The sequence below is a fragment of the Sinohyriopsis cumingii genome, chromosome 6, assembly GCF_028554795.1.
Source record: "Sinohyriopsis cumingii isolate HCF-2022 chromosome 6, ASM2855479v2, whole genome shotgun sequence".
Lineage (NCBI taxonomy): Eukaryota > Metazoa > Mollusca > Bivalvia > Unionida > Unionidae > Sinohyriopsis > Sinohyriopsis cumingii.
This window is the reverse complement of record NC_142966.1, coordinates 66623061-66695149: the sequence shown is the minus strand read 5'-3', so window position 1 is coordinate 66695149 and position 72089 is coordinate 66623061. Positions and strand designations below refer to the sequence as shown.

The 72089-nt window shown below is 34.5% G+C and overlaps 1 long non-coding RNA gene across 1 annotated transcript; it reads right to left on the bottom strand.

Moving 5' to 3' along the window:
• Window positions 1-27112: 27112 nt before the first annotated feature.
• Window positions 27113-64795, bottom strand: LOC149797118 (uncharacterized). The gene is made up of 6 exons (XR_016421774.1): window positions 64677-64795; window positions 51686-51720; window positions 43590-43720; window positions 42995-43106; window positions 30420-30595; window positions 27113-29069 (listed from the first exon to the last, which is right to left on the bottom strand). It is a non-coding gene; the product is annotated as an uncharacterized LOC149797118 (long non-coding RNA).
• Between the last annotated feature and the right edge of the window lie 7294 nt (window positions 64796-72089).

Sequence of the window (72089 nt, the reverse complement as noted above, 5' to 3'; positions counted from 1 at the left end):
GTGAAAAAGAAAAACATGGTGGAAGACTAAAGAGCCAATTATATTCTTATATTATTAAATGTAAGCAAATGTAAAGGAATATAAAGTTTATCAACTGTATTATGTATATTAGTATGTAAGGTCTTGAAGGCACATAAAGACTTTGTCTTTAATCTTGTGGTTGACCATAAGTGATCTCCATTTTTCTCCGGTTGATTTACCTCTCCGTTATTTAACTGAACACTACACAATCACAAAAACATCAATGACTTAAAATACACATTGAGGAAAGACATTCAGTTGATTCGGAATTAAAGGCATCATACTTTAGACAGATATATGCTAACTGGTAATCTTGTTTGCCATCTTCAATGGCTTCCGATGATCTGGCAACGTTCTATGTTAATTCTAAAATCCTGATGAATAAGGAAGGGCGCAAAAAACCGAGGCTCTTTTAGTATCTGAAGTGCAGTGGTATTCTAAAATGCTTCACAAAAATAACAAACAACTTTATTTACCTCATTTCCTGCACTCGATGATTGCCTGCGTGTTCCATTCACAACACCTTGTGCAATAATTAGTGTTGGGCGTAAATTGCTGTCTATAAAGATGATCCGACCTTAATGATGTGTGTACTCCATGCTGTGTTGGATTAAGCTATTTAACTGCTTCTCGGATATTTTCCTGTTTGTTTATATATGGACCTTTCCGTGACATCTTTATTATTTTTTATCAAGCAAAGAAACACATTTATTTGCACACGCCAGTTATTGTTCTAAAATGCTATGATAACGCATGACATATTCTGCAGAGCACGATGACAGAAACATCCCTGCAAGAAGCGGTCTAACAGTAATAACTTTTCAATCAATATGAACTAGTATTTTACCTGAGAATTAGAAAGTTGGTTTATATTGTTACCTTTTTTACTGTCGAAACAATGCAATGTTTAGATTACTTTTGGGACGAGTAGATGCAACAAGAAGAAAAGCATGGACTGTTTCAGTTTCGTCAGCCTTACCATATAACTTGTTATTGATTTCGGTCATCATCTTGATCTTATCTTTCAAGCTTGAGAACGATAAATCGTAATATTTCTTCCAATATTGTATAATGCTATTATACACAGTGATTTTAATGTTCATGTTTTCAATATGTTTAAGTATCCCCGTTATATCAATTTCTTTCGGCTATATTGACAAATTATTATTGTCGGCATTTATCTTCTTGTTTATATCAATAACATTTGTTTTAAACTCACAAATTACAATTATGCTTTCTAGACAAATTTGTTCCGGTATTAATTTGTCTTTGTAATTATTATAGCGGTGATATAAAGTGTGATAATCTAAAAGAGATTTCCTTACCATGTCTTTACTGCATTACAAATTATCTCCTCTACTCGAATGTTGTAATTATTGTCAAATATTAGGCACGGATGTTTACAGCTACTCTTTCGAAGTCTGTTTGCAATGTTTTGAATCTGTGTGACGATTACCATTGTTTATCTAGCATCGTTTTTTTCTCGGATTAATGAATATAGTCAATTATTTGTTGTTGATATCTAAAATGTCAACAGCAGCGTTACCCCGAGTTTTTTGGCAGAGTTTAAAGTTGCTTGCTTCCGACTGATGTTCAAATGTATTCTTATCTTCAAAACATGTTATTGTGTTTACTCTTGCATAATTGTGTTTGATATTTCATTTAGTGGCATTCTATACAAAACATCTTACACAATTTGCGAAGCATGTATGCGTAATGACATCTTTCTATTATTACGAATCTATGGTACTTAACGAAGTAACAGAAAAGAACGATAACCAACAAGTTTTGCAAAATTTAATAAATAATTTATTTCCCGAAAATCAAAGCAAAACTTTAAAAAGACCTTACAGTAGTATTAAATAAATCCCAAATAGTCTATAAGCTCTAACACAAGTCCATATGTATAGAGTTCCTATTGAATTCTAGTGTTGTTCCAAATAAATTCCAATACTGAATGTGCCGATGTGCCAGTAGTCGCGAATATGATAATGTGCCAATGGCACGTATAGTGGCGATGTGCTAACAGTCTTTTGATGTATCGCAATAACATAATCCAAAAGATCATTGACTGAATCCACTATAATACCAAATTAATGATTCAGTCCAAGAAGTATTAATAAGCACTTGGTAATTCCAGAGAATAACTTAAATAAATAAATCCACCCAAATTAAAGACTGAACGCAATAGTACGACTGATTCTACTTCGAATGTTAAGGCAATTTAGGGGTGGTTGGGTGTTTCTAATGGAGATGTGTACTTTAGTTACATCATTTAAAACGTTATAAAGCAGGCATATAATTTATATCAAATAATTTGTCACTTTATGTTATCAACAAGTAACAAAACACCCATCAGTCTACAATAGTTTGTTATTTTAAACAATTTCCAACTTTTCTTTCATCCTTGTAAACATGTCAAAGCTGTCGGATTCATATCTAATTTTGGCATTCCCATAGATTATTCATAAACCTCTTATCACAAACTGAATGACAATGTTGCATTAAATTAAAAAAAATTCTTTATAAATTATATATCATTTTGAATCTTTTAAGATTCAAGTTGTAAAATTTCGAGATTTCAATCAGTTCTGTAATTGAATACAGATATATTCGATAAGAGATATATATGTTTTTCATGAAATGCGTAATTTATTCACCAATGTTATGTTTAAATGTAACATATAAATTAGCGTATTTATTAACGTAGTAGAGTATATGTTTTTTAAGCTTGAACCTTTTCCAAAAAATCTAAATTTTAATTCTTTAATATGTTATGTTGTAAAACAACCAGACTTTAACAAACTTGTATGCCATCCAAATATTACTCGTATACACAACATCTCTTGAAAACAACTGTGATGCTAACAAGATAACGCATCACATATACGTATCATGTCTCGGACATACGTTGAATTGTATATAATATAGTTTTGTGTCATTGCTTATGATGTTATAACAATCTAATTAGTGATATACACTTTATAGCTCGTGTTCATCAATGTGCAAAAAAGGAACAATTTATATTACTGTCAAGTTAACTGGGTAAAGTCTTAAAAGAAAACGTCATGGATATCAATGTATGAAACAACTGGAATGTACACTACGGCTCAGGGACTTGGGTACGAATTTGCTTCAGAATGTGTATGGTCCAGAAGGGTTCCAACACACAGTTATGGAAGATCTTCGTTGTATAAAAACTCCCTTATGCACACCAGTTATATAAGATTTTAGTCGCCATTTACCATTATTGTTCATAATATCATCTGAAAATTCACCCACTGTGTTTTAAGAAGAAGGAGTCAATTTCGTAAGATAAGATATATGTGTTCATTCTAACAATGGGGCATTAATAATTAAATTTCAGTGTGTAGTAGATCCATTTTGTGTACATCAAATGTTATACTGTAGAATGTATGCATTATATCTTCGAGTGTTGAGGGTTAGAGTTGCGGGGTTTTGATACTACGTTGCTCTACCCAACAATGTGGGTTGTGAACTTGTATATTATCTACAGTGCTAAACAGTAACAATTCGTGGAAGTGCGTCAGGACGCATGGGGATATAATTCGAAAAGAAAGGAACCTGCAATAGGAAGTTTTCTATCACTACGTTCTGGTAGAAAACCATCTGACAGTCAAAATTATTATTTATAAACAATGCAAAATGCGGGTTTTTAGCGTTGGTTTGAAGTGAAAGGAACTTGTAAAGAAATGTCCTTTAAAGGAACTTTTGTCGCATACAGTAGCATATACTGTGGTTAATTCACGTAATAATAAATCAGGTCTTTGCATAGTAGTGTAAGGGAGGTAACTCCTACAAAAATATTTAAGTAGTTTCATCTTTGCTGTTCTTGTCTCTCTTATTCCATATTTTTTTCTATTATATCGCCAAATAAGCGCCTATTGCTATTGCTGATGTGCCATCTTGTTATTTTAACGAATACAGGTAAGAAAACCTTGGTACAAAGTGAGTAAATTTTCTTCTAATTTTGTCTTCTTTGAATTATGCTCACCTGATTAGTATAGAGGTGTAACACTTAATAAAACACATAGTTAGATAGAGGCATATCGTATGTCGTTTGTTTATAGGATTATGCTAGATGAAGACAGATTGTCTTCATGTACCCTTGAAACTGATGAAACTGATGATTCTATTTCAAGGTGCACGTGGTTTTAGTACTGAGGTCATTATCGGTAGCATTATAGCCATAACAGTATTAATTTAGTTGAGTTAGTTACACTGTTTACATATTATAGTTGATAGTGCAAACTCAATATTTGCAAACGTGTGTCAACTCAAACTTTACCGATGTTAACTCAGTATTTGGTAAAGTTTACTCAGTATTTAAAAATGTTAGCTCATTTTTTGACAACATTAGCTCAGTATCTGACAATGTTAGCCTAGTATTTGGTAGTGTTTATTCAATGTTGAGAATTTTACTTTAACACTTTCATAATGATGACCACTAATACTGCTTTTATATATTGATACTGCCTAAACGGACATGACCAGTATCTTCGATGTAGCTTTGCTTCCGCAGACAATGACCAGCCTCGTTATTTCCTATAATAAAAAGATGCATTCTTTGCATGTATCCAAAAAGCAGGGTACTAGTGAAACTTTGCACCCACAAGCAAAATAATAGCAATATTAACAACAGCAGTGCATCGTCATGACTGTCTCTTAGAAAAAGGGATTGTGACTCAGTGGCATGGTTTAAAAATAAATTTTTATTCATATCAGTATCAGATCGTAGGCGCCATTAATGGCTCGATGCCACAGGAAATGCAATAGATTTGGGAATAGAGGTCACACACCACACAACTGAGTAATATACATTTTTAAGGGTTCCGCGATCACCCAGATTGTAGAGCTTCGGACTCGTCATTTTGTTTGGAGGGTCCCTCCTTTGCTTGATCTTTCCAGACTAGTACGGGAGTCCCCCATGCCCTGTTTTGTATTGTTGCCTAAGCTTAGTTTTATATTTTGACGTTGCTATATGTGTTGCTGTATTTTGAAGTTATTTTTTGAGAGAATTTTTGCTTTAGCGGATCTTTGTTTTTTAATATTCATTATTCTAAGTATTCGTTGTTGTCTAGTATATATTCTTGGATCATCTTTTCATCACCTTGTCTTCTTCGTCTTTTTCTTTCTTTATTTCTGATTCTTCCTCTTTTCATTGCTTCTTCCCTGTCATGGAGTAGTATGATCTCTGTTGTTTTACTTTCTCTCAGTTTTGGTGGTTGTCCTTATTGTTGTTCTTTATGGTGTTCAAGTTAAATCCATTTGCGGAGCTGTCCATGTTGTTTGAGTATGTTCTTCTATCGTTTGCGATACAGTCTTTGTTGAAATTGTTCATAACGTTGTATTTATATCCTCTCTCGTTTGTGGTGTTGTTCTTGTTATTGTTCTTCTTGTTCAAGGTGACTGAGTTAGTTCTTCTCCGGGTTTATGTACTGTCCTTTATGTTGTTGTTGCTGTTGTTGCTAATGATTCTGGAGTTGATTCTTTTACCTTTTGCGGTCCTGTATTTTCTGTTATTGTTGTTTGTCTTAGTGTTAAACTTGGTGTTTCATTTAAGTCAGGCTTGCTGTTAGATTCTGTCACACTTGTTTTCTTTTGTCTTTTTATGTTATTGTTTCTGCTGATCTTTGTTCGTTACTCATTTGTGTGGTGTGTGACCTCGATTCCCAAATCTGTTGCATTTCCTGTGGCATATGCAGCCTTTATACCATGACCTGGTTAGGAATCCGTGTAAGAATAATGCTGGTTTTAATTGACTTTTACTACCTCATTCGTTTCTATTTCGAGAGTTCTTATCTCATTTTTTATGGGAGTAAGAGGGATTGTCTCCATTTTTGCATTCATCACCTTTATTTTGAGCTTTTCTTTAAATATTTCAATCGTTGCCTCTATGGGGGATCTCGGTGGGTGTGTCAGATAGGTGTAGTTCTGTTCTCTTCTTTTTAATTTTGCTTAGTATTGGTTCGAGTTCTTTTTCCAAAACTTTCTCCCTTCCTATTTCCATTTTTCCAAGTGGTAGTATGGGCATGTTTTTCTTTAGGCCGTAGGATATATCCTTTGAATCCCTTTCTATTCAGCGAATCTGCCTGATTCATAAACGTATTCTTCAAAAATTGTAGTCCTACCATGATAAATGTCATGCTTGGTCTTTTTTCTAAAGGTATCTCTGATAAATCGATCTCCTGTGTACCTTCTTTGTAAGCGTACTCCAGGAAGTTACCATTATTTGTTTTTAATCCGATTTGTGATGAAAAATTTGTCAAGTTCAGTAAGTTCCTTGTTGGAAGCCATTTTACCTGTGGTAATCGTGCTTCTGTCTGAGGTTATTACATTCAATTCAAAAGTTGTGTTTGTCGTTCGTAGATTTGTATGTATTTGTAGATTTGTATATTCATCTGTCCATACTCATCTATTCATCCAGGTTGATTTGTCTTTATGTTAGTTCCATTCGGTGGACTTTCGGGTTGTTTGCTTTGTGCGTGCTATTGCAGATGATGACTGGAAGACTTTACTTCTCAAGAGGTCAAGCAGAGAACTATATTATCTTATGCCTGTGAGGGTTTTAACAGTTGTACTTTGATATCTAGCACTGTAAATTGTATTATGTTGTGATCAGTTTGGGCTGAATTTTATTTTCTTTAAATAGCTGAATTCAAGTGTTTATTTTCTTTGTGTGTGTGGGTGTGTGTATGTGTGAGATTTGGATTTTTAACGTAGCTTTAACAAGTTTTTAGTCATATCGCTACGATGTCTGCAGTATAGCAGTTTATAGTAATGTCTAGCCCATGGGGATCATGCCGCAGACATGTAGCATAATGCCCCACCCAATCACATTATCCTGACACCAGGCCGACCAGTCCTAACACTATCTTCTTAATGCTGAGCACCATGCGAGGCAGATGTAAATACCATTTGTATAAGTCTTTGGTATGACTCAGCCGGGATGGAACCCACGATCTTCCGCAACCGAGGCTGACGCTTGCACCACTAGGCGATATGAGCGATTATTTTCTCTTGAACTATAAAAGACATTCATTGGAATTTAATCTAAATTCTAAGCTGGAATAATAGTTATGTGATTCAACAAGAGACTGTTGACACATAGTACTTCTTCGGTTATAACAGACACGTCATCGTCTTCGATTTGGGATTTTTTTCAGTTTAATTCTGGACCTTCTACTGTGTCTTTAACTCTTGGATTATTTTTGGATTTGTTTGGCAATACTGTAAGTTAATGTCTCATTTTTTCACTTTGTTTTCTAAGGAACTAAATTATTTTAAATTTTACGAAGCTTGTTGCCTTCACATTTTTCTATTACTTGTATTAAGAGCATAGACTAGCAACAATGTATTGTGTCAGAATATATATATATATATATATATATATATATATATATATATATATATATATATATATATATATATATATATATATATATAACGTATTTGAAAACGTTCAAATGACAATTAACATGTATATTGTTTAGATTTAACAATATATAATATTTAATATATTGAACGTTCAAATATTGACATTTATAAATTTTTTTACAAACTTGACACTTTGTAATGACATATTGATGACGTCGTATGCTAAACGTAACATCTATTCAGTAAAAGGTAATACACATTTATTATGCTTTTGTTTTCGTTTATATCCTTGACTATTTCTGCTAAACCGTTCCTTGTGTTGCAGCTGTGAAAACTATTAGCATTCATTTTATCATAAAAATACTTTTCATAGCTAAGTGAAGTTAGCAAGTAAACTTTTAATCCCTTCATTGTTTTATTTCTTCCAGTTGTTAAATTTTCTGTCAGTCTTGACATTATATAATATTTAATAAATTAAACGTTCAAATATTGACATTTAGAACATTTATACACACTTGACACTTTTTAATAACATATTGATGAAGTCGTATGCTAAATGTAACATCTATTCAGTAAAAATGTATACACATTATGCTTTTGTTTTCGTTTATATCCTTGAGCTATTTCTGCTAAACCGTTCCTTGTGTTGCAGCTGTGAAAAATATTAGCATTCATTTTATCATAAAAATACTTATCATAGCTAAGTGAAATTAGCAAGCAAAATTTTAATCCCTTCATTATTTTATTTCTTTTCAGTTTTTCATTTTTCTGTCATTTCTGATTTTCAGATTGTAAAACATTTAAATTGCCTAGAATTTCTCATTTTTAGCAAGAAACAGATCTAGCAAATATTAATGATTTCCATTAAAACACGTATTAAATTGTCTTTGTTTGATAAAATAATTTTTTTGTTATATACACCAATATACAGTATGTGATTGAATAAATGTCTGTATAGATATCTTTACAATGATTCCTTGTAAATAATTCTTGTAGCTAGATATGTGCTCTGTCTAATTATGACATGGAGCTAAACATTTTGATTGTGTTATAAACTCTCAGTATCAATCCCGTCTTCATTGTCGTTAGTAGCACTTATGCCCTTTTCGAATTTATTCAAGTCATATAATTTATCTGGAAGTTAAATAGTTGCTTTTTCATTCTTATCTTTGATGCAATTGAATATACCATTCATACGATAATTTGAACCACCTACACAATATGCTCTTTGTAATGTAATGGAACTTGGTCGTGATGCTTACTGATTTTAGGTGTCCTTCAATCGCAATAACTTCCAATTTAAATAGCGGATGTTAAAATAATTAAAATTCAAATAGCGAATAGATAGACGTGGTATAACTGGTTTTCTATGTTTATAGCCTTTTCCCAAGTGTATATTCGTTAATTTCTTTCCGTCACCTAAAATAATTAGGTTAGCTCTTCAATATCGTAGCTATTAATTTTTCATACTGTAGTCCCGATTGTATATTTATCCAAGTCTATTTGTTACATTTGTTACATTTGGTAATTATCTAATTACATTGATCTTGATTGATTTTGCTGTAGATTATTACTTTGTTCACCGTGTGAACTATATTGTTCAACTTACCTACGGTATATGCTATTTTGAAAGCGTTAGCAACAAACCACGCGAACTTTACGCGATAATCCCTGAATGCCAGGAGAACAACAGCTCCTACTGATATCTCAGCGATATTTATTTTAAAGCATTTAAAACATATTTGAAACATCGTTTCGTTTGTGATGTGACAAATAAAATCCTATAGAGGCATTCATATAGAACGCACGTGTCACTTGAAACATTTACAAATTAGCTAAGCGTGTTTCAGAAATTAGAATGAACTAAATTCATGTATACTACATTCATTACCCCACCTGGGTAGTTGATAATTCGATATGGAGCCGGTATCCATCATCAAGTTTGTTCTATTGTTCTATCAATCAATAATCAATTTTACACGTTTAATAGCAAAGTCAGATAGAAAGGCAATGACCACGTACAACTAATCACAGGTGATATTATCGGAAGACACGTGTACTATATAACCCAATTTTTTTCGTAGAGAGAAAAACGGGATGTTCATTATATGCGCCATATTTAAATTTACAGAACCAAACATGTAATATTGTAATGGTAATAGCATGTTGGATATCTGAGTATTTTATTTTCTGATAGTATGATATTTTCTTTACATATGTGTCGTTAAGACTTCACGCACAATACAACTGAAGAAGAAAAGTCGAAGAAATGTTTATCAGTGCTCTCTGTTGGGCTTGATTAATCTGAACCATTTTATGAAGACAAGATCCATTTCCATACGAAATCCTTGGAAATAGCACCACCTTATAAAACAACCGTAAAATACTATTTTAATGATATGTTAAAATTCACCAAAGTTTCTTTTCTTGTTAATATCCATACATTAATCAGATTAGAAAATACATTCTCCCTATCTGTAAATATCGTACGTAGTTGAGGTTGCTTTCATTTATTACATAGTTATTAAAATCACACTGAATTTCTTAAGACAAATATGGCAAATACTACCCTTCCAAAATGTTAAGCTCTGAAGTCCAATGTCCCGCAGGTCACAGACCGGAAAATGATTTCCAATGTCGTCCTAATTGATTAAGATTTTTTTCTGTGGTCTTGGATATTTAAATGCGTACGACAGTAATATGAAATAGACGTAAACTTCTCTTGGGAACTCAGATTATTATATGCTCATTTTTTTCCCCGTTAACTTTACATTGACAGAATCGTTCAATATTCCCCGATACTGAACGCGCGCGACAATACACATATAGCATTCACGTGAATAAAGGAACTACTTTCTTTTGTAAATAAACAATGGACTCAGACGCCAACACTTTTGATTTGTAAATAAATCATGTACGCTCGCTTAAGAGGCTCATTACGTTGTGGTTGTTTAAATTTGTTTCTGAATGAACTAAAACATGCTTCGTGGACTGTAAAAAACCCAGCATTCTTGACATTTTGCGTTGATACAATGTTACGGATTTAGGCTAGCTACCTTATATAAATGACGGATTAGGTCCTTAAAAATAACAAGGCATATACTGTTTTCTTTAGCTGGTGATAAGAATGGCAAAATAAAATATACTTACAGTTTTACATCCTGAATTTCCTCAAAATGTTTTTTCTTAATTCTGCAAATCCGAATTACATGAGCCATGTCATAGGTTTTCGATCTGGATTACAAATTTCGAAAGTGTGCTGTAATTTCGATGATAACTGCAATTACATCCTCCTTACTGCACTCAAAATGAAATACACATTAAATTCCATAGCGTCTTTTTGAAAATTGCAATTGAAAGACTTCATATTTTTCCCACGTTATGATTTCAAATATTCAATGACAGAAACAGAAACACATTTGCAGACGTAAACATGCTTCTCCCGCGCCACTTCAATCTGATGTATTTCATGCATAATTTGCACAGATGAATCCAGTCCAAAATCACAAACTTTCGTAGAATCGAAACAAAATACCAAATTATATTCACTCCAGATCAAATGGAAAAGTCGTTGCAATGCCCATTCATTCATAATATGACTGCAAATTTCAATTTTAACTAGACACGCCATTTTCTTTCGAAAGTTATGTTTACCGCGCTACTAAATTCAAATTTATCTGGGCGGAGCTATGTGCACATTAATAATGATGTCATTTTGTAATGTCAAATCTGCGCTTGTGTATTTAGTTTGGAATACGGCATTAATTCATTTACGTTGTTTCTTGTAGTGTATTTTGTTTATATAATTAAACCTTAGGTAGAATAATAAAATGAGCATATAATAAAAAGGTTACTGCATTTGTATGGGAAAATATGAACTCGTTTTGTCGGAAGGATATACTGCACTCACAAGTTCGTGCAGCATTCATTCCGAAAACTCGTTCCTATTTTCCCATATAAATGCAGTAACCTATAATTACTGACATCTTCTGACGTCATAATGACTCACACTGCATGGCAACGTCGCGGTTTCTCCCATTCCTTTACTAGCACGTTCTTGGCGTGTACAAAATAACTAACACCAGGCTGAAGGTATTCAATCAATGTTTGTTTTTAACATGAAAGATAACTTTTGTTCAATTCAAAACCGTTTAAATTGTTTTGAAAATAGATATACAGTATTGCTCTATTTGATAAATAAAAAGATGATAAGTATATTGTTTTTAAACATGTAGCTTTCCTACAACTCTTAACTTTAAATATACATATTGAAAATCTGGATATTGATATACATGTTGTCATATCAGCTCGATAAGGTCACATTACCATTTACCTCCAGTTTCTCACAGTGTTCAAATGGGGTAAAAAGAAGCAACATTCTTCCTTTGTAACTCACATTTTATCCAGCTCTTAGTATCCAATCCCGTTAATATTAAGGATGATTGTGCGTGAAATGTTATCATATTTAATTTATGCGAAAAATGCATATTTTATAAATTTTCATTTACCCTTCTCTAAGCGGAATATCAATCCCCATTAAAAATATGGGATTAATTTATCATGTAGCTAATTCTATATAGCATAATACCTAAATGAGAATTGAAAAATTCATTACACTGACAAATACTGAAGAACATAAGCACTTTAACAAAATTCAAAATCAGAAGGAGAATGTTGATTAGTATCTATTTGGATCACATTGATTCGCAGCCACAAGAGAAACAAAACTGATTTCGCATGGCTTTGTATGGTTTCATTGATTTTATTTTATTGCTACTTTGTATCTTTGTTTCTTCCACGGTACTGTCATTGCGACAATTAACATTAACAATAGCAATACCATCATTGTTCTTCCTAGTTGTACATTATATTTTTCTCCATCAACAATCAACTTTAAATAAAAAGCCTAACCGGAACACTTTAAACCTTAAACCATCGATCGGCCTGAAAACTACGCCTCACTCAAAACTGATCCAACGAATGCCTGAAGTGTAAACTTTAATTCGAGACATGTTGTTGTAATTTGTGGCCATGTCACGATGCAGTGAGGAGTGATAGACATACGGTGGATAGATTGATGAATGGGTGGATTGATAGATGGATGGATTGGAATATGAGACTGTTCATCAGAAATTTCCCTTTGTGATTTCCGGAAAATGGACACCAGCAAATATTTAAGTGACATAAATCAAAGGAATATAATGTTGTCTACATTTATCAATTATGTATCCAACTAAAATGTTCAAAGCAGTTCACTTGAATATGTTCTTAGTATAAAATATTCGGAAAAATTCACACAATATAATTTTGTTTTAAATTTTGGCCCTAGAACGTAAAAATAAAATCGTCGAGCGTCATCAATACACACAATGTCTGCCACATTAAAACATAACATATGAGTCAAAATTTAAATGGTTTAATTTTGAAAATATTATTTCTAGAAACCAATAGTTAGACTAAGACGGAACTTGAGAAAGTCTAAACTAGTTTTATAATCACGAATCAGATATACGTGTTCTGCCAAACAAAAACCAATGTCACCCAATTTTGAAGACCATATTCTTGTTTGTATACATTCACGGAGTGTTATCTTTAAGGTGATTTGCTTATATAAGCCATAAGACCAGTCAGTCGTCTATACTGTTCATCACATTCGCTGTAACTGTAATCACTGTTTAAATATCTCGCTGAAGCTCATCGGAGTTGAATCACTTTCCTACAAGGGTCCCCGACTGACCGAGTGGTCTTAAGCTCTCTCTGTTACGGATCACTGCCATGTCACCTCTGTGTTTGTTCGAGTCTTGGATTCGGTTAATGTGGGTATGTGAGAAAGTTTGCCAGTAGCTTCTTGTGGGTCGGTTGTTCTTTCTTGGCTTTTCACAGGTTGTTCCTCAACCATCAATACTTGCCGCCATGTATAGCCTATCGTGTGTTGAAAAATGGCGTTAAACCCTTAACCACCATCAATAACAACAAATTCACCTACCATTATTGAAATATAAGTTAGAATCCTCGAGTGAAATCGTGATACCACTGTTTGAATATAACAAAAATCAATGCACATTACCTACTCCAGAATTTGCATTCTGGATAAATAATCATACACAGAGAATATCAAAACAATTACTTGATAGAAATATAAACATAAATTTAAATGAAGAAATATTGTAAGGGAACTGATTGCTTACAGGACTGAAATACACGTTTTAATATTTGAAGCTTATATTAACTATGATACGGTGATTAACAAATCTGCAACAGACATTCCAAAATCGTGTATGGTAACAAAGGCTGTGTGATCTTTTCATTTAAGCTCACTTGCTACAATAAACAATTGGTCAGATGAAAAATCTTTTAAAGTGGCCTCAAAGTTTATTAGAGTATCTCGATCTCTGTTCTTTAATATTAAAAGTACAAGGAAACATGATAAATATCATACATTTGTCATGGATATGTGTTTTTTTTTAATTACAATTTTTAAAATTTTTACTTAGCATCCAAATCCAGTTTCATATATAGTCTCTGATCTGCTAAATACGAATATATGATCTGTTTAAACAAATATATCTTTCTTCACCAATTATAAGTGGGATATAATGATTTAGTGAATCATCATTTTGAATGGTGTTATGAATTTTGCAGTCTTTTGTTTTGCTCTTTTTCTTTAGTTGGTTGCTGCAAATTCTCAAGCAGATAATCCAGTCTCACACGTTCAATGACATATGATATGTGTGTGTGTGTCTGTGTGTGTGTGTGTGCCTGTAAGTGCATGACAATGTGCGTCATTTTTTTTTTAAAGTAGCGTCTATTTAAAAAAATAATTTTAATGTTAGAATGGAAAATACAGGCGACAAAATTACCTATTTTAAATGAAATAATTACTCTAAATCGTAGTTCTAGTGGAAGAATAATTGCACGTGAAAGCCATCACACAAGAAATAGAAACACAGACCGAATTTCATTAGTTACGACCAGTTTCTTCTTTTAATTCAGTTGAAGAAACATATAACTAATTTACCGTTTGCCAAAGGTATTTAAAACTCCTTACTGCAGTTCTTGTGCTAGGCCGAATTCATCACCCTTGTTTTGGGAGCTCATCAGATATCATTCGGGTGCTGACGGATGAAATCATTCTCTCGCTTCAGCTGACACATCACGCATGCAGGACAGCAACAAATAGCCATGTAGTCGCCCATGATACTACCCTATGTCTAATACTAATGTTGTTTCCAGCATGTGCGTTACTACCCATTTAAGGTTAACAGTGATAATCGTTTACAAATTTGAATGAAATTGTATTTTTATATTCCATTGTTGTAGAAGATATTGAACTCCACATTGAAACAGTTCCAGTTCTATTCTCCTAAAAAAGACTTTTATAAGATGTGAAAAGAAACTTTAAAACGAATTATGGCCTGACCCTATATTAAATCATTGACCCATAGTGTTCGTTTTCAGTGTTCACTATATATGCATTTAGAATTGTAAGGTCATTTATAAATGTGTGTCATTTTCCTACTTTAATCACTTTTACTTTACATTTTATTTTACTAATTACATGCATGTCTTACTATGCAGGTAATGTATGTATGTATGTATGCACGTACGTAAGTACGTATGTATGTACGTACGTATGTATGTATGTATGTATGTATGTATGTATGTATGTATGTATGTATGTATGTATACAGGCAGGCAGGCAGGCAGGTATGTATGTATGTATGTATGTATGTATGTATGCGCGCATGCATGCATGCAGGCAGGTAGGTAGGTAGGTAGGTAGGTAGGTATGCATGAATGTATGTATGTATGTATGTATGTATGTATGTATGTATGTATGCATGTATGTATGTATGTATGTATGTATGTATGTATGTACATACGTACGTATGTATGTATGTATGTATGTATGTATGTATGTATGTATGTATGTATGTATGCATGCATGCATGCATGCATGCATGCATGCATGTATGTATGTATGTATGTATGTATGTATGTATGTATGTATGTATGTATGTACTTGCGTACGTGTGTGTGTGTATGTATGCATGTATGCAGGCAGGCAGGCAGGCAAGCAGGCAGGTAGGTAGGTAGGTATATATGTATTTATGTATGTATGCATGTATGTATGTATGTGCATGTATGTATGTATGCATGCATGCAGGCATGTAGGTAGGTAGGTATGCATAAATGCATGAATGTATGCATGAATGCATGCATGTATGTATGTATGTATGTATGTATGTATGTATGTATGTATGTATGTATGTACGTACGTACATACGTACGTGTGTGTGTATGCATGCATGCATGTATGTCTGTATGTATGTATGCAGGCAGACAGGCAGGTAGGTAGGTAGGTAGGTAGGTATATATGCATGTATGTATGTATGTGTATGTATGTATGTATTCATGCATGCAGGCAGGCAGGCAGGTAGGTAGGTAGGTAGGTATGCATGAATGCATGTATGTATGTATGTATGTATGCATGTATGTATGTATGTATGTATGTATGTATGCATGTATGTATGTATGTATGCATGTATGTATGTATGTACGTACATACGTACGTATGTATATATATATATGTGTTTATGTACGTACGTATGTATGTATGTATGTATGCAGGCAGGCAGGCAGGTATGTATGTATGTATGTATGTATGCATGCATGTGTGTATGTGTATGTATGTATGTATGTATGTATGCATGTATGTATGCATGCATGCAGGCAGGCAGGTAGGTAGGTAGGTAGTTAGGTATGCATGAATGCATGTATGGATGTATGTATGTATGCATTGGTTTTCAGATTTATCGAGTAAGTGTGTGTGTGTGTGTTTTGGATTTGTAAGGTAGCTTAAAAAACAATTCAGCCATGTCGCTACGGTGTCTGCATTATGGCAGTTTATAGTAATGTCTAGCATTGGGGCATCATGCCACAGACATGTGGCATCATGTTTCACCCAGTCAAAGTTTTCTTACACCTGGCCGACCAGTCGTAATATTAACCTTTTTATAAGTCTTTGATATGACTCGGCTGGGGTTCGAACCCGCAACTTTCAGCATCCGCGGCGGACGCTCTAACTACTATGCCACAAGAGCGGTTTATAGAGATATGGATATTTGTCTATATGTAACAGACGATGGGTAGATATGATAGCTATATTGACGCATATAGGTAACTAAGCAGTAAACATATACGAATTAGGTAGATAGTAGGCAGACACCAAGTGCTATACGCCAGGATTAGATGTCCGTTAATCTTAGCATCTGGAAATTATTGTGTACAGACTTGTCTCCATCACATATCGACTGTTTTAAGGATATTGGTGGTGTTTGTTCTGTGTAGCCCAATATCATGCTGAAATCGAGATGTTATTCCACTCAAAATCCACTAGAAACTGTATTTACTTCAATTTTGTCGCAATGTCATTTTGCCAATCTTCTATCTTACGTGGGACCAAGTGGTTTCGTTCACTCTGTAAATTTTGGTTTGTCTCGCTATGTGACCCTTAGTAATATTTGTTTTCAAGAGATGGTACACAGAGAAAGTGAAAAATCTTTGGTGACTAGTCTTAGCTAAGTAACATTATAAATCAACATACATACATTCACTATACATTAAGGGAGTGAGGGAGGCAAACAAGGCTGTGACCACACACCAACTAACAATGCCATGCCAGATAAACTTCAAAAAGCATTCAAATACAATTATTGGTGTGAGCATAATAATCAATTCTTAAAAGGTATAATGCATGAGAATCAGGTCCCTATGCTCTGGTTTGGCCTACGGTGGTTCCAAGCGAAACAAAGTAACACCTAATTACAATTCAGGACAAGATTGTGCCTCCAGCTCACTATATAACACCATAATAAACCCTTTGTGATGGAGCTGAATTATAAAAAGGCCATTATAATTAATTAAAATAGGTCGCACTGAATGTATATTCCCCTTGATGGCCTCGAGGGAAAAAAGCTGGTTATGTTCTTTGAAGATATACCTCAGGTTATGACAATCCATGAAAAACAAACTTTTGGGATACATAAATAGCAAAGTCATCAGTGAAATAAATACATGTGACTGTGATCCATTTTCCAATTAGGTAATTGCACATTATTTGAGGAAGCTTATGACAAAGTGACTTTTCTTGAGATAGTTCAGGACGTCACATGGAACTATCTGAGCAGTATACATACAACCAATCTCATGCCTGGCCACTAAATTTATAATACTGGGGCTAAACTGGAAATATAATAAAGCTTAAAAATGAGATTTTATGACCTACTTACGTATTAGATGGTTCATGATTATTTTAAAAAATATCTTGATTAAGTTTAATAAAGACACCATGCCTAATATTCGGAACGACGATAGTAAATACATGTATTTTTTACACTGGAATTAACCTAACTAAATATAATTCTGATCTCATGGGTGATTGTCACGATAATATGCTTGAAATCATGTACAGTATTGGAAATAGAATTTAATACTACTGCTTATTTCTTAATCACTGATCAAATGAAGGAAATTAAACAAAGTTGAAATGTAGTACATGCCAGTATAAAAAAAAAACCATATCGAGAGAGGTGGGCGGAAAGATTGAGATGGGGGATGTATTTCTAACCCAAAGTAAGCTTAACAAAGAGAAAATGCGTACAAAAGGTATTAAAGAAATGTGTACAATTCATCCAGTTAGGCATATTTATTCATCACAAACAAAATCCATAGAAACTCAAACAGACCCAGATACACTGTCGACTATTGTTCACCTTTATGTGTCAGTTCCAGCTGAGATGAAATCCTTGGGTGTCTTCCAGGTGAAAAGTCCATGAAGAATCAGGTCAGCAGCTGAGTTCATGGTCCCAAAAACAGGTCTTGACCCGAAGAGTTTGCAAACGATCAGGGAATTTGTCGATCGTGTCACTGGATACACGAACTAGCCTTAGGTAGGTAAGGAAGTTCAATCATTTCAAGCCAGCTCTTGAGACGAAACAAAGTCCTCTTTCTCTAGGCATAGAATAATTCATAGGTGTGTCGTAGTTGAACAACCGACAGGTAAATGTTACCTGGGAACTCTTTACTCTTGTTGTATAGCAATCAGTCGTCGAAATACTGTCGCTTCCTAAATTAGGCAGCTCCCCAAAGGATTAAATAATTAATTAAAGGTTTCTGCATTTATGGGTGCCAGAACAATCTGGAAGTAGAAAGCTGGAGAAAACATCTTTTAGGCTCTCTACTAATCCCATCACGCACTTCTTCGACAGCTTTTGATACGTGTGATTGATGAAAAAGCATGAGTCCTTGACAGAATAGCCAACCCTTTTTCATTAATACAAAATCCAACAAATATTCAGTGATGCTTCATAAAACCTCCCAATACAATGCTCACTTCGGCATTTAGTTTGGCAAAACCGACCAGATCAGGTTGATCATTGAAATACTTGAAAGCAACACAACAGATTTCACTGCCGAATAGGGTATTTGTACTCCAAAGCAGTAACCCTAAGTCGTTTTAGCTAGAATCTAGCAAGACTCTTGAAGCGTTCTGCGCAAAAGCATCTGCAGAGGTAAAGTTAATCTGCCGAAAGTGATATGTCCATCTACATGTTGGCAACTGCCACTACTAGGCGTTAAATACCGACAGGACATAGAGATTCCTCCTTCACAAAACAGCCGACAATCGGGCAGCATACCTTGCTATGGTAACAATGGACCGCATCGACTGACTCTAAAGTATTCTCAGGAAGCCAGAACTATGACCATGTTGAAATACACAATAGCGACGTTCTGTCGTCCACGAGGGTTAGGTGAGGGAGGTGTCGGTGCGATGGGTCTGACGCTGTCACTAGACATCTGTATACGTTTTATGTTGCCTGCCAATCTCCTGATCCTTTGCCAAAACTTTATGAGAGTTCCTGATCATGATACAATAAACTAGCATTAGGAAACACGGCCTTTAAGAAGCCTCCGAGAGGATTTCGAAACTAGAGAGAATCTTAGTATACACTGAACTTAAGGGGTTAGATCGTAAATCGGGGATATAAGACGTTAGAGTATGTATATTCCTCTTCGACCACTTGGGAATGTAAGTGAGACTAGGCAGATTACTTTAAATGGAACGGGGTTCTCTCCTCATGTTCTCCGCCGAATTCATTAGACGTACGCAAAACTAAGAAGACGTTATTATCCTATTTTCGAAATCGAGCGGAATCAGTTCTAGCTGTATTTGAATCTTCCCATCAAGAAAACCCATTAATGGGAGTTGTAAGTTGCCGAGATCCTTAAGCTGGCAGATATATCTGTGTATTGTAGTCACTTTGATTGAACGGCGATAATGCATCCTTTAACTTCTTGGTCGTTTGGGAGAAGAGATCTGACCCTCTTCACCCATGTGAATACCGCTTTAGACTGAGGTTGAAGTGTACGCACATCAAACTGTGTCGACGCGGTTCCCAAGTAAACACTGTCAATCTGCCTGTATTGACCGGTGGACAGTGCCCTTTATGTTGTCTTGTGGTCCGTGGAAATAGAGAAAACTATGGATTTCAAGTCAAGCTCACGTACGTGTTTGACTCGCTAGGTTGTTGTTGTTGTTATAGGGTTTAACGCCATTTTTCAGCACAAAAGAGGCTATACATGGCGGCCAGTATTAATGGTGGAGGAAGAACCCGGGAAAACCCCGGAAAGAACCACCGAGACTCGAACCCACGCAGACAGAGGTGAGATGGCAGTGATCCGTGACGGAGAACGCTTTAGACCACTCGGCCACTCGGGGCCCCCGACTCGCTAGGTATGTGACCCCTTAAGTGTAATATTTTTATTTTTGTCCCCAAAAATAATGTTCTAAAACAGATTATATTCAAATATTAAAATGCCTGAAAGTTTCTCACCTTACCTTTTTCTCTCTTAGCTTGTATTTTCGAATGTATTTTATCTGATTTTGCACTAAACAGTTTTAAGTCCTGGGTCTAAGTTCTGTACTCAACTCCTCCAGTACAGGTCTGGAGGCTGGGTTTGCAAACCCTTTCTCCGCAAGACAGTTTGTGAGTGACACCTGTAGGATCTTTTTCAAAGTTATTGCTTTTCTATCATTATACGCTTTTTTGTTCTTTTTATTTCAGTCACATTTGTTAGTTGTCTAAAAATTTATGATGTTTTGTGAGTGTATCAAGTAGTTTCTCTTTTACGGACATTTGTTTATAAGATTCTTTTTCATAAAGATGAAACGTTGCTGCATGCGACTTATGTCTCTAATTCTTTGCCGAAGTCGAGTTTGTAGGATTTTTTCCTCTTCCTCTTTAAACAACTTGTGGTATATCAAAGATACAGCACACACACACACACACACACACACACACACACACACACACACACACATATATATATATATATATATATATATATATATATATATATATATATATATATATATATATATATATATATATATATATATATATATATATATATATGTATATCGTGCGGTACCACACAAAAACATGATATTTTAACGAGTGGCTAAGCCACGAGTTAAAATTAATCGTTTTTTAATACCACACGATGGAATTTACCATTTATTAGCATAGGAAATTTATATACCAAACTTGCTCCGCAATCGAAGTTTAGAAGATCATTTTAAAAACTCATTTTTGGCACAACACGTTAACACCCACCCCCTTTTCGTAAATTTGCCTTACTTTCATAGTCTGATATTGTACAAGTAAGTAAACCAAGAAAATGACATGATTGAGTTGACCTACTGTCACAGTAATTTACGTTTTTGAGATTTTGTAAACTATTTGACCCCATCTTTAAGCATCGCTTGACCGTCCGATCCATCATTGAGTCGTAATGGGTTTCTCGTCGATGTTAAGGGATTAAGGGGAAAACTAACTTTAGGGAGATGCAAACGGTGTCAGGTCAAATTTATTTATCAAAGATTAATTTCAATGTCTATAATGTGAGACAATTTATATTTCTTTGTTTTAGCTCAGAAAGTGCTCCTTTTTCATTTTTGGGGAGCATACACAATCAAGTGTAGCATGGTATGATGGGAAAGACATATTTTCATATGCGGAAATATAAGGATATATTTTTCTTATGTCAAAATATAAAAATATATTTTTCACATGTTAAAAGATAGGAATGAAAGAAAAATATGACAATTATGTATCCGTTTATATATTGTACCTAGCTACCTACCTGCATACATGCATGCATGCATACATACATACATACACATACATACATACATACATACATACATACATACATACATACATACATACATACATACATACATGTAATTTATTATGGAATCGGTAAAGTACCAAATGTTATCATAAAACACCTTACAAAAATAAACCAATTTTCGCTTGTAGAAGACCCAAGAATTTGCAACATTTTCTAATTGGAACTAAACAGAATGAGAATCAAAATAGATATTTTTCGTCATCTAAATGTAACAGATATCGGCGCTCTCAATGTACAAATATAAGAGAAAATATTTATTTTAGTAGCGCCAATACATAAGAAGTATTTTTGCTAACTGCAGAGGGAGAGAGAGGGAGAAAGATAAAGGAATGAGGGAGGGAGGGAGATAGAGAGAGAGAGATTAAGAACGGAATATAGTTACCTAAACTGATTTTCCTATTTAAACATGCAGCCTAATTTGAAAACTTTAGTTATTTTGATATACAGATTCACTATTAAAAATGATATACGTCAAAGAAAGAAGATACTCAAAGTATTACCTGATTTTGATACTGACAATAATTGGGTTTGTATGTGTGAGCTGCTAAACAAAACATGAGACATGCATCTTTGATTAGGTGTGACGTCTTGGTCACCATAAACAGCACAATAAAGCAAAGGAACACAACTGGATGGCATGACAAAGAGCAGTGTTTTTTTAATAGTACAACATTATTTTAAAGGGTGATTTTTATTATTGAACTTAGGGAGATGTAGAAATGCTTCATCTAAACTGTTAGATAATTTAAAAGTATTTCGTTGGACCTGTTCGCATAAGTTTTGTTTTATTAGCGAATCAGAAGTCTTTCATATTAACTCTTTTCAAACTGGAATAAATATTTGGGGATCAGGAATATTTTCATAATAATGGCATAACGTTGTAACGTTCGACCCACCCACCATCCAACTATGAATATCACAGAGTGGAGAACAAAACATAAGGGCATACAGGACCAATGTTAACACTTGATAACTGTATCAAATCTGATAACTGAATTATATTAGTTGCCTCCCTTTAGCCACGAATAGGTTTGTGCCACTCTTAGCCCATCATCGCAACATATCAGCCGTAACATCAAAACCTGTGATACCCATTTTTCAAATAGTGCAACAACATATGGGAAAGCCTACAAAAGGAAGAAAATCCAAACAGTAAATATGAATATTGTTGATTTACATTATCTGCCGTAAAAATTGAGCGAGATATTTGCAGTCAAGATTATACAATTTAACAGAGATCGTACAATGACATCTTTGTACAATGCTCATTTATTGAATGGTACATTTTCTGGAGGGTTCAAAATGACCAAAACAGTCGCACGCTCAGTCACTAAGAATAACATGTAATCAATCTTGAACAAATTTTCCCAACCTTGTTATAATGTAAGCGCAAGACATTTATCATGATGTGGGGAAATGATGCCAATCTAACCAAATGTTGACTGAAAGTATTACTCTAACATCAAGTAAACATACATGTGTACAAGAAAAATAAATAAGTGTTAAATGTTATTATATATAAAAATGGAAAAAGTTGAATAGATGATAACATAACAATCCCGCGGTTATTACTCTCAGAATAAAATGGATCAAACAATAATATTCAAAAAACATAAATAAATTAGCACGGGATGTTTATATAAATTAAATCACGTGATCAAATGCACGAGGAGACTACAACATCAAGCACGTCAAAATCCAAACACTACAGATCCCGGATTAAAGTAATCCCATTAAAAATTAATGATACAGAGGAACAACAAATGATCAAAGTGCTTCATAGTCTGAAAGACTTGCAAATTATATATATATATATATATATATATATATATATATATATATATATATATATATATATATATATTCCATTTAAAAACCATTACAGCTAGAACTATGTGCACATTGAAATTAAACTTCCGATGTCTTTCATGAAACATGTTAATCTATATTATTATCATTACAATTTCAAGACCTAATAATATGACAAAAAGGATTTTTATTAACAACGTACAGAAGTACATGGCACTAGAATAAAGAAATGTACACATACACACCAAACAGGTAAACATAATCCCCACCACAAACACATTGTTAGGTCACTTTAACTTTGCTGATTATTGTTACCCTGACAGTCTGAGCTTTCTCAAGATTTTCACAGGTTCATTTGCTAGTTAGCGAAAGTTTTATGAGATTGATCTCCGGAACAAAACACCCGAAACCATTAGATATCTTTTGATAGGGATGACAACGCATCTTCCTGATTATCAAAAGTAAAGTTTGAGATTTGCGCCAACCCAACTTTAACTGAAGAATAATACATACGTTGAACATTCAGAATTGTTTGAAGAAAATATTGCCGCAAACAAATAAAACACCCTGTTATTGCAGTGTTTATTCGAACAAGTCATTAATTTTGTGTGGGTCTGCTTACATGCACGAAAGCAGTGATCACTAACACTGGAAATACTCTCCTGATAAATATATGTAACATGTTATACAACTCCAATGGCACTATGTATCTGATAGAATTGTCAAATGCCCCATATATGGTACATAGTTCACAAATCGGCTTTAGATACAGTGAATACAAATGTATAGAGGAGAACTAGTCAATTATAAGGTGCATACTCTTATCAACTTATTGACAATGGGATATATGCTGAGGCCTTTAATGGAAATGCCATTAGAATTGTCAATTTCGTCTCTCGTCTCATCAGCTATACCCGAACGAAATGTGGTGCTAAAATAATGTTATGTAAGTCGAGCTAGGTCTGCCTCATTGATTCACCTGAGCTAGGACAAAGTCTGAGTGATTTGACATATCCGTCGGATGGTCCCTTTAACTAAGCGTTAATATGGTTGCATGAAGGAATCATCAAACCTTTGACTTTGAACTTGGTTGATGTACTTATCAGGTCAGTCATTGCCAGATAAATTATTTTCTGCTGCAAATGATATGATCTCTTTGTCTTTGTCGAAACTTGGGGAAGTACAGGATTATCAAGTTGTACATTGGCCAGTATTAAGAGACGCTTTCTTTACACCGGCACTTAGTACTATCAGGTTCAAAAATAAAGTAAACCTTTGTATGATGGCGAGGCTTAAATGTGCTAGTCCTCTTTGATCTTGTCCTAAATGTTGAATCAGTATCATCTTCTGTTCCTGAATGAGACAAAATTGGCTGTGATCGTAGAGTATGCCTACAAACTGGCATATTCACATGTATCAAAAGTAGTTTCATTTGTAGAAACAAACGGGATATGGATATATTTAAATGGAACATGTTTAGAAAAATAGCCATCGTATTCTGAACAAAGGGTAAACAAGTCTGTAATTCGTCGTTTCGAGAAAGTTCTTGCCTCTTTTATAAGCGCATCTTAATATTTCAGGATCTCACCAGCTTGTTTGCGGGGGAGGGAGGAGTGGCGTTTTTATATGGTAACTATTGGTCTTGAGATCTGTCGCTTTTACCAGGGCAAATACGGTAGGGACGCTGGTTCTATGATCTGGCTTCTAGCTTTGCAGGAATCTGATGCGGAACGATGTTAGTCATACCAAATCAAGGAGTTTCATCCGCAGCAAACACGGCTTTACATTGGTAAAGACTTCGACATTAACTGGTCTTTCGATCACTTGCCAGGTTAGAATTAAAGTTAACATAAGACGGAATGTTGGAAAACGCAGAACCAGAATGGGTAAAAAGACGTAGATCAGGGCTAATATAACTAAAATATGATCAATGTAGACATTTGCACGTGCGTCTACCTATTGAATGACATGTATTATGGTCACTAAGCTTTTGCATAATGTGAAAACTTGGACACTTCAGCCCTTATTTGCATCACTCATGTCCTGTATTAAGAATCTTGACAGATAATGCCTAGTCAAGAACGCAAGTCAAAATAGATTTCGCAACAAATGTATATGATCTACACAACCAACCTGCTTGCCAATGTATGTATGTATGTATGTATGGACGTATGTGTATGTGTGTGTGTGTGCGTGCGTGCGTGCGTGTGTGTGTGCGTGCGTGCATATATGTATGTATGTATGTATGTATTTATGTATGTATGTATGTATGTATGTATGTATGTATGTATGTATGTATGTATGTATGTGTGTGTGCGTGCGTGCGTGTGTACGTGCATATATGTATGTATGTATGTATGTATGTATGCATATATGTATGTATGTATGTGCGTATGTGTGATTTGGTTTCTGTATGTGTAATGCCACTCTAGAGATAGTGGTTATAATGTCCTCAGGTTTCCTTATGGTGTTTTCTTTCCACATATCGTGCCACGTCTGTCGAACATGATGCTTAATATAGTATTTAAAGTAACTATATGGAACTTTCCACTCTAACAAAGGAGACTGCATGATAGATCTGACTGTTTTATCTGCCATTTCATTATTTCACTTGATACCAATGTAACTAGGTGACCAATATTATATGACACCTTTCTCAGATTGTATGAAAACAAGTTACTTGAATCTGTGATAGGCTATTGACGGGTTGACATATTTACGATTATGTAAGGCATTCCGAAGGAAAAGGGAATCCGAAAAGATAACACCTCTTTTGAGAGGATATTCAAACGTAATTAAAAGTTTTGTGTATGGCTGTAATTTTTGCTGTGAAGGTGTAGACTTTATATGGTAACCGACTCGATATGGTGCCATGAGGGTCGCAATGATAGACTTTATATGGCAACCGACTTGTTATGGTGCCATGAGAGTCGCAATGATAAACCCTATACGGTAACCGACTCGATATGGTGCCATGAACGGCTCAGTGATAGACTTTATACGGTAACCGACTCGATATAATGCCATGAGTATCGCAATGATAGACTTTATACGGTAACCGACTCGATATGGTGGCATGAGGGTCTCAATGATAGGCACAACTGGGTTTCTGTATTTCGAAGCGTCTGTTCACAGGGACTCACCGATCGTAGATCATTCATATAATGTTGATCATACTGAAAAGGCATATATTTGCCAATGAATTGTAACTATTTATCGTAATTCTATCACCAAATTTTATCACACATATAAAATCCACCCTTTGAAAGAATAACGGCTTTCTATATTTCGTTCTGATTTGTTTCTCAGAAGATGTGAGAACGAGGTTTTGTAGTTCATCGTTACGATAGATCACATCATCGTAATAAAATTTATGTTTCTTTGCCAGTTTGTTTTCTTTATAGTCGCAAAAATTGTTATTGAGGAGAATTTACGCGCATGCGTATGAAACAAAATATTTCATTCGTTCAACTATGGGAATGTATTCTACATCTTCACGCTTTGTTTCGAAAAGTGGAAAATGCAGCTTTGAAAATATAATAAAATAAAATAAAATAAAGTGTTAAAGGATAGTAAGACATAGCATGTGCTTATTTATCAATATATCAAATTAAGTATTAAAACATCAATCACAATATCTTTAATTGCTAGAACTCAAAATACCAATTATAATGTGATACATTTCATAAATAGTTCGGTTTATTGGATACACATATATGGAATAATTCGACATCCTTCTATGGACATACAAAAATGGAATCGCATTTCTTAATACGTTGTTTACTTATATATTTAAAGAAGAAAAGACACGGTAAAGATGTAAATGATTTAAATGTTTACTGAACGAAATGTAACGATATAGATTTAAATATATTTTAATTAATATTCTTGTTGAACTAAAACTGTGATATACATTTAAATGTCATATTCAGATTTTATTTATATAGATGGAAAGGCACCTTAACATTTAAACAACATCTTCAATGTTACAATTAATGCTTAGAAAACAAAACGTCACCGTATAGATTTAAATGACATTTTCAATTTCACACAACCATTCAACGTTCAATACACATAAAAACAAGATTTCTTAATATTAAAGCTTCCTGCCAAATACAAATTTAGATATTGTTTAATCAAATGTATGTGTACTTATACAATTATAGTATCATATTCACAACGTTCAGGAATTATTAAAGGAATAATCATCGTTAATTGTTTTCATAGCTTTACAGTTTCCATTATCTTATAATTGTGTCTTACTTTCTCCCTTTTCCAAAAGTGCGATACAGATTGGGCACGTTTTGATAAAACAATTTTCAAGTGTCGTCGATGCTGATACAAAATGTTTTAATTACTTTTTCCACTTATTTTCCACGTTTAAATAACGGTGTGAGCATATTTTTCTTCCTCGCCATCGTCTTCCTGATTTGACATAAGCTGCTATTATTTTAATACTGAATAGTAGGGCTAAAATATAGGACATGTTCATTCATATTCAGACGATACTTTGTAAAACAATGCTTATACGACATTGTATATATATGTGTGTGCGTGTGTGCGTGTTTGTGTGTATGTGAGAGAGAGTGTGCGTTTGTGTCTTTGTAATCTGAATTATCTTAAAACTTTAAACTTATCGACTTTTTAAATATTAATTTTAATTTCAAGACGGAAAATATAACGAATCAATTTTCTTATTTAAATGAGACACATAATCTAAATTGTGGTTTTATTAGAAGACAAAACTCCACAAATTGCATGAGAAAGCCATCACAATTATATACAGATAAAGGCACAAAGAAAAAGCGTGGGAGAAGCAGGTAGCAAAATAATGTTTGCTAGCATTCATTAATTGAAAAAAAATCTTTGAAAAACATCCCAAATTGTTTTTTTTATTCAGAAATTTTAGTTACGACCAGTATCTAACAATTTTTAAATTGAATGAAATATGCAATAATCTGGTATTCTTCCAGATGTACTAAAACCTCACATAGGGACCATAACTTCTTAATATATAAACTTCCTGCCAAATACAATTTTAGATATTGTTTAATCAAATGTATGTGCATTTATACAATTATATTATCCTGTTCACAGTTTTCAGGAAATATTAAAGGAATAATCATCTTCAATTGTTTTTATAGCTTTACAGTTTAAATTATGTTATAATTGGCTTTTTCAGTAATGTCAGACAGATATGGCACGTCTTGATGAAACATTTTTATAAAATGTCGTAGATGCTGCTACACGTGGGAGAAGCAGGTAGCAAAGGAATGTTAGCTAGCTGCCATTAATTGGAAAGAATCTTTGAAAAACATCCCAAATTGTTTATTTGTTTTATCAAACATTTAGTTACGACCAGTATCTAACTTTTTTTTAAAAAATTAATGGAATATGCAATAATCTAGTATTGTTCCAAATGTACTAAAACCTTTAATAGGTAGCACTGTTGCTAGGGTCTACTAGTCAGATCATTAGTCGTTGTTCGGATGCTGTCGGATGAAATCGTGCTCTCGCTTCAGCTGACACATTACGCACAGAGGACAACAGCAAACAGCCATGCAGTCACCCAGGATATTACCCTGTGATATATATATATATATATATATATATATATATATATATATATATATATATATATATATATATATATATATATATATATGGAATTATTTTCAACGAAAGTGAGAATAAAATCGACCGATCGAGACAGTATTACGCTGGATTGAAATATTGCACAGAAGTGATCAAATAGGTGCATAAATATTCCCCGATACAGATGTGCATTCTTAAAATTTAACTGGGTTTCTACTTTATCTTACCTGAAGTTGAGTTTTCCACGAATAAATAAGAGACTGTTAAATGTCATCTTGAAAACAAAGTACAAGGTGTACATAAAACATTTAGTGGAATGGAATCTAAGGGACAGTAGTAATGATATATGGTAGCATTATTGTTTTAAAATCAAGTGACTTTATCTTAACCGACATGTGAGTTCTCAGTTTGCCAAATCCATCAGGAAGTTTTACAAAAAATGATTTAAAAAATGATTATTGCTTAAGAATTTGTGCGGAATACCGGTTTTGATAAACAAGCAGAACAACACAAATTAGTATGATAGAAGAAGGTAGATTGAGTGTTAAACATCTAGCATCTTTTATAATTTTTTTAAAAACATTTTTGATAAAGCTTTTGGTGACTAATCATTCTGAATGGCAAATATACTTAATTACTTTTTCAATAAATATGAATTGGCATATTATGCTCTTTAACATGAAATGCTGATGTCACAATTATCCAAAATTAAATATTAGACGTTGCGGAAGGATGTTATTTTTTAGCATGGGCGGAATTTATGACAATCGAAAACAATACAGACATCTTACAGATCACATAAAAGTCGGGGAGAAAACCGCCAAAAAGCAAATAAGTTCGACAATGTTCGTCTATGTAAGACCCGCTATATTGTAGTATAGGGATATCAGACTTTATTTGGAGACTGACAATGTTTTACCTACATTACTAATGAGATTCGCTGCTTCTTGGTTGTGTCTTGCAACCAGTTTAAGGTTTAGTAATTCAAATCATTTAATAAATGTTCTGAAATTGTATCTCGATTTCGCTGTTGAAAACAATCATCAAAGTCACTAAAGATCCATAGTAGTTGTGGCTGCCGAAATGGTAATCCCACTGATAAAATGTTTAGAAAAATGTTGACAACGAATTATGATCAAGATGAATAGTAATATATTTTCATTCTTATGGTGAATGTTCACCATATATGTATTTATTTCTGTATTATCCTGTGTAAATAGATGTTATTTCTTTAATAATAGTCACCTTCCATATTTGCCACATTCTAGTGTGTACTCTTTCTAATAATAAAGGTACAAACCTGCCTTTATATATATCTGTCTGTCACTCTCTCTTACCTGGATTTTATTGGCTTCTCGTAATTTAACCCTCAGAGCAACGAGCCAAGGGACGGAGGTTCCACATGCAGGAATGCACTCCCCTGGACAGAAACACATCGGAAGACAGCACGATTCGCCCAGCTCCATAGCCAGGTAGCAGGAATAATACGGAGTACAGCAGCATGCCATCATACCTTGACAGGAATGTGGATTGCGTTTGAAAATGGCATTTCACATTTCTGACAATCTATGGATTAATATAGATTTTCCCCATAACTTTTTTTGGACTAATTTGTCAAACAAAAAATTTGTTCTCTGTGCTACTTTTCACTAACGGACTCCAGTCCAACATACCTATACCCATGTGTACACACCAGCAAGATACTTACTCTCCTCTTCATATGGACAACGTTCTTTTGCATACCAGGGCCCATCAACGTGGAATGAATTGCCCACTGAACGTAGACACAAAGACACGGTGATCCCCTTCAAGAGTGCTCTTAAAACTCACTCCAAGAACAAACTTAAAGACCTTATAAAGTTTCCTACCTTAAATATTTTCAGCATGTTTTTTTATGTTTTCTAATTTCATGGTGTTTGTGTTTTGTAATCGTATCATTGTATATGTTTCTTATGTTATACGTGTTGTCCAATGTTGTAAAACACCCCGAGCTTCTAAAGATTAGGCGCAGTACAAAATCCTCATTATTATTATTATTAATTATGGACACGTGCCATTTAGTGGTCTTTTTTTACAGATGTAAAGACGAAGCCAGTAAGGACGCAAATACCTTATAGCACAATTTCCTCTAAAATGTCAACTTTTTTGTTGGATTACAATGAAAAAGAATGAAGATCACTTTTTTGTAAAGTGTATGCAATTACGCTGATTATCATATGCAAAGCTCCAGTCGAACTTTCTATACCTGTATTGGCTTCGATTACGAAATATAGTCAGCGTATCGACTGATGTTTGATGATTATAGGTCATATACTGATGGTGACATACATGTTCTTACAAGGTTAAGCATGTAATTTCATTTCAAAATAGCCAATATGGACCAAAATTGACAAACTGTTGCTTATGGTCATGCTTCTCGTACGTAAATAAGAACACAATAACAGTTACACTTTCTTGAAATCAATAATATTTCAAAATTAATATTGATAAAAAAATAGTTTTGATATAATCATATTTTTGGCCCACATTGCATTTAAAATTCATATAAAGTTAAATAATAATTGTTTTTAATTTGTAATGTTGTTATTCATGGATTTCCACTTTAATTACATATGTGTGTTCGATTTGACCATTGGATCCTTTCCTTTCTTTCGCAAATATTCTGCCAGTACAAGCGTGGACCTTCCTGCTCATAGGTAAGTTGCAATTTATGTTTATTAAAATTTCTGCGTGCTATCTCATACGTAAGTTAAAAAAATTCCCCCATGGTACGCTAATCTGGGTCAACCAACGTATGCTGTTTTATTTAAATTTACGCGACTTGATTGACAAAGATTTTTTATATGGATATGAAAGAGGGAAAGTTATTGAAACTCTACAAATTTTAAGTAAGCAGCAATACTAAACAGTTTTAATATGTACCGATAAGAACATTAAGTAACGCGATATTACAACGTTCCTGACTTTGAAGTTTTTGTTGGATGTTTTATGTAAATGCCGTTTTACGTATGTATCGACTTTCATATTTTCAGATCGATCCGTGTATGTATATATGTACAAGAAGATGGGTAGATACGACAAATATAGATATATGCGGGTATCTTAGCAGCAAACATATAATACAATAGGTATGTAAAAGCATGACACCAAATCATGTATAAGGGGTTGATGGTTTGGATCCAGACAATTGTTATTCATATAACGTTGAAATTATTGCGAATAGATTGGTCTGCTGAGTATATCAACCATTTTGAGTGTAGTGCTGTCAATTTCCACGTATATATATATATATATATATATATATATATATATATATATATATATATATATATATATATGTGTGTGTGTGTGTGTGTGTGTGTGTGTGTGTAGGGTACCTAATGAGCAGTATATGACGTAATAACTCGAGTCCAATATTGTGTCACAATCGACGTTATCGTAATATATTTATTACAATTCCGTCGCAATTTCATGTTCTTGCATCTTCCATCTTGAGTTTGAACAGTTGGTTTCTTTCATCTGGAAACTTCGGTTTGTTTGGTGATGCGACTTTGAGTGTTCTTGTCTAGATTATGTTCTTTACAGAAAGTAAATAATTAGTCATAGGTCATAAAAGTACCGCTCAGATATTAACTTGTTTTGTTTTGTTAGTATTACCTTTTCCTGTTTTTCTCAGATGAGAGAGAGAGAGAGAGAGAGAGAGAGAGAGAGAGCATTTATCTGCAGGCGTTAGAATATAGTAACTACACAACGAATATCCTGTAAATTAATGAAAACAAAAATTATCAGCTAACGTTACCGCAATGATTTTTTTGCCGTGCAACGTGTATATGATAGTCTTCAAACTGGAATTTATATCATCCTTATATGATCAATAGTTACACTGTCTTGTGAAGTATTCCATGAATGATGAAGTATTGGTCAATATTCCATTGTTTCTGGCATGTGTTTACATTTTAAGAGTTGATAATTCTATTCACACTTGTTATGATATTTTAACGTTTTTAAGATTCTAACTTGCATGGTATTATTATAAAACTTTAAAGGATAGTGTTTGCCTGTTGGAAATTAAAGTTATATAACCAAATACTACTTTCCAAACATCATACATTTCCTCTCTGAACTTCCTCTTGCCGAGAAATCCACAACGCTCTCGCACGAGAATCTGCAATCGCTTCGATACGGCTATTATTTCATTGACTTTTATCGGTTTCAACTACACTGACTTCGGGTTGTTATATAATCATCGGATCGGCGAATCTTCGCCAAGCGCGCAAATATACTCCCAAACAGATGCCCGTGGACGAAAAAGCTAATTACGCGGAAATTGTCCCCAGTATAACATTTTAAACATGGTCGAACACCGACAGCAACACGTATCGGTAGCAAATGTGAGTTACATTATTCGCAATAACAAATTCTGTAAGCACCGTCCTCATTCTCATTTTTATATACAGGACTTCCTCCGGAAACCGAATGCCTTGGAAAAGTATACTTTCTGGCTCTAGGAGAACGCCCCAGCCTGACCATGTCACGTCAGTGAACATATCCGAGTGTGCTTCGATGGCTTAGCTTATAATGGAACTTCATTCAGGTACCTGTCTCGATTGAACCACTGGATCAGCATCTTCGCTAGCCAAGGCTCCGATAACCCTATCTACACCTTGGCATATCGAGCAGATATTTCGGTGCTTCGGGTCTGTGAATTTCATTGGATGCGGCGGCAAGCTACAACATCCAATCAAAATTAAGTTGTTCAAATTTGAACACTATTCCTATGTGATCGAAAAAAGGGAACTCACAACTTGAATCGATTGATAAGTACGCACTTTTCTAGTGCTGGTCCGTGTTTGCACAAATACCTTTCACTCAAAAAGACCTGTACTGGCTTCCCACTGGCACGAAGTACCCTGTTTAGGTCAATTGCCATCACCGTTTGCGGCCGATGTACAACGTACTATGCATCTACAAGGTGTAGATAGGGTTATCAGAACCTTAGCTATATTTAAGTATTCAACCCGATAATCGATGGAGACTGCCAAGGTGCGAAGCCAGATAAAGTTCCTGACTATTGCAGTCTCCATTTCGAACGATTCCTCTCGCATTATTCGAAGCTTTCAGCTCTTTCTGGGTGCTAGGAAAATGTCGGGGTACATGGCTGGTGACTAGACGTTTCTTATATTCGCTACAGTGCTTGTTCTACGGAAGGGATTGCGCTTCTTGATTTACTTTGGAGATCTGTAATTGATGAGAAACGATTGGGTACTTAAAGGTGCGAAGGTTTCCTGAAGCGAAGTCGCAGGAAGTCCATTATTATTGACAGAACCCAACTATCTCCCGTGTTCCCCGACGTCTGAAAAGAAGGCTGTTAGGACGCCTACTTGTGTTAAAGAAACAGGCATTGAATCCCTAGGGCTACTTACCCCCTACCCCGGTTCTTGGGAAAGTGGGATCGTCAGGCTTCCTCGACCTACCCTTCCAGCCTTCCGTCTCCTTGACGAAGGCTCAGGTGTGAGCTCCAAAATGAGTTGCTACCTAGAATTTATGTGTTTGCGTATCCTTTCAAACCTGAAACTTCACAAAAGAACGGTCTGGATGCGATAGCGAAGCTGCTGCGAAGAACATAAGCCATCAAATAGTGGGAAGTAACATAAAGGGTAAATCTGTCTTTTATGGTATCGGTTCCCAGAGCATCATCCCTAAGCAGATTCGTGCTATAATCTATCACGACCTCTAAAACTTACTGTGCAACATCTCTGCGGAGGTGGAGTAACTTTACAAACAGTGTCAACGCCATAGACCAAAGATGTCTAGATGTATACCAAACTGATCCTACTAGGTATTGCAGAGTGAAATGATATAGAGATTCCTCGTTCATACGATTGATTAAAGCAGCTGAAAATAGCTTGTCATGCTAGGTTATGGTGATAATGTCTTTGACTACAACGCCTCTACGGTTTAAACATGGTCAAGTGAAGGAGCATTAGAAAAATGGACCCTTGAATCAGCATCCCGATATATTTTACAAACTAGAGAGCAAAGTAGTATCCTCTGGACCTAAGGGTTCAGAGCATACGTGCTGAGAGGTGGGAGAGAAGGAGGTGGACTTCATTTACCGCCTTATTAAAATACCCTACATATTCTTTTTGAACTAACTAGTAAATCGAATGGAAGAAGGCAGGGGACGTCAAAGAGGATGGAGGCCTCTTCTTGTGGTCTGCTACGAGATTATTACATTAGAGCAAACTATGCATGATGTCATCATGCTGCTCTGTCAACTGCCTGTCACATCTGACGTGTAGTGACATGACCGGCTATTGTAATCAGCTTGCGAGAAAGCATCATCGCCTTTCAACGTCGTTTAGTGACCCTCTCTTCCTGCATGAGTACCACAAAGCAGGCGGTGGAGTTGCACGCCCCTCAAACCACGCACTCCCATCAGGCCATGAAGTGGTCATACAGGGCGCTGTGTGGCGCAGATAATCATATCGCTAAAATGAGTAACTCCATATCCCATAGAGAATAACATAGGTAAAGGGGTTCATCGATACAGTACCAAATCCCGTTAGAGTAAATAAGTGCTGACTCTTTCCCTCTTTTCTAGGAATAAATTGGTAGCGTAGAGAAGGGGTGTATCGACCTGAATCTGTATATTTATACCGGTGCCCAGTATTCGACAAATGACGAACAATTACCTGTGACAGATGACCGATGGTATGAGTCCGGATATCTATCAGCAAACACTCTGTGGACGGCAGCCGGTTACCGATGGCATCTGCCCGGTGACTGGTTATCGGTACCCATCCAATGATTGGTTACCGACCCCTGAATCAAATGGCGTATTTGATGTTTGAAAGAAACTCTACAGAACTAAGAGAACTACAATGCTGTATATCATTTCCAGGATTGGCCGAATGACTGATCGCCATGAGAGAATGCTTTTTTGTAGTGTATAATAGGAGGGTGGATACCAATTCCTCATTAATAACGACGTTACTCTGCCACTTTGCTGGAAGCGGACTTCCTCTTGCCTGGAGGGGTCATTCTCTCGTTTATGGCATGCGCGCACTCGATCCCAGCTTTTAAAATAAATACACTTTAAGAGTGTTTCGAGTGGGCGTGCTCTCAGGAGAGAGGAGGGTGCGGATCCTCTGTTAGGGGATGGCACGTCCTATATCCATGCTATCCTCACTATATGAGTGTGAAGATCGTCTCTCAAAACGACGCATCGCCATTCTCTCTGGGAAGGTGCTGCTCTTTTCTTGTATTTTGTGTGGGAGAGAGCGCAATCGATCACAGCAACATAATACCTATCATGTTATGCTGCAAAAATCCTACTACGAGATACTATAGATTCAAATAGGAGTGTAATAAAAAGGAGAAGAAAGAACGACATACCCTCTCATCCCTTGATATGTTCTTTGACTTTCGGCCACTTTCCAAATATAATTAGACCGAAAGCAACAACTGGACATCTTCCCGTAGCTATATATGTTGTTCAGCACCAGTAGTTTGGGTGTGTATCCCAAGTGGATTTGTATGCCCAACTTCCCAAATGCGTTGTCATTGCTCTAAGAAAATGTTCTCATTGAAAAGGAATAAAATAAATTTAGACGATCAGTAACAGCCATGTTACGCTTACCTCTTTGCTATCTTTAATATATGCAAAACAAAGGAATACAAAGCACGTTGCGTTTGTATTAACAGTATAACCTGCAAAAAAGCCTTATATAGAAAGTTATATAATTATTAATATAACTGTTGCTTGAAGCGTACAAGCTCTACTAAGGGACTAAAAGATTGAAATGATGTATAATAAAAGGTAGCACTTTCAAGAAAAAATTATTTCAGCATGAGTAGGTAACTATGTACCACCGCTCAGAGCCTGAACACACCATTAGGAAAGTCACGACAATTTTTATTCAATTTAGCTCACAGCCGAAATATCTAACAAAAGGGTTAAGAGGGTAGGTGGCTCGTTGTGCAGACTAATAGTAAACACTAAGCTATCTAAAGAACGCTTTAGAAAGCTAATGGACTGCTGGTAATGTTTTCTGAATAAGCTGAATAAATGTTCTAACATTTACAACAGCAACAACCATCACTGGTACATATTATTTCTTCAAGAGACAAATTGTTCAGCTTGACTCAGAATGTAGTCCAGAAAAAAATGAATAGCGTTATTGCTTATGACTAATGACGTGAGCTAAGGCTGGGTATATGATGTACGTATTATAGAACTTTCCATAGTGAGAGGATTGTACATCTGGCATGGCCGTGTATTTTCCATGTCAGAAAAGAGTAAGTAAATTATAGTATGAGGAGTTGTATTACCGATCGAACAATTAAAATTTGCGACTTCAAACTAAATTTTTGCAACTAAATATAGGTTGCACTTTGGGGTCATATGATTATTATCAAGGCGTCCTTTAGGTTTACATCTGAGGTGATATGGGATCATGAAAGAAATCCTATGATAAATATGTGCATAGGCTTAATATCGGGACGACACGGTGGTGTCAAAAATAAATGAGAATTACACTGTTAGGCTTAATATAGAAAAGACACGGTGGTGTCAAAAATAAATGAGAATTACACTGTTAGGCTTAATATAGAAAAGACACGGTGGTGTCAAAAATAAATGAGAATTACACTGTTAGGCTTAATATAGAAAAGACACGGTGGTGTCAAAAATAAATGAGAATTGCACTGTTAGGCTTAATATAGAAAAGACACGGTGGTGTCAAAAATAAATGAGAATTACACTGTTAGGCTTAATATAGAAAAGACACGGTGGTGTCAAAAATAAATGAGAATTACACTGTTAGGCTTAATATAGAAAAGACACGGTGGTGTCAAAAATAAATGAGAATTACACTGTTAGGCTTAATATAGAAAAGACACGGTGGTGTCAAAAATAAATGAGAATTACACTGTTAGGCTTAATATAGAAAAGACACGGTGGTGTCAAAAATAAATGAGAATTACACTGTTAGGCTTAATATAGAAAAGACACGGTGGTGTCAAAAATAAATGAGAATTGCACTGTTAGGCTTAATATAGAAAAGACACGGTGGTGTCAAAAATAAATGAGAATTGCACTGTTAGGCTTAATATAGAAAAGACACGGTGGTGTCAAAAATAAATGAGAATTACACTGTTAGGCTTAATATAGAAAAGACACGGTGGTGTCAAAAATAAATGAGAATTACACTGTTAGGCTTAATATAGAAAAGACACGGTGGTGTCAAAAATAAATGAGAATTACACTGTTAGGCTTAATATAGAAAAGACACGGTGGTGTCAAAAATAAATGAGAATTACACTGTTAGGCTTAATATAGAAAAGACACGGTGGTGTCAAAAATAAATGAGAATTACACTGTTAGGCTTAATATAGAAAAGACACGGTGGTGTCAAAAATAAATGAGAATTACACTGTTAGGCTTAATATAGAAAAGACACGGTGGTGTCAAAAATAAATGAGAATTACACTGTTAGATTGCAACGAGTATTTAAGCTGGGAATAGTTCTATGTGGTCAAAACCGAATGTGTAATGTACATGTAATGTAATGGGATCGTTTTATGAATTGTTTACTTGTTGAAACAGTTTATGGGGCAATATAGGGAACTGTATTGTTTTATTTTGTTAGAAATTATCAAATGCTCACATTTTGCTTCAAATCGCACACACCAATTATCCAAATCAATAGGATAGATGTCTCTTTAAATACAATATATTTTCATGCATGGAATCAACTATCACACAAGTGTTGGAATATTTATAAACACGATTTGCCATCACACCAACCATGATATACTATAACACAAGCAGGCAAAGACCGGAGTGTTTATTGTCACATTATACCCAAATCAGAACATAACATTGGGGGTAGGGGGTTTAACGTTTTTGTTGTAAACTCAGACGTAGACATACTCAAATACACAAACATAAACAGATTGGCAGTAGTATATTTTCCAGATATCAGGGTAGCCCTGTTAAAAGGCTGCTTGGTTTTCTGACATACTCTTCTTCCCTACTAGCTGCGTTTCCAGGGTCAGACATCGCAGGTCGATCAACTTTGTTTCAATTTGTCTCTACTCTAAGATGTTTGGGTAGGGACAAGGTGATACAAAGTCGGCTCGTTTGCCTCCTTCTGCTCGCTGCCTCAGTTTATCTTCGATTGTGACCCAGTTTGCATTGACTGTCGGAAATTTCTTCTATGTTTCTTTTTTCTCCTTTCCTTTACCTTCTTCTCTTCCGCCCACGCCTTCTCAATTATATACGTATCCATTCTTGATTGCTTTTGATTTGTAATGAAGTTGCCATATATTGAGGTTGGTCTTTTGCACAAGTAATGATAATTCATCAGTTCCCACCTGATATTTTGCTTGTAAATGTTTTGTTATGAATGTATTTTGCACGAGAACTTCATACATTTCGTCTCCATAGAAATCAATGGAGGTATAACAAAATATAGTCACCTATATTTTTATACCAATTACTTAAAATATTCTTCTCAGAGACGAGGGTCCATGCCTCTTTCAGATACGATTCAAGCGTATCTTCGGAACTCATCGTCCAATATTTGTCATGTTGTTTCTGGCTCAGATGATCGTTTTGACATCTTTAACTCTATTCGGTGGCTATATCTGTAATTTGTGCAGCCACGTCGCTGTGTAAACAGCAGAATGAATATTCATTTGGTTCTAGGAAACTTGACATCATGGCTATATATTTTTATCTTCACGACTTGTGGTTGTGACCGTTATGTTATTCTGGATATGAAACATCATTTTCGCCTATCACAACATTTGTAGTGTACCTATTCTTTCTTTTTTTCTAATAATGTATGGTCTTGTCTTTCAAACCGTGTTTTTCAAGGAATATTGTAGATATGTGCATTAAATATGACGTTCACTGTATTCATCAGAGCCCGAATTTTCAAGATGGAAATATACAGCATTGCTACATTGTATTTTTCTAATTTACTTTACGTGGCCGACGAGTACTGAGCTTGAGTGAAAATGTCTGAACTGGGTTAATCTGTTCTGGTCTGACTTCTGCAATCACTTCTATCTTTTCTCTCTTCTGTTCGCAAGGGTGTGTACGTCTTTATGTTGATCCAACCAATTTTATAAGTAGTTGTTGTCAACGTATGTATCATTTTAAGCTAGTGGAGATGGAAACTCTTTTTTGTTTTCGTTTCTCTGCCATCTCTATAGCTGTGCCTGTCATCGTCCTGGAAGCTGATGCTACGTTTTGTTTTCCTCTCAGAGTTGCATGGTCTAAAGCTTCTGGTGAGACAGTTGAAAACGCTGCAATTATTGTCAAAACCGTTTGGATGTTTCTGTTTCCATTAATCATGTTCCACCTATCAACGCTTGCACCTCTTGTTCCAACTCTAACATCTCGATGAAAGTAAAATTAGGAGATACATTATGTATCCTCTGTGAGGATCAGGCATGGAGTTCCATCCATCACTAATATGGAACTGAAGTTAAATTTTGTTCCTCCATAAGATCCCAAGATGTGAGTGTGATGTCTTTTCTATCGTCTTTTGTTTGCTAATAACATCACTGCCAATACAATACTTACATTACTAGATCGTAACAAGGAGCAGCCACATTTAACAATTGTCATATCAGCATTCATATAAATTCTCCTCGCTGAACGAGAGTGCTTGCTCGTTAGACCGATGGATGTTGTTTCACCATTTGGTGAAGAAGATGACGGTGTTTTTCTAATCGCTGATTCTGTAACATGGATAAAAGCACTTTTCTTTTCAAAACGTTTAATCAACATTCACATATGCTATCAATCATTTGTTTGGTTACTTAATGAATGACTTGATTTTATATCGGAGCATTTGATTTGGTCAGTACTGATCACATAACGAAATGTTCAGCCAAAAGAAACTGGATATACTATTTCACATATTTTGAAAACATTATTTTGGAAATATTATCTTTGGAGAGACCTCATTAGAAGACGTCTTCGTCGCCGGAGAAGTAGAAGATCATCACAAAACGGGTTTCTAATTTTCGTCAGAGTATGAAACACTAGAATTAATTCACATCTGACATCATGAACAAAATGAAGCAGAAGTAACAATAGCATGGCACTATTGGCTATAACGGGACCTTAACGTGGGGATGGCACTTTTGGGCCATAACGGGAACTTAACATGCTAATGGCTCTATGGGACCATAATATGAATTGGAATGTTAACTTGGAGACTGCTATATGGCGTATTCTTATTGAAAAATGTAGAGGGTCATAACCGTAAATAAAACGTTAAAATGCTTAGGTATTATACACGTCTGTGTGTATCAGCACGATGTTAATTTTGATATGCAGCTTCTTCTGTTTCGATCCAGTCTTAGACTAGATATAAAGACGCATTATCCCATTGTGTCACATTTTCTTAACACAACCTAAACAAACTATTTGCCAGTGCCAGATTGAAGTGTTCCACCAATCAGAACGCGCGTAGCATTATTCACTTAGGACTGTTGTCTTTACTCAGCGGACGTTCTGCGTTACTTTCAATATATATACACACCAGCATTCCTACGATTTCCTATTAGGGAACATTTTAAATACAATATCTAGAACTGAAACGAGCACAGTATATTGGGATTCGTCTGCAACAAATACATCCTATACTCGGAGTACATTGACTACTACTGCTGCTGCTCTGTAGCCAGTATTCATTCAAGAAGAGAACCATTTCGATTTAGCTTAGACTGATTTCCTACCCTCTCTGCAATGTAGTTTTACCTGAGACATAAGTACAACTTTCACCTCCCTCTCCATCATTACCGGTGCATGTTTCCGAAAGAAACAGAAGGATGCATATACAGTTTTGCACAATGTCAAAAAAAAGAACAAGAAGGTATTTGTTCAGCCTCAAAAACAAGAGGAAAAATGAAAGAGAGAAGAAAAGTGGAATCAATTGAACAGTGAATAGAAGTGAGTGAGAAAAAAAAATGACTTTGTTTTCAAGACATTTTGGAGGACATAAAATACACGAGAGTAATAAGAATCATGGTGACGCAAATATTAAAGTGTAGGACATGCGACCGAAAGGGCGCGGGTTTAAGTCATTGGACTAGCCTAGGTCAGTAGTCTTGTTGTGTACATGGAGAAGGCACTTTACTCCAGTTTACTACAATTACCCGCTTGCGTTTCTGTGCCGTACAGCACCAAATTCTGTAGCTTAGACCGAAACAGTCCTTCAGAATTCAAGACTTCTAAACCTTCTATGACTACATCAACTTTCACCGCCACTTACATTCTTAAGAATCTTTCAAACGTCTATTCTCAATGTCTTAATTTATATGCCAAAACAATGAAGCATGGCTTCCTTCATTCAAAGTCTATAGAGAAGAGATATTCATTACTATATTACACAAAACAGAACACAAATGTCAATTAGGGATGTTCTTCTGCACTTAGCTGTATTCACTATCTCTGAATTACATGATGCAGCAAGAGGTTAAGCGGATCACAAGGTCAAACTATTATTATCTTCGAAAGAAAACGAACATAAGACCATTTGTTCTCTCGCTAGATGAAACATCAGAGTACTGAAATGGCGACGGACTGGTATCAGTTAAGGTTCCGTGGTATTTTAGCAAAACAAAATTACTTTTTCAACTTAATGCTGCGATCGGCAACACGGTTACTACCCCTCTACTCGACCTGCCCCTGCCTCAGGACCTGCCCTCCTCCCCCAACAAAAATGACAATAAGTCCCCCTAAAAGGTCGATATATGCAGCAGAAATAATTGAAGACAAACCCCATACGACTGACATATCATACAAAGTTTGAAGTATTGTATATATGACTATAAAAGCGGTAGATTTCATACATTTTAAGAAGATAGAGGGAGAGTTTGAGTTTACATGAGCTCGCATCCTCCAGACATCCGAAAAGCCCCGTACTCCAGTCTCTAGGACCAGTTCGTCGTTGTTGCTGCTGATTTATTACAACGGTGGTATTGCTACTTTGCTGGATCTACAAAAGGTATCAAGAAATCATGTACTTTTATTTTACGCCCATCTATTGAAAAAAGGAGAGACAACTATTTTATTTTTCTAGTGCTTTCGCATCATCATACATGTTTTTGGGGTGCATTAAAATTATATTTTTGGGAACACGAAGAAGCGTATGAAAGAACAATTTTGACACGTAAATTCATAACGTTTAGATTGTTACTACATGGTTATAACTTCTTATTGGATTCAAAAATTAATTTCATACTTATTCCAATTTAATGTGATCCTCATTTGCATTGAAAAATATTTGTCAAGTACAAAATTTTGTAGCATAATTTTGTCTCATGTCAATAATTATATCCGTAAAAACGTTCATTCTAATTTCATCTTATTTTGATTTTGATATTCGGAATAAAACTGGTGTTTGCACAATTTGTGGTTTCCAAATAATTGTTTTATGAATTCTTAAACGGTCAAAGTTACCATATCAATCTATACACACCGGCTGCATCATTTGCATCTGGGGATATCCTGGTTGTTGTCCATATTGTACATTAGGATACTGTCCCGGTAGGCCATAATGCATTGGCTGGTTGGTCGTAACCACTTCGGGTTGTGGTAGGCTGCTGGAAGCTTATGATCGATATAGAGATTAAAAGAGTACACGTGCAGATCAACCATGATGTAATGGATAGGTCAAAAGTTCTTTGAGGTAGATTTATCTAATGACTTCTGTTGTGAGTATATATTTTAGTCCAAGTGATTGTGAATAAAATAGATGGCAGCTCATATAACTATTTTGACTCGATGTGCATATCATTAAGTATCTTGTTGTAGTATAGGCAAGCACAACGAAGAACAATATACAATTCAAATGTAAAGCCTTAACATTTTAACATATCGACTCATCCGTATGGACGTACACTTCACTTTCAGATGTTTACCAGACAGTACTAAAACGTTATGTCTTTCTTCGACAGATTGAGCATAAACGTATCCATTCCAAAGGAAAATAAACAGAAAACACTGATAATTATTACTATTTTATAATGTTTACAAGTTCCAGAATATAAGGCCGCATAATCGCAAGCAGCTCAATATTTCTCGTTGCTTAGTTTCTAGTTAGATGTGTCCTAGCTTCTATAATATTATATTCACGTAAGAAATGTCAAATGCGTATGCTTGTCAAGTAGAAGCATTATACATTACTCTCTATTTAAAATTTTATGAAAATACCTCATGTGACTAGCTTCAGTAATTAAAGGAAGACCATAGCTGTGGATATTCATTGGCCTAGAAGAACTGACAGACAGACACTTTTTTACACCAACCAAATAAATAAAAAAAATAAAGAAAGGAACCACAAGAGAACCCGACAGAAAATTATGCAGACAATCAAGGGTTTGTCTAGTAAGGTGTCAAACTGAAATCAAGTTACCAGTTTCAGCATCTATTACCTATAGACACAATTAGATCAATTATGACAGATGATTGTATATAATTTAACCAGATGTCCAATTTATCTATCAAAGTTATGAAAATTAAATTTACATTTACCAAACAATGATTCAGATGCTTTATAGACTAATGCTAAAAGCAGATTGGAGTGTCTCCTTGAATAAAGACTAATGTCTCTTGGTTAAGTAAACACTTATCATGGATATTATTAGTCGGATTACTGCTAAATATTAAATGAAATTTAGCAACTATACTTTTAAGAATCTAATTACTTCGTTTCAATAAAGTGGGTAATTGTTAAATTGGTGAATTTTATTTTCACTGGCCTATCTCTAGAATGGACGACATCAGAAACATTATTATAATTGAATATACATATTTGTTAAATAATTAATAAGCTTTCGATAAAATAATATCTTTCAATATATTTTTTTCTCTATAAATCAATAATTAATTTCATATCGATATTTAAATAAATATTGTAGATACTGATAATCCGTCGGAGTTATGTTTCTCTGTCAGAAGAAACCACAAATAATAAAATAACACCCTACAAAGACATAGGTTTATCCAACGCATCGATTTTCTCTCTTCACAGCAAGTAAGTAGTCTCTATTTACATTAGCGATAGGTGGACTTGACTTTTGTCTGTTGCCGCCTTTAAAGACTTGCATTGTCTGCAGACAATTCCAAGGCGGTGCCAATCTATGCCTTGCTCTTTATGACTGACCGAATTGCATTCTTTACGTACTGTTGCATTCTTCCAATCTGATTATCTTCTTTTGGTATAATCATTCTTCCCTTTCTCCTCTATCTTCTCATTCGTATAAGGATTATACCTGCTCTTTATGGAAGAAACGTTTCCCTATAACATTGGAAGGTTGCCATGTGCATGTATGCGATGGCCTAACATTTGCATCTCTTTTTACTTTTCCTAAGTAGTTTCTTCCATCTTTATTTTGAATAGAGCACACTAGGCTCGCTCAGATCTTTGGAGGTGCTTCGTTTTCAAACTTTATAAAGGAAGTTGATTACTGGAGATTCTTGTGAAATACTTTTAGCCAGGGTGGTCCTAGTACATGTCCGGGGATCATTTGTGGTCAATCGTATAAAGAATTTTAAATTTCTGGTTCATATTGCTCACATTATTGATGCTCGATCACGCTGGTTTAAGTTAAATGTTGCTTTAATAGTGAGGTGACCATAGTAAAGAAAAGTCTAGCGCCACAAGTTCCTTATATATGGATCACTGCCAACGAAAAATGTGTCCTTGTGTTCTGTATCTACGTAAGTTGAATCCACAAAAATGAATATAACATGAGTCGAATGTCTGTACAGGTATTTTTAAAAAAAAAATACGTCCCGGATAAGAACCATAAGTCTACTGTGTCACAATATATTTACGCCGTAATTGCGTTTATGATAACCTTGATTTCTATCTTCAGTCTTTCAAGTTTTCTTGTACGTTACATTGCTGCCTTCGTCTGTGGGAACAGTTCTCTTATACAGTCTTGATATTGAGTACAGTTACAAGATCGAATACGAAAGCATGTTACACCACCAACGAGCAACAAACTTGTATATTTTCCTTAGGATTCATTGATCATTTAATTGATGGTACCATCTTGTATGCTGCTATCCGTTGAGGATATGCAATGAAGCTAATCATTTGAATAATTTTCTTAAATTATATTTCCTTTCTGCTGTTGCAGAAAGTCTTCAAAGATATTTTCCATTAGTCCCAGTTGTGTTAAAAGGCAATGGCAAGTACCTTGTGAAAAATGTTGAAAACGAATGTTGACCTAAAGATATATTAGTGTTTTGAATTAATTCTCTTGTTAAATGTTCACTTTTTATTCATTTTGCGTATGATTGTTTGTAAATGGGTGGCGTTTCTCTCCCTTAATCAGTTTGGCGTACCATGTTTGCCGTATTCTATATATTATTCACTGTATTCTACATGAAATACTATAGATGTTGTAATCCGATGTATGACAGTAATAAAGATCAAAGCAACCAAGATCTTAAACCTGTGAATATGGAGGAACACGCAAGATCTATGACGAAACTGAATTCCACTCTCTAAATAAAAGTTATACATCTTGAGGGAAAGGATATTGTGTCTCACATTGTCCACAACATGAAGGAAAACGAACAAGAACATTGGGATTTCCAGAGTATTCTCCACACAAACGGAATGTGAAGGAAAATAAAAAGGAGGAGAAAGGGGACTTCATAAGCGAAGGAAGAAGCGTTTACTTCCTCAAATACACCCACAAACAAGACACTAACATTTTGGTCATACGATTTCAATTGCGTTGTGATAACTATATCACGAGAATACACCAGATGTATGTGAAAATAAATAAAAATCTTTAATTATTATTATTATTTCAGGATACTATCATACACGCCATTATACAAACCATGAGAAAGAGAAAGAGGAGAGTGCCATTTCAAGGTTTTGTTTTTAAGTTTTGTCAGTTTTAACTTTTCCTTACATTGTTATCGAAGCTTTGTTAAATTATCTTCTTTTTCCAAACTGAAACATGGCTACAAAAAATTAGACGATGACTCAAAAAGTGTGGATCTAATACCCTCTGGTCACTTTGTCTATTCTTTCCCAAGCAGGATTGGAATTGCTATCATTGCAAAGTATTCCTTAAATCACCGTCTTAACTTCACGTCAATTTTCAATTTCGAACACATGTTTTGTCCAAACTTCACAATGAAGCAAAGGTCAGTCTATTTTTTCGCTTCAACTGCCATCCTCCTAGTCGAAAAAACAAGGTGTCTGAATATTTCTTTTCGGAGCAGTTTCCGGTCCTGCTGGAATATGGAAATTCGATATGTCGCAACCTGGTTATTATCATAGATTTTAACTTTCACTTTGACTATGCTAGAAACCCATACACACAGAAAGCTTCCTAAATTGTATTCGCAATTTGAACTTCAATCAGTTTGTTAGCCAACCCAGCCATAAACGTTGTCATATTGTAGACTGGATTCTTCATGGACCTGATAATAATATCCTTCAGTCTTCATTAGTGTCCCAAGAGGTTGCACCAGATCAACTCGGCGCCATATTCTATCTGAACGTATCCGTTCCAGATTCTCCATCTGTGTTTACTACAAAGAGAAACTTCGGCATTGGTAAACAGAACCCAACTAATGCATGTCCTCCAAGCATATCTTACAAATTTATTACTTCCTACAGCAGTACAACTTGACAAGACCTTCCGTTTATTACTGGATAAAAGTGCCCCAACAACCATGTGCAGAGTTGGAATTCTGGAGTGTTCTCCGTCGCATAGTAATGTAAGCGACCAGACTCGCACTTCAAAAACAGAACGCCGCAAGGCTGAGATGATTTGGCTTTCCACCAGCCTCACTATTCATAAGCAGATCTACATAGCTGTTAAGAAGAATGTCACAAACATAATTCATACACCAAAATTAGCCTACTACAGCGATAAGGTCACTGAGAGTTCCAAATGCAAAGAGCTCTTCCAGAGAACGAACAAGCTAATTTCAAGGAATAAAGGTACACCACTTCTAGCAACCTTCTCTACAGTCGACTTTCCTGACCTGTTTGCAGATTTCTTCCTTGACAAAGTTCAATCCATAAGAGCTAGCTTGACAATAAAATTTCAACTGACTCATGGTTACCATTCAGTTGTGATACATGAATTTGGCACATATAACTGTGATAACGAGCGCTCCAAAGTCACGTGAACTCGATCTAATTCCGATTCCGACATCACTGCTAGCTGAGTGCTTAGATTCAATATTGCCTTCACTAACCGATGTTATCAATACTTCTCCCTCATTTTTTAAAATTTTCATCATTTATAAAGCCTCTGTTGAAGAAACTGACACTCGATCCTAACGATTTAAAGACAAATTGTAGGAAAAGTTATCATATCGCAAACAATATCGCAGCTGAATTCAAATAGTCATTTTAGCAATTTACTGTCTGCATTTCGCACTCGCCATAGTAATTAAACTTCCCTTTTTAGAGTAGTTAACGACATTCTCTATCATTTGGATGGTGGACTAAATTACTATTCACACCCTCTTTGAATTCTCTACTGCATTTGACACAATAACCCATGCTATATTACTTCGCCGTCTCCTGTATGTACTTGCTATTCATGATGCAGCCTTACCGTGGTTCGATTCCTGCTTAGTCAACAGGGCACAAATTGTGGTCGTAAATAAATATCATTCCAGCCGAGTTATTATATGTTATGATGTTCCACAACACACTGTTGTCGGCCCGTTGTCTTCAGTATACTTACTCGGCCGCTCTCAAATATCATAGATCAACCAGTTGTAGGTTGTTAATACACAAATATACAAATCAAGCTGCCCAACTGAAGATGAGACTACAATCCAAGGCGTAGATAGGTACATTTCTGATGTGAAGTCTTGGGTAACATGTAACAAGCTGCAGATGAATGTGCCATCATAATCGCCACCAAAACACTATTTCGCTGGCATCTTTTACCTCAAACAAACAAGGAGCATCGTCAATACCAACGTTAAATTTATATATTCAGTACGAAACCTACGCGTCACTCTCGACAGTACTCTCTGATTACACCAACATGTAATGAATCCATGAAAGGCTGCGCATCAGTAGATGAGACGCATCAGCCCAATTTTCAATTTTCTTTCGGTTTATGCTACTAAACCACTTGTGTGTTCCGTCTCATTATCTACTAAAGAAACTTCAAAAGGTTCAAAACATGGCTGTTCGGATCATCCTGAGAGTAAAAGGAACTGAGCACACCTCCCCATTCCCCAAGCTCTGTTACTTACCATGGCTACCCGTTCAATCCAGAATTACGCACACAATCTGGTTACTATGCTACTTTTTGTTGATTGGCTCCAGTTCAATAAACGTATCTGACCTCACCCGTATCTGCATCCCAGCTCAGAACTTACGCTCCTCATCCAACATATGCATTTTCATTGTTCTCATTGTTAAAACAAAGTCATACCAACAACGTTCTTTTGCGTAAACGGGCTCAGATACGTGGAACGATTTGCCCATATATTTTTAAATACAAGGATATTGTCATCTAATTCAAGAGTGCTCTTAAAATTCGCGTATTTCAACTACATGAAGATACTTAAAGATTGAAGGTTTACTTCCTTCAATATAGTAAGTATGTTTTTCTTTTATAATTTTCATGGCATTGTTTTTGCAAACATGTCATCTAACATTGCCAAGCAGTTAGATCCTTTAATGACTAGGTCATGTTCTAAGTCCATATTATTATTATTATTATTATTATTATTATTGTTATTGTTATTATTATTATTGTTTTTGTTGTTGTTATTGTTATTGATAGTATATTGCCCATCCTAGGTCGTGAGTGATTATACAAAGTTTCAAGATACAACTTAAAACGTAAAAAAAGTGTTAAAAGATTGGGATGAGCGAGTTAAAATGAAATTTACACCATAAAATTACAAAGATGTATATGTTGCAAACATTGACACGTTAGAATCCGACCTAAGATAACAAAGGGCAATGTTATGCCCAAGGCCCATACAATTTCCCTTCCGTAATGAATATGACCAGACAGCTTTTGTTTTTATCAAGTTATTGTCCCCAGTTTATGGTGCTATTAAACTAAAAGTGACATCGTCTGACCCCTATCACTTAACAGGCTAGCTTTTAGGAACTTATTACAATGCAAATAAAGATACCATGATACATTATTATATGTTTAAAAAATTGTTTTTGAATGTTTATACTTCTTACAATTTGATTTAACTTCATTAAATGCTTATTTGCTAATTGATTGTGTTTTTAATTTCTATCTCTTTTTAAATTGGCTTTACGTCTTACTCTTTAATCCCTTTGGAATCGTCTTTTAAGGATTTGTAAATGCTTAATTTTGTCAAACTTTTGTGTATAAGTTAGTATTTATCCTACATTTTTTTATTTGTTTGAGATCTTTTTCATTTTTTCGCAATTTAATAATTGTACGTTTTAACAATAGTTAGTATATGTTTATCAAATATTTTTTTAATTTTAAATACGTGTTGTCTTTCTTTATATTTATTTGTCATTAATCATCAAAGGATTTTGTGTATTTTTCAAATTTTTTTATGTTAGTAAGAGTTATCTCGACTTACGTTTTAAATGGAAGAGCCTCGATTTTTCATTACGTTGAAGAGTTATCTCCATTTATTTTAAGTAAGATTTATCTGCCCCCTTGATCTGTAGTGAGTGGTTCCTCGCCATAAGTTTATATAGCTATTTCGACATTAAGCGTTATGTTCCCTTTATGCTTTATGATTTTAGTAAGAGTTACATTCCTTTTTGTTCCGCTCTACAGTCATAAAATTCGTCTGAGAGAGGGACCGGTACAAGAGGAAACTGTTTGCATTGACCATTGGAGAGAACATTGGCATACCTCTTTGCGACTTTCATGTACTGTGACCGAAATTGCTTTACATGTGGTAATTACGTAAACTATGCTATATATAAAAGCAGACAGTTGATCGAAATGGCTCAGAAAAGGAACCAGAAATTGTCCGAAGATAACAAACTTGCGCAGTTATTAAAAGAGGGGTATCGAATTTGCAAAAGTTGACAGTACCTGCTTCGGAAGGTGCAGTCATTGAATTATAAAATATAAAAGTAAAGAAAAGTTATCGATCTTATTTTCAAGTCCAGGGCGTGAAAACGATCAAGTGGAGCTAGCAGTCTTTTGAGAGATGCCGATCTGAATTAAGGCAAAACTATATACCTTATTGTATCAAATTAAAACCCGTCAATCAGACATGGCAAATAATGGGAATAAAATGTATTTTTTAACATCACCGAAGATAAACAAGGTCTTTATTACATAACCAAGAGTCACCTTGTTAAATTCACATACATCACTATGCTAATCCATGATATCAATCCTACGAAAACTTTTTAAATTAGATTCTAGTTAGTAGTGACATCCAGTGTTAATAATGTGGATGTCTTTAACATTGGATACCCGTCGGAGACCATAACGACATCTCTCCTACATGGCCAGAGAGTGTATGTTTCAGCTGACTCCACTGTATCAATTTTGTAACAACAGTCAGCAGAGACCTACGTAAGTAAGTACCAACATAATTGCTTACCTGGCTCGACTTTAAACATTTCTCAGAAATGTCACCTGCAATTTAAAGTGCAAGATACATAATTAAATTAAGATACATTAGTTGATATACGTAAATAACTTCATTACAAAAGCAATGAAATAGTATCCATCGAAAATACATAATTCGTCTTTTGGCAAAGAGAGAAAGCACGGAAATAAATAATAAATAATGAAAACAATGAAGAAGAAAAAAACGAAACATAGTAAATGGATTTAATGATAGTGTGAGTGAGTAAAGGCAGTACATGAGAAGGCGAACAAGCGACAATAAAGTAATTCATATTTAATTTATTTGATCTTGTGGGATATGTAATCTTCAGTGATTGGTTGCAAACTTTAGATATCGAGAGATGAAAGTGGCATCGCTTGTTTTCGGACACTGGAAGATAATGCAGTAAAGTAATTCACTTTTTACACAAATGTTCAGGTGAACAATTTTTTTTCTCAGCGGCACTCACATTTGAATCTGTTCTGACATTTTGTATCCAAAAATTACATGTGCCGAATTGTGCTCAATCATATTCTAACATCAAGCATTCTACCATACGGTATAAGAATGCAAGCTATCATAGTATCTGTTCCTGTGGTATCAAAACTTATTCAAAACGTTGTACACAACTAAAAATGGAAATACAAATATATTTTCTGCAGCTGAAAATATCTAAACGCAGTGGTACATTCCTCTTTATAGAACCATAATGGCTCATTGAGAAAGGTATATGCTCATGATAAATTTATAACACACCTCGTGCATTTCGATGAGAATTTCAATCTTGAACAGAAATGTATATTGCAATATCAATTATATAAATATGTATGTATGTATGTATGTATGTATGTATGTATGTATAAATGTATGTATGTATGTATGTATGTATGTATGTATGTATGTATGTATGTATGTATGTATGTATGTATGTATGTCTGTATGTATGTATGTCTGTCTGTATGTATGCATGTATGTATTTGGTTGTTGTTGTTGTTGCAGGGTTTAACACCACTTTTCAGCACAGGATAGGCTATACATGGTGGCCAGTATTAATGGTGGAGGAAGAACCCGGAAAAACCCCGGAAAGAACCACCGATTCACGAGAAGCTACTGGCAAGCTTTCTCATATAACCACATTAGCCGAATCCGAGACTCGAACCGACGCAGAGAGAGGTGAGATGGGTATTTGGTTGTGTATGTGTGTCTAGGTATATATGTATTTATGCATGTGCATTGATTATTTAATGAAATAGCTTTGACTTGAAACTTTAAATCGCTTTAGAGATCGTAAGAAATGTTCAAAAGAATGTTATTTTATTATTCAAATAACGTGCATAGTTTAAGTACACTATTTGGCTTCGGTTTAAAAGACACTTGATGACGATGATAATGAATATATATATATATATATATATATATATATATATATATATATATATATATATATATATATATATATATATATATATATATATATATATATACATATAATTTATGACTAAATAGAGATAAACAGTCTAATCAATATTTTTATTATGTATAATGCACACTTATTAAAGATATAGAAAATAAATAAATCAATAAATAAAACTTTAAAATATTTTTTTAAAATACATCTTTGATATATTCTTGACAAATGTTAAATAGTTCATCAGAACTCAATTTATATAATGCAAAATTATGGCGTGCATAATGCTTACTATCAAGTATTTTAAAAATAATTAATCATATTATAATGAGAATTAATTTTAAAAATGCACTTTCATTTCTAAAGAATTAGTAAACTTATTTTTATGATATTATTTATACTTTTGCCAATTAAGTTATTCTGCAAAGTAGAATAATTCAAAAATATTCTTATCTAATTTTAAACAGGGGACATAATTCATAATAAAAAAGAATTAAAAGATAATTAACAGGATTAATGAATGTCATATAGTGTTTTTGAATTTAGACCTTTTGGATATGCCGTATTAAGACGGTGAATTCAATAGGTTTCCTTTAGCAGACTTTCCATTTCGGAATCAGCTTTAACAATAGGTTGGAAAAAGAAATCTTGCAAGGTATGGGAAATTTTGTTAAAATGTGCGGCAGCATGAGATGAAAATGATTGATTGATATAATTTTTTATGTCTGATCTATGTTGGTTTATACGTTTATATATTTGTTGACTGGTTTGTCCAGTATATTGGATGGCACATTTTTTTGCATGTTATCAAATAAATAACATTTGATGTTGCACAATTAGTATCACAACGCATATTAAAGGTTTCTTTCGTATTGTTACTATTGAAAGAAGTATTTTCATTAATAAATTAATAGTGTGAACATCTAGGTCTATTACATTTATTTGATGATTCTGTTTTATATGATTTTTTTTCTAATTTAGAATTAGTTAGGAAATCTTTAAGATTTTTAGTCCTTTTATAAGCAAGTTTGGGTTTGCTTTCGGGTAGCGATTTAACACTTGCTTTACATGATACATTTAATAAATCCCAATATTTATTGATAATGTTACCTATATTAGGCAAACTTGGATTATATTCAATAACAAAAGGAATGATATCTTCATTTCTACTTTTTTACGTGTTGTTTTGTTTATTTTATAATATATATATATATATATATATATATATATATATATATATATATATATATATATATATAGAGAGAGAGAGAGAGAGAGAGAGAGAGAGAGAGAGAGAGAGAGAGAGAGAGAGAGAGAGAGAGAAAGTAACATATGTTCTGTATTTGCAGGCACTAAAATATAAAATATGTTATCCTAGGTACAGATACATTTAATCTTACTTCAGAATAAGATATGTCAATTGTATCTCCGCTAGCGTACCTGTAATAACCCCAGCACTTAGATCGATTACATTCTAGAGAATCTAGAACATTAAAACTTGTCATAGGAAAAAGCCACTGCAACACGTTAGAGGCACCATGATATTTATATGCCTGGACTTGCTGGTCTAAAATCAATCTTCAGAAGCTATTGCTTCGGTCCATATCGCTATTCAATAAATCAATGTTGCATCCGATTCCATTTTTAAGCTTCTTCATAGTATATGTTTAGAGGAACATAAAACGACACTGTATATTTAATGAAGATGTAATTATATTGTTTACTGGTTACTGAATGAACGGAAGGGTCTTCAATATTATGCGTTACGGGCACCTTCCAGCCCACATATCACGATAGCATGCGCTTTGCTGCTGACAAACAACCTTGAAATCTTGAAGATATCGTTGCTAAATCAATTTGTACAAAACAAAACTGCACTCGTGGGATACATAAATTTGAAATCGTACTCTCTTGAATTGAATGTACTGGTATGGAAGACAGAAACATGGTACATCCCCATCCACCCTGAAGCAAACCAAGTTATATCTATTACAAATCGTCTAAACAGGCGTGAAAGGAAGAATCAGAAAGTTATATATTTCCCTATCATTATGCCTTTCTGTCTATCGATACAAAAATTCATCCATCTATCAATAAGTGCATAATGCATGGATACATACATGCATGAAGATCTGTCTCTTTATCAGTACGCCTTTCTTTCTATCTGTATATACATATGTCATTCTATCCGTAAGTACATATATACATGGATGCATAAATACATAAAGCATCCATCTCTCTATCAGTACTCCTTTCTGTCTATCTGTACATACTTCCATCCATCTATCCATAAGTTCATACATACATGGATACATAGATACATTAAACATATATGTCAATTCGTGTTGTTGTTTTGGGGTATAACACCATTTTTCAGCACACGATAGGCTATACATGGCGGTCAGTATTAATGGCGGAGGAAGAACCTGGGAAAACCCCGGAAGAACCACCGACCCACAAGAAGTTACTGGCAAGCTTTCTCACATACCCACATTGGCCGAATCCCAGACTCGAACCCACGCAGACAGAGGTGAGATGGCAGTGATCCGTAACGGAGTGCGCTTTAGACCACTCGGCCACTCGAGGCCCCCTTTCTGTCTATCTGTATAAACATAAATCTATCCATCCATAAATACATATATGGATACATAAATACATGAAGCATTCATTTCTCTATCCGTATGCTTTTCTATCTTTATATACATCTATCCATCAATTCATGAATGCATGAGACATCCAGCTCTCTGAATTTACTTCCATCTACATGTAGAGACATCCGTCCACATATGCATACATGCATGGATGCATGTATACATGAAACATATATCTATCATATGTATTTTGTCTTTATGCATATATATATATATATATATATATATATATATATATATATATATATATATATATATATATATATATATATATATATATATATACATCCAACGATCTGTCCATGGATGCATGCATCCAACCCTCCATCCATCCACCCACCCTCATATCTTTCTATATGTCTGTCTATTCGGCGATCTATCTATCCATCTGAGGGGAAGGTATTATATAGCACGTGTTTTGATATATAAAAGGATGCAACCAACCCTTCATCTATCTAACATTACAACTGTCTGTCTGTCTGTCCTTCTAAGTAATATATTAGATTGCACTTTCTTGGATTTATAAATTTCACGACGCTATGAACAATGCAATATGAAGTTTATCAATAATGTTTAACGATAACATCACTAAATTAGAATTGTGAAAAATCATCAAATTACACTGAAATTTTATTTTGATCTTGAATAGTTCGATATGTTCTTACATATTTTATGTTATCGAAGAGCGAAATTTCGATCTCTGTAATGTAATTGTTTCGAATGTAAAACGCGTTATGTAGTCGAAACCGAAATAAGTCCACGCGCTGGAATGGTGAAACGTGATTCAGTCATATGGCTGTAAAGACAAATAAAATGTATCTCCAAACAGTCTGTATTTGTCTTTGTACAAAACCTTACAATGAAGGATCGCAACTATCTCTTTATCCATCTCTCTTTTTATTCATAGCCAATATTTAGTGAATACATGTCTACAAGGTCTTCCAAACATTGTTAGATATTCAGTGCATGGAATGAGATCACCAAGAACTCCACGAAAAACAACATCATTATTACCATTATTATTATCATTATTATTATTGACAGCGGAATAAAGGGCAGTTTCCAAATGTTTGGTTGGAAAGAGAAATAGACAGTAAATAAATAAATATTATAATTATTAGTATTATTATCTTCATTATTATTATTATTATTATTATTAGTAGTAGTAGTAGTAGTAGTAGTAGTAGTAGTAGTAGTAGTAGCAGTAGTAGTAGTAGTAGTAGTTAGCCTGATAGAAACATGATCGAAAGGTTGCGAGTCGAATCATATCATAGGACCAGCCCGGGTCTGTTATCATTGTGTTTCCTTGTGCACTTCATTTTACAATAATTGCCTTGGCACTAAATAACCTACTTGTGTTGCTGTGCCGTAAGAACCAAACCAAACCATTATTGTTGTTTTTATTGATGATGATTATATTATTATTATTACTTTGTTTTCAAAGCAATTTCTAATTTTAAACTTGTATGCAAAATTCATATTAGTGTTAAAAATCATAGAGATAATAAAACGTCGTAACTGGAAAATTGATTTTCCGGATCATGCAATACAAATTAAGTAGTTTACTTGAGGACTAGCTGCGACTGTGCAACTTGCTAACTGATCAACTGGCAACAACTTACCAGCCGACTATCGAGGGAGACTACAGTCAAAATTATATCAATATATTTTAATGTTGTTTGTTATTATTACATGCTCTATACTCCATTCTGAATAATTATATTTTCATTTTCTGTGTGTAGGATGTAAATTCCACACTGCGTCTTTACATCAGCCAATAGTTCTTTCTAAATTTGATATGCGTGATACTGGAATACTGCAATTTCATATCTTCAAATTCCATGCGAATATTTCCAATATTACATACAACATTCTAAATTGCATTATTCCATTTCTTAGATTCCTCGCTGCATTCTGACAGTTCATCTTATTATCAGTTAATCACCATAACGATGTAAATACGTAACATTAGAGAAGTTGCAATGTAACACAGAGAAAGGTATAACTAAAATGTTAGCATTAAAAGACATCTGTTGTCATAATGGGGCAATCCCGTAATGAACTACAATGACAACAGATGGAGCTGTTACGTTAATCACCGAAGAGGTATAACTATCCTGTGGCGAGTATATTGCAGATTCTAAGCACGTTAGACAGCAGCGAAGCCCCTCTTCCACCAACAAACATTGAGAGAGAGAGAGAGAGAGAGAGAGAGAGGGTGGGGGTGAGAACACTAAAAAATAAAATGCGTAGCGATTGGCGATACCAATTTCATGCAGTTGCACAGAAAGCCTGGACTGACACATTCCTTACAACTTATAATATATGTTAGTCTATGTCTTAATTGTTCGATGCATTTCCTGATAATGACACTTGTAACACATACATGATGTTTTGGATAGCGGTTTTTTGTAACAAGTAGATATACCTATCTACAATATTGCAAACGCCTTTCTCCCCCCTTTTCCCACCCTTTATTTTAAGCACTTAGTCCAGAAGATTGTTTCTTTGTTAGTTGTTGATGTTGTTTTTTCTGTTTATGGAATTCACTGGTGTTGTGATATAATTAGAACCGAAACACTCTTCGCTAATGAGGCGTTTTGTTCAAATAAACTATCATGTGAAGGGAAACTTTGTTAAAAAATAATTATTAACTCCAGAATTTAATTTTAAAATAAATGAATTGCTGAATATAACCCACAGAAATCGAGCACGAAACACCACGGCATTGAGGGCTCACGCGTTAACAGTGCGAAAATACGATGCCCTGCATATATCAATAGGCACTTTAAATTTATCACATATTCTGTAAGAATAAATGCCACCGGGGACACGCAGAGATAATGTATCAAGTATTCCACAAGATAAACGCCACCTTAGAATCTTTTCCTGATGCTAAGATCCAACGCCTGAAATATTTTACCAAAAGCCTAGATGTCTGAGTTATAAGCGAACATCAAACCAAAGTCTCATCAACGACTGCGTATCTCACCACTACTTTTATAAATATCCAGTGGCTACTGTGAATGTAGAAAATAGTTCAGATTGCAGTCATATTGGCCAATTTCTAACTAAAGATATTTCGTGCAATATGTTATCTTTACATCTCAACTTTTAATCACGTAATTTTGTTTATTTCTAATTGGCACTATATAGTTACTATTGTGCTGACATATTTTGAAATAACCCATCTATCTACACAGCCACTCATCTACCTATATCTGTCACAAGGCATACACGACATATTTTGAAATAACCTACCTATCTACACAGCCACTCATCTACCTATATCTGTCACAGGGCATACACGACATATTTTGAAATAACCTACCTATCTACACAGCCACTCATCTACCTATATCTGTCACAGGGCATACACGATATATTTTGAAATAACCTACCTATCTACACAGCCACTCATCTACCTATATCTGTCACAGGGCATACACGATATATTTTGAAATAACCTACCTATCTACACAGCCACTCATCTACCTACATCTGTCACAGGGCATAAACGACATTTTTTGAAATAACCTACCTATCTACACAGCCACTCATCTACCTATATCTGTCACATGGCATACACGACATATTTTGAAATAACCTACCTGTCTACACATCCACTCATCTACCTATATCTGTCACAGGGCATACACGACATAGTTTGAAAAAACCTACCTATCTACACAGCCACTCATCTACCTATATCTGTCACAGGGCATACACGACATATTTTGAAATAACCTACCTATCTACACAGCCACTCATCTACCTATATCTGTCACAGGGCATACACGACATATTTTGAAATAACCTACCTATCTACACAGCCACTCATCTACCTATATCTGTCACAGGGCATACACGACATATTTTGAAATAACCTACCTATCTACACATCCACTCATCTACCTATATCTGTCACAGGGCATACACGACATAGTTTGAAAAAACCTACCTATCTACACAGCCACTCATCTACCTATATCTGTCACATGGCATACACGACATATTTTGAAAAAACCTACCTATCTACACAGCCACTCATCTACCTATATCTGTCACATGGCATATACGACACATTTTTAAATAAACTACATATATACACAGTCTTTCATCTACATACATCTGTCACAGGGCATATACGACATATTTTGAAATAACCTACCTATCTACACAGCCACTTATCTACCTATATATGTCACAGGGTATACGCGACATAAAAGAATTAGAAAAAGGAAATTATTTTCTGTCATATGAATGTATAGGTAATAAATTGTTAAGAACAGATAAATGTTTCTTTTTGTATTAAATGTTTACAAAATTTATAGTTCTTATATTTTTCTTGAAAAGCTTTTATAAGTGTCCACCTCTAGACGCCACGTTTTACTGGGTGAAAGTAACAGCCGTTGAGCAACACTGGAGTAACCATCAGCATTACATAATCTGTATCAATATTTACCTTGATTAATATATACAGGTTAAGTCTAGTATGAAAAGTATGCATCAGTGAGTCCCTCATCAAATTCCTATAATCATTCAGTTATACAATACATAGTTCAATAATAAATCAGTAATCAAACCATAATATACAATTTATAGTCATTATTAAGGACAGTTTACTATTAAACAAATATATTTATTCCTACTTCCAACTGCATAGGTCAGAAAGGGCCTTTAGAGTAGTCTAAAATAAATATACGTCAAAACTCGCGTGGTCTTGAGTTAAATTCCAAACCTTAATTGATACACATAAAGGACGAAATATAAATCACCGTGATCTACATTAGTTATTAGGGTCTGGTAGTACAAGATATGCGAATCATCAGTGTCACGAAATATGTACGTAATGCACGAAATTTAGTCCCAGCCAGCAAAACATGAAATATGGTCAACATTGACCTTCTGCTGAAATGAGGGAGCAGTGCTCATCAAGATTCATCTCCAAGTTTCAAGTGCTTTTTTTTTCTTTTTCTAGGATAGTGTCGACAGAGCACGTCGAAGGCTCGTGTTCATTGGCCAAAATGCAACAGCTTACCCTAAGACAGATAAATGTGAGGTATATGTCACAGTGACCTTTCGAGTACGTTTTGGGTACCAAATCAGATGCATAAAATGACAAAGTTTAATCACTGAAGTATGAACACTCAAACGCCAAATTTAACCAAAGTCTTACATTTGAAATATGGATAAATATGGATCACAGTGACCTTCTTTTAAAATGAAGATGTAGCATTCATCAAGATATTTCCATTCACCATTATTCACAATTCCAGGTACCACAGTAATATACAGTCTAAAAACACCAAATTGGTCAAAACCCATATATGCCAAAAACATGACACAAATCAGCAAAAATGTGAAATTTAGGTCACAGTGACATTTCTTTGCAAAAACGGTGAGATACTGATATATATTCACGCAGTCACATAGTTTGATGATTTTAGCATAAACAGAGCTCAATAAATGTATTTAAAATACAAAATTTAAGCAACCAAGGAAGCATGCAATATAGTTCACAGTGTCTTAGTTTTGTATCGAGTCTCGTACTCAACAATATACATTCCGTCATCAAGTGTCATATTTCTAGGTGCAAATATATATATATATATATATATATATGTATGTATGTATGTATGTATGTATGTATGTATGTATGTATATATATATATATATATATATATATATATATATATATATATATATATATATATATATATATATATATATATATATATATATATATATGTGTGTGTGTATGTATGTATGTATATATATATGAGAGAGAGAGAGAGAGAGAGAGAGACTCGTTATAACCAAAACTTATGCATACCGGAATCCCCGCAATACCGAAAAAATTTGTTAGTCCCAAATTGTTCCGTCTTAAATATTCTTTAATATCATTATATTTTTTGTGTGGCAGGAAACAGAAACCGTCAACTTCGAATACCGTAAACGTAGATCCCAAATTTCAATTTTGACCTGGAAAAACCTATGACAACTAAACTCACTTCTAACTTTGAAATATGTTTTAGCTGCTAAATGTATTACACACACTGGAAGAGTTACATCACAGTTAGCAAGTACTGCAGTGGCTTATATGTGAGACAAAGACAGGAAAATGTCCCAAGGGCTCTCGAGGTTAAAACAACACTCAACCCGCGCTTCGACGCAGATTAGGTATGACAATAGGCTAATCTGAGGTCTTTTCACCATAAAAGAGTCACCTTTTAAGGCGAATTATTCATCACAGAGTGATTGATAGTAAGCCATTTAAGAAAGATTATGCTTGTGTGTTTTTTAAGTCATTGCAATTAATGCTATGAGTTGGTAAACATGATCAACTTAAACACTTTTGAAAAATAATTTAATTAAATATAAGTGCTTTGGTAACCAGGCATGTTGCCTCTCTTTTAATGCTTTGCCGACGGAGATCAATAAAACCGTATTCCAAAGACAGATAAAGTCGACTGCTAATGTCAATCATTTGTCTTCACTTGCATGTCAGAATGTCAGAACGAACAGTTAAGTATCGTAAGCTTAAATTATCGGTACATGATAAAAATTATCTGATCACTCTGTACCAAATCATACATTAGAGAACCTAAGGGAAAACTTCGGCTTTTAAACATCTACTGTTTCATATATTTGAAAGAAAAAGTAATTCTAAACGAAAATGAATTTTAAAACATCATTGATACAAAGAAATTTCGTTTCTGCAATGCCAGCAAGTCTATCAAACGTTATGCTCTGATGTGGAAATGGTCTAGCCAAGATAAGACCAACACATTCAACTCTCTCTCTCTCTCTCTGTGGCCCCGAGTAGCCGAGTGGTCTAAAGCTCTCACCGTTGCGAATCACTGCAATCTCACCTTTGTCTGCGTGGGTTCGAGTCTCGGGCTAGGCCACTGTGGGTATATGAGAAAGCTTGCTGGTAGCTTCTCGTAGGTTGGTGATTCTTTCCGGGTTTTCCAGGGTTCTTTCTCCACCTATAGAACTGGTTGCCATGTATAGCCTATTTTGTGCTGAAAATGGTGTTAAACCCTACAACAATAATAATAAAAACTCTATCGTCACATTCGAGCTTAGAAAAAGACTTTTCCGCATCAACGAAAACCCCAGTAAACTTTTCAGAACCGCACATATTTTGAGGTCAGAGGGATTTCGGTTTTAATGGGCTATTGAGTTGAGAACAAACAAGTATCCAGTACAATGTGAAATGCAGTTCATTTACCTTCCTTTCTGGTATGAATGTTGTAATTGTGGTAGATATACATGAAATCATATAGTATCATGATTATATGGTGATCATACCTCGAGAACTAAAGTCAATGAGACATACAATTTAGGTCACATTGTCGTATGTTTTGTGATGAGGGTGTAGTCCTTATCAAGATGTATTACCTCACTAAGATGAAGATCTAATCGTATTAATGCAGTGTGCATAAACACCAATAACAAAAGAGAGCATTCCGACCAAGGCCTAAAAATATGTATCATGAGAACTGTCATACATCTGTCTTAGGTTGTTTACTATGGAATCTATTTTGGATTTAGTGTTGTTGTTGTTGTTGTTGTTGGGTTTAATGCCATTTTTCAGCACACGATAGGCTATACATAGCGGTCAGTATTAATGGTGGAGGAAGAACCTGGGAAAACCCTGGAAAGAACCACGACCCACGAGAAGCTACCGGCAAGCTTTCTCACATACCCACACTGGCTGAATCTGAGACTCGAACCGGCGCAGACAGAAGTGAGATGGCAGTGATCCGTAACGGAGAGCGCTTTAGACCACTCGGCCACTCGGGGCCTCTGGATTTAGTGGTAAACGTTTAAGAGAAAAGAGATTTAATTTTATCAACTTAGTACAAAACTTTTGTATCCTAGGCTTTATTGGAACGTGGGCAGAAATTATAGATCAGTTTCATATATTAAAGCTTGCAAACATTTTGATATCGTAAGAACTAAATTACAAAATGCAAAAACAAATTTAGGCATGTCTTTTCACCCTTTTCCCCGTGGAGTCAAATCTTCTGTAATATACGTTTTGTAATACATCTTTTATAATATTAGACTATAAACTTGTATACATTATGTTTTATTTTAAAATCTGGCATAAAATAAAAGGGCTGTATTTTAAGTCCAACACTATCTGAGGATATCATGTAAATGTGTTTGAAATTGAAAACATGGCCAACGTTCATCAACACAGGTAACCTTATCGTTTGATAAGTATCAAACAAGAAGAAAAATTAATACAGTGATAGTAGAAAAATCAGTTAAAACTAGGCATGGCTGCTCACCGAGTGTGCGACCTAACTTGCGACCCAACTTGCAGGCTCTCAAATTTCAGCTGAAGCATTAAAAATAAACTCATACTTTACTATGATAATTACTTCCTAAATGATTTATCATACATTGCATCATATTCATTCCGCTTTGCCATAAAAAAATCCGCTATCCAGATATATTCCTGTTTAATAATCCACGTTCATCAGAAGACATACAATGAATACGTACATAAAGTGCTCAGTGCATGTACAAACAGTATTCAAGACATGATTATGATAATGATAATGACGGCGACAACGACGATGATGATGATTATGGTTATTATTATTATTAGCAGAAGTTGCAATAGCTGTAGTAGTAGTATTAGTGATGAGTCGTTTCTGCGTGCTTAATATCTGAGTGCACTGCTGCGCTGCGCACTTCCTGCACATTTGTTTCGTGGATGAAATACTATCAAGATTGTATTAAACTGTCAACAATGCAAACTGAACAAATAATCCTACAGGTATAATTGGTGTATGAAGAAGATGATGAAGAAGATTTACTTACAAACTGTAGTTTGGGAAACCTAAGGCTATTGGAGCTGTCCCACGAAATATTAGTTTTGTTATAAAGAAGCACTACTTACACGTAAGGTCTACGCTTGTCTTCGAAGATGACGATGCGTTTCAACAGATGAATACAAATGTTGCTATTAAAATACAAGACCGCTAAGCATTGACATTCGCGTCAAGTAACCAGATGACAAAAGTAGGCCACATTTTATTGGATACGAGTAAAATAACTTATCACTAATATCGCACTGGATATTAATCAACTGTACTTGCTTTGGATCAAAACTTGACGTGTGTGCTGCAGTTGCCTGTGCTACACAGGGCCGTAGAGAGCGATCACAGGCCCTGGGGTAAGAAACACCCAAGCCTCCCGGTTGCGCCCCCCCCCCCCCCCTTGTCGGCCCATCTGCTATAATTACTATTAATACAAAGAACAACAACAATAATAATAATAATAATAATAATAATAATAATAATAATAATAATAATAATAATAATTGAAAACAAGGCGTTGACTGATTCAGGTGGATTCATTGGCTGTATACCGTTTATACTACATCAGCGCACACAAAACTATACAAAAATCTCAATGCTTTAAATAAAACAAGAAGTTAAAAGTCATAAAGGTTTCTGAAAGCTAAAGATGCATAATTAATTGATTATTTGTGTATTTATTTAATGGTACGTCAGCACATGCTTGGCTATTCATTTCCATCGTCAGAATAAAAACGTAACAGGGGGTAAAAGGACTAGCTGGTTTAAAAGATAGCAAGGTCTAAGCATATAATTGTGTAAATATTAAAATGTACATGACTTACCAATTAACGATTATAATTATATGATATATTAATCTTTGCAGAGGAATACTGTAACAATACATTCAATTCAAGAAGGCTAGAAAGAAAACTTTAATTTAGAAGGCATGGTAGAATATCAGAAAGAGTATCAATATACAGAATATTTAGAGGATATCAACTACGATAATACGCGGTATATTTCATCGTGCAGTACGAGAAAAATCATGAACTGTTAACGTATCGGGTAATCGTTTTAGACAACACACACACACACACACACACATATATATATATATATATATATATATATATATATATATATATATATATATATATATATATATATATATATATATATATATATATATATACCACTTACATTAAGTATAACATGGCATTTAAAGTGTTTGTATAAAGCAATTTGATATACCAATACTATTGGTATGTCAAATTGTAATCCGCCCATGGCGCAATAATACTTATATATAAACATTCTCGCGAGCGTATGCAGTTGATTCTAAGTCAATGATCAATTTCCACAGATTATTCGTTAGTAACATATGAAAATAACGATAAACAGTATTAGTAATCCCCGTTTTCTAAATGAATTTAATATGATACGCATTTGCATCACACTCATTCTACTTTCTGTTTGTTCCCCCTCCTCTCGCGTGCAAACTACGCAGAAATGTAGAGTGAGAGAGAAAATGAATTAGGGCTGGATTGAAACATTGAAATAGAAATTACACCAAATGCCCTACAATACTATGGTTCGTCGTAACGATATGTGTGCACTTTCCTTGTTTATCAATGATTCACAGTTGCACACCATGTCGACATGATTATACGGTAATTTTCTTGGTTATGTGGTACACATACTTTCATGTAGTTAATGTTTTGTTGTTGTTGGTGTTGTTTCTTAAACATATTATTATCTTCTAAAAATCAATTATTTATAATTAAATATGAAAATGTCCAAAGGTTTCTCTCTCTCTCTCTCTCCCTCTCTCTCTCTCTCTGGACCATCGTAGCAAGATACATGCTAAAATCCGTGAAATGACCAGCTTAGAGGATTTTCGTTTCCACAAAGTTTCTGGACTTACGAATGATGGCAAAAGTTAAGTCAAGCTGACCAAATTATAACAGAGAGAGAGAGAGAGAGAGAGAGAGAGAGAGAGAGAGAGAGAGTTTATGGTCACTTGTACTTAATAAAGCAGAATAATAAATTAGATCAACTGTAATATTACCTCTTGTTTGTTCGTCATTTCGCCGAGTTGCTATTCCACATTAATTTGTTTGCGCTAGTTCGTGAATGGCTAAGCTTTCATTTGCATGACGCAGCTAATCATGTGTTTGTAGTGCTCTGCTTTTATTATTAAAACCATCTTTCATGTTTAAATCATAAGTGTGTACTATATTGATTTCATCAGTGTGAAGAAAAATAGAAACTAAAAACGAAAATCAACTTATCAATATGCAAAGTGATTGTGAATAGCCACAAAAGGCATAGAGCTACATTTTGTAGCGGACACACTCGGGGATTTGAGTTCATTCATTCACTCGGTCAATACACAGCTGCCTGTAGTAAATCTTAACTCAGTTCAAAGGGCCAATATATGTATTTGTATGTGATATAAATAAAATCTATGTAAAGTATGTATGCTGTATTAATGATATACTCCGCAAACCTCGTTTCCTTTTAATCATAAATGTATCCATCTCGTAGTATGTCACTGATACAGGGTACATACTATATATATATATATATATATATATATATATATATATATATATATATATATATATATATATATATATATATATATATATATAAAGCACCAAAATATATAACAAAAGGACATAATGTTACTTGCGATCTTGACTTTTAACTTGTCCTGTTTTGGATTTGTTTTATTGATTTAAACATCAGCATCATTACACATGAGACAGAACTATCATCTCTCTGGGTGTGCGCATAGGCCTGTCAGTCCTCGTTCTCTTGGTTATAACCCCTGTACTACTTTGCACAATGACATAACTCAGCATCTTGCGATGAATCGACAACCACATCTGAATTATTGTGACCAACATTTGTGTATATTTATTCTTTTGGAAAATTGTGTTTGTGGTAGAATGCTTTTTTATATAAAGATTCTCACCTATTGGCAGTCGATTACACTGCAGCTACATCATAGGAAGGACAGTCAAAGTGCACTAAATATGTGTCCACATGACCTCCTTTCACGATTGTTCCAAATCGCTTAGAAGGCTGCTGTCATTTATTTTGCACTTTGTAGATCCTTTCTACTTCACCCACTGACATAAAACTAGCATTGTGTATTAATCTTGAGATACTCTTTTGTCGTGCCTCAAAACAGTGTGAACGGGACTTGCTTTCCAGGATTTCTTACGAATGGTAAAAATCAGCTCATTGTTCCAATTCCTATATGTTTATATCTTTTACGACCAAACCTACACATAGAGTGTAGCTCAGGATACGCAAATGTCGTGTGCCAAACCTCAAATCATGGTGTCCTAATTCTAGAGGATTTATATAAAAAATGCTTAAACGTTCTTTACAACCTGATTCGTCCCTGTTCACATAGAAACCTTTATACCACCACATCTTGTGATATCAAGCATGCACTGTATATTGACCTTTAACACCGAATCAGGATCAATGTGACACACTTTCTGTAACTTAATACAGCTACGTTACAAATGGCATAACTTCTTATAGCAGTACCTTTGTGTCTATTGATACGCATCCTGCACAGGGATACAGCAAATCTGGGCTCTTGTCACTTATTGTCGAGGATTTTACATAATTTGTAGTCTACTGCCACCAACCATGCGTTGAAGAAATGATTAATCGGTTACTTTATTCACTTTATCGATGCAACATAATTAGCAACTCTTCGTGTTTTGTTTATGCCGGTTTTGACAGCACTTTTAACACACAAATGGCTATATAATGTCGAGAACATATCAGTTAGGTGACATTCCCAAGGATGCACCGTGGCAGGTGACCCGGACAGGCATGGAGGTCTATCGAACCTGAGACCCTTGAATTTCGTGTGTCCGATGCTCTAACAACTCAGCTACCTCTCAGAGGACGAGGATCACATGAAAAATGGAGCTAATCTATTACTTTAGACAAGGACGTCGTTTATGAAAAGAGTGGTAAGTAGATTAACATATACACACCATCTTTAGAGACACATGAACATACTTTTTATTTATTTGGAAATATTATTATGCTTTCCCGACATATTATTTCGTTATGTCGAAGTATTAATTTGTTTAAATCATATAATATTTTGTTTATACGAAATAATATTTCTTTATTTCAAGATATTATTTTACCTAAACCAAACATATTTCGAATTAACTTAAGTAATCTTTGATCGCAGAAATATGGCATGAAAAATAACATTTATTTCCGTAATGGTTCATTAATGATACACACATTCTGAATACTCTTGAACGTAGAAAGTGGATACAAGGATTGATGGATATACAGATAAATAGAAATATATATAAATGAAAAGACTTTAATATAAAATTAGATCAGTCCTCAAAAGGGTTATATGCCGTGCTTTTGTCATACTCTATCTCTCTCTCTGCCTCTCTCTCTCTCTCTCAAAGTATTTTGAAAAGTGGAAGTATGAAAGAGCAGACGCCATGCGACGGTCAGACAGAGAAAGGGATGGGGGGCAAAGAATTTATGTCTTTTCATTAAAACAATGTACAAAGTTTGTTCATTATATTCTGTACAAGCGTAGTCACGTTTATCTTTGGAATCTCTTATGTGTTGAAATAAATATGCAAGATACATTCCTCCATGTACCATGGTATTTAACTTGGTATTTTGTATTGTTTTAATTTATTTATATTTTTAAAGCACTAGGCTACAAAAATTGGATACTGCATGATTATTGTCAGATACAGATGTGTCATTATAGTGGTATGGGGACAGGGCAGCGAATATATTAGCAATTACTAAAGAATTTATAAGTTTGTTGAGTAGTAACAATTACAATAAGCTCACAGTTCAAAGAAAAATGTCGAAACCAGATAACAAAGCCTGGCACAATAGATAACACATTTTCATCCAACTGTTTATTAACACTAAGAAAGAAGAAATGAACGAAAAAAGAATCAATGCTTGAATAAAAAAAATTTTTTTTTGGTAAAATAAATATTAGTATATGCGTTCGGTGGGGTAAGTGCATCAGCCTCTTAACTCATACCGGTGAACACCGCTCCAGCAAGCCCATGGAAGGATACCGCGGTTTTCGCTTCTTACTGGCAATGCCTCATGGAATTGTTTTTATATAATAAAGCAAAATATAATTGAAACTAATATTATTTAGGTACAATAATATACAATTTTCAAAGAATGAAATAGTATTTTACATACATACATACATACATACATACATACGTACATACATACATACATACATACATACATACATACATACATACATACATACATACATACATACATAAGTGCATACGTACTTACATAAATACATACTTGTTTATTTATTTGTATATTATATTTTTAGTTATGTATTGAAACATGGTTGAAAATTTTACTTTTGTTGCCTTGCGGGTGGCCAAGGCCGTTTACAGTTGAAAATATGTCAAAAGCTAGAAACGGTTTTCATCAACATAATGGTATTTTGTAAACATATTTCTAAATCTTGACCAATGGTATTAAAGCAAGATTACTTTGTAACATAATTACAACAGGAAATTCATCTTCAGCTTCTATTTCTGTTTCTAATATCAGATATTGTTTTAGTCAGAGGTCAACTTCCATAATCTTGCATGCAAGGTGTGGCTGTTTACTAAACTGTCGGAAAATTAATTGCCGAAGTTCCTATGAAGACCAAACTACAGCAAATTGTTTTATATCAGTTTGAAAGACTAATCATGTGCAAATGTGAACAAGCAATAAAAGCTCAAACGCCAAAGTTTACAGAGCACTCCAGGTTTATCAGAGAGACTTGTAAAACATTTGTCAAATCTCCAAATCTTTACGTATGTATGTATGTATTCATGCATGCATGTATGTACGTACGTACGTACGTATGTATGTATGTAGATGTATGTGAGTATGTATATACTTATCAATGTATGTAGATGTATGTGAGTATGTATGTATGTATGTATGTATGTATGTATGTATGTATGTATGTATGTGCATTGATTCATTTATATTAATATTCATGTATTTCCAAACTCAAGTGAAATCTACATCATATAAATGTGTGAAGTAAATGTACTGGCTTTATATTTTTTTGACAGTATGAATCAGTTTAATACTGTAGAAGGATAAATAGACCCTTGTTTTACTATTCAAATAGACCTTTGTTTTAATATTCAAATAGATCCTTGTTTTACTATTCAAATAGACCCTTGTTTTACTATTCAAATTGAACCTTGTTTTACTATTCAAATAGACCCTTGTTTTACTATTCAAATTATGCCGATCGTAGGAACGATGGTTTTAACTTCTGTGACAATTCCATAGTCCTTAATATAACTTAGGATTACGTACGTCTATGAATTCTTTTCCTGTTGACTTGTAACCCCCGAATATAAAAAGCGGACTGTCTATAGACTAGACTCAGAGGCACATAAGCCTTCCATAAAAAACAGTCACAGTAACACGCTGGTGGGCAAATCTGGTCTAGGCCTAATTCTTTGGCATTGAGCGTCCTCTTATTTGTTATCCAATTAATCAATGTTGCGTTTCATTCTGTTATTAAGTCTTTTATATCGTCTGTCAGAAAAACATTAAACGACACTTTATCATTGAAGTTTAATGCAATATATGTTAGTTACTTAAATGGACTTAAAGCCAGAGGAACAAAAGAGAGGAAGAAAGAAATGAAGCATGGGATGGTCTTAAAGCCATATTCGTATCAGGCTGATAAACATCATTGAAGATGCCAGTATTATTTTCATTTGTTCACAATCTCTATGAATCAATGCTAGTATAAATACCGACGTGCAAAGCATATCTAAAAATTGATAAAATGTTAAATCAATTATTCGTCAAGTGAAAGACAGCAACGAGAACAACATTAATATAAATTATATCGACATGCCCACCACGAAGACACCGGGACTCTTATGTACATGAAGAGTACCTACAACTAATTTAATTTATGATATAAAATGTATAGATCAAGAAACATTATGCCTAGGGTTGTATACGTTTGTGTTATATAGCCTTTGAAATAAATTAACTATAGTAGAAGTCACTTAGGTCATGTAGGCGTTAAACACCAATTATTTCAGTAATGGGTAGTTTAGTATTCTTGTTTTTAAAATTTGATTCTATATGCATTTAAATGGCAAATATTCACGTTATTTGATTCCTCAGTTTAGTACACAAACACGGGCACCATTGTAAAAGTCCATAGGGATAAATAATTTTCTTCTGGGCGTTTCTTGATAGCAGCTAAGGGGCAGGGCATTCAATAATCACGATTGAATAAACTTTGGCTAAACAGAATTAGCATCAAAGTTAAAAACAACAAATTTCGTTTAATTTAAAATTAGTAAATGAGTATACATGTCCTGTATGACTTATACCCGAGTTAATTTATCATCCTTGTTTATTTTTGATACTAAAAAGAAACAATATAGTGCAATTGCTTACCTTTCTTT